The 63,050-nt window shown below is 46.8% G+C and overlaps 1 protein-coding gene and 1 pseudogene across 3 annotated transcripts; one reads left to right on the top strand and one right to left on the bottom strand.

Moving 5' to 3' along the window:
* Positions 1-2,394: 2,394 nt before the first annotated feature.
* On the bottom strand, positions 2,395-41,869 carry LOC112443213 (uncharacterized). 3 transcript variants are annotated; one of them, XM_059879411.1, is made up of 5 exons: positions 37,586-41,869; positions 36,630-36,736; positions 6,001-6,040; positions 5,057-5,130; positions 2,395-4,654 (listed from the first exon to the last, which is right to left on the bottom strand). In XM_059879411.1, exon 1 carries the CDS (start codon positions 40,550-40,552, stop codon positions 38,723-38,725), a length of 1,830 nt encoding a protein of 609 aa, XP_059735394.1. In that variant the 5' UTR covers positions 40,553-41,869; the 3' UTR covers positions 2,395-4,654; positions 5,057-5,130; positions 6,001-6,040; positions 36,630-36,736; positions 37,586-38,722. The 3 variants fall into 3 exon arrangements, with proteins under 3 accessions (XP_059735394.1, XP_059735387.1, XP_059735389.1); XM_059879404.1 differs by having other exon boundaries at positions 2,395-5,130; XM_059879406.1 differs by lacking the exons at positions 2,395-4,654; positions 5,057-5,130; positions 6,001-6,040 and adding an exon at positions 13,097-15,631.
* LOC112442281 (refilin-B-like) lies at positions 9,519-36,647 on the top strand (annotated as a pseudogene).
* Positions 41,870-63,050: the final 21,181 nt, after the last annotated feature.

Raw genomic sequence — 63,050 nt, 5'->3', positions numbered from 1 at the left:
TGCCCTGACTGCTCGATTCAGTTCACAGCGTTCCCTGATAACCTTGAGTTTCCCTGTTGGGCAGTTGGAAAATACCAAAGAATTTATTAAGAAGTGAAAAAGTGCTGTTGGAAGTAGTGTAGCAAATTTCCCTACACAGCGAACGCAGTGATTGGGAAGTAATGATGCTCACAGCTAACACTTACTGAGACTTACTCTGTGCGAGGCACCATTGTAGTAAGCTCTTATGGGCTTCCCTGGTGGCTCAGAGGGTAAAGCGTCTGCCTGCACCACGGAAGACCCGGGTTAGATCCCTGGGTCTGGAAGATCCCCTGGAGAAGGAAATGGCAACCCACTCCAGTACTCTTACCTGGAAAATCCTATGGACGGAGGAGCCTGGTAGACTACAGTCCATGGGGTTGCACAGAGTCAGACACAACTGAGTGACTTCACTTTATAGGTATTGCGTCCTCAATCGCTAAGTCGTGTCCGACTCTTTGCGAGCCCACCAGGCACCTCCATGGGATTTCTCAGGCAAGAATACTGGAGTGGGTTTGCCTACTCTAGGGGATCTTCCCCACCCAGGGATTCAACCGGGGTCTCCTGCGGCATCTGCATTGGCAGGCGGATTCTTTACCACTGAGCCACCGGGGAAGGCTTATAGGTATTAGGAGTTCAATTTCACAACAGTACTAGAAGGTGGAAATTGTTATCCAAGGTGAATAACAGAGAGGCCACTTGACCAAAGTCACACCCAGAGGGATTTGAACCGAAGAGTATCTGTCCTGAGCCCCATACCCTCAACACCATCTACACCTCTGCACCATCTGCTTCTCAAATGATATCAAATGTGGTTATGATCTACCTCCATGAGGGATGTTGGTTTAACGGTGTAAACTCTTTTCTTATGGCAACTTCTTTCAGAGTGACTTAGATTGTCTGTGAAAGTGAAAGTCGCTCAGTCGTGTCCTACTCTTTGTGACCCCATGGACTATACAGTCCATGGAATTCTCCAGGCCAGAATACTGGAGTGGGTAGCCTTTCCCTTCTCCAGGAGATCTTTCCAACCCAGGGATTGAATCCGGGTCTCCCACATTGCAGGCGGATTCTTTACCAGCTGAGCCACAAGGGAAGCCCAAGAATACTGAAGTGGGTAGCCTATCCTTTCTCCAGGGAATCTTCCCAATCGAGGAATTGAACCGGGGTCTCCTGCACTGCAGCTGTATTCTTTATCAACTGAGCTATCAGGGAAGCCTGTGTATAAATGTTTAATATATGCTCTCTGACCATATATTAAGTCTCTGACACACTAAGACTTCAAAGTACCAGGTTAAATGGGGCAATCAAGGTCACATATGGAGAAGGAAATGGCAACCCACTCCAGTATTCTTGCCTGGGGAATCCCATGGGCAGAGGAGCCTGGCTAGCTACAGTTCATGGGGTTGCAACAGTGGGACACGACTTAGTGACTAAACCACCACAGCCCCCAAAGTCACACTGTGAAACAGAGGACTCCTTCCTCGATGGTGCAGGTCTTGGTTCCGTCAGGTGCCATGGCCAGAATCTTGACTTTTTGCCCTCACAGTGGCTTTCTGCCCTGCTTCCATCAACATATCACCTACTGTGTCCTCCACTTGCGTACATATAAACTACACAATTGAAGGTTTCTTCTTGGCTGAAAGCCAAAACTATAGCTTATCTTTTATTACAATGCAAATATCACAAGAGGGGAAAACTGGGTCTTACCAGCCATTTGCATGTATTAAATAATGAGACTGGGATTATCAGCCCCTCCCTAAAAATCAATTTTGGTAGGAGAGAGAAAGAGCAGAAGGGCTACAAACTTACCAGAGTTAATGTTGGAAAGAACTTCAGAAGTCATCTAGTGTAGCCTCTCATAGGCCCAGATAAAGAAAACGAGTTTCCCAGGCCATTTAAAGATATTGAGGGCCTGAGGAGGGTTGTTGTTTAGTCGGTAGGTCGTTTCAGACTCTTTGTTACCCCATGGTCTGGAGCCCATTGGGCTCCTCTATCCATGAAATTTCCCAGGTAAGAATACTGGAGTGGGTTGCCAGGGAATCTTCCCGACCCAGGGATTGGGACTGAACCCAAGTCTCCTGCATTGTAGGCAGATTCTTTACCACTGAGCCACCAGAGGGCCTGAGGAGGGTGGGAAGACCCACTGTGGGGAAGGGAACAGGACAAACAAAAGAACTGAAGATTAGATTAGCCTCAGTGTCAGAAGCCTTTCCTTTCTAGCTTTGTTCTAACTCCCAGCCCCAGCCTTAAAAATTATATGCACCTTTTATAATATGTAAATTCTACTTTAAGGCTGCTAAGGGAATTGCCTGGCAGTCCAGTGGTTAGGAGGCAGTGCATTCATGGCCAGGGCCCGGGTTCAATCTCTGATCACGGAACTAAGATCCTAAAAGCTTAGTGGTATGGTCAATAATAATAATAAGGCTGTTAAAAAATAATATATGCTTCTTATAAAAAAATTTTTAATTATAGAGATGAATGCTTAATAAAGTAAAAGTCCCCTGTAATCATACCTAAAGAAAGAAAACCATTACCAGTTTGTATTATATTGTTCTTCCCTATCTTTCTCTGTACATTCATATTTTTTGATGTATTCCTATATGCACGCACATGTGTGCATGTTTAATAGAAATGGGATTGTTTCTCTTAGCAATATGCCTTGGACACTTTCCCATGTCAGTTGCATTTAGATCTACATTATTCTTTTAAAGGCTGCCTATGTAGTATGGCTAAACTATAATTTAACAGGTTCCTTAATGATAGATACTTGGATTGTTTCCATTTTTTTGCTAACACAAGCAGTACTGGAATGGACATTTCTGCACATACATCTTGGATTCCTTTTAGAGGAATTCTGTAGGATAAATTCCCAGAGAAACTGTTCCTTTTAAAGCACCATGCTGCATAGATTATCACTTTCATCTTATTCCAAATACCCTAAGATAAAAGGCTGACCCTGATGTAAATTACACAAAGTGCTTAGGCTATAGTACACTTTTAAAAAATATTTATTTAAAATATTTATTTCCTGGAATAGGAAATGGCAACCCACTCCAGTGTTCTTGCCTGGAAAATTCCATGGACAGAGGAGCCTGGCGGGCTACAATCCATGTGGTCACAGAATCAGACATAGATGAGCATGCAAACACATACCCACCATTTATTTACTTGGCTGCACTGGGTCTTTAGTTGCATCATGCAAACTCTTAGTTGTGGCATGTGGGATCTAGTTCCTTGACCAGGGATCGAACTGGCCCCCCTGCATTGGGAGGATCAGGTCTTAACCCCTGGACCATCAGGGAAGTCCCAACTAATGTGTTATTTTCATGATTATTATTACAATTATTTCATGATATCATTAGTCTGGTAGGTAGAAGTTCATTTCTTCAGTCAACAATTAGTAATGAGCTTCTACCAGTGATGAGCCAGAGGATCCAATAGCAAACTGATGTACACCCTGCCCCCAAGAAACCAACGGTCTAGTTGTCCATGAATGTATCACCCAGGGAGTACAATAGTGTAGGATAAATGCTACAAAAGTGGTAACTGCAGGAGAGATAAGGGAGAATATAAGAGAGACAATAACCAACCTGAAGAAGGGCAGGCAAGAGAGGGGAGAGGAAAAAGAAGAAACAGGTTCAGTTATCAAAACGGGAAGTAATGAGCACTCCAGCCACTAGAAGTAACTAAGCAGAGCCCGACACCATCTCCAAGAACTACTGGTAGAAACAGTAAACCAAATCAGTGGTTTCTCAAATGTCTATGCGAAGACTGGTGCTTGTGGATGGAGACAGCAGAAAAGTAAGGATAAAAAGGTAAATTTCAAAAACAAAAAAGGTACATTTCATATGCGAAATTTATTCAGTTTAAGGAACAGGCTTTCATTCTGACAGTATACTCTTCCTACCTTTTTTGGTATTAAAATATCCTTCCCTGGACTGCAACGGAACTGGCACCTTTGCTGTGCATCTGTGGTGCTACAGGGTGGACCCTTGTGATGCGCACACAGCAGCCGATGTTAAGACCAAGGGGCTCCTTAGAGTACCAGCTCGGACTAGCAGTTGTCTCAGATTCCCAGAACCCTGCTCCTGTGAAAGGCTGAATTTAAGATGAGGGAATTTATGATGTATATTTGTGTAAATATATACACAAATGCAGAGTAATTTATAAATTGGGAATTTTGGGGAAAGATATTAAAGTTCAGTTGCTAAAAAAAATAAAATAAAATATCCTTCCTTTCATGAAGTAGTGGTTGTAGTAAATGATAGTTGTTTTTCTTTAATGTTGTTGTTTGGCCAAACTAAAAGCTAGCAACCATATCTGGATCCCCTTCCCCACTTTTTAAACTTCTGGGACCTCTGAGCCAGGTGACTTTTAAGGCTCTTTCCATCATTGTGTTTACAAGATCTCTGCTCAACAATGATCATGACCTGAAGCTAAGTTAAGTTTGCACTCTGTGAGCCAAAGCCCATTGCAACAGACCCAAGGTTAAAAAATAATAATAATAAGTACGTCAGTAAGTAAAAGGGGGGGAAAAAAACAATTTGGTAACCTCTTAAACAATTATTTTTTGGTTCCCAAACCACATCAGAGTACCTCAAGTTTCCATGTAGACTTGCTCCCAGGAAATGCAGCACTGAAGAAGAGAAACCACAGAAATAACAGATAGAAGTGATATGGGAAAAATCAATTTGGTGCAGTTTTCACAAACCTTTAAAATAGAGCGATTTAAGTGACGATGGGGTTTTATGACCAGCAGTGGCAGAGCCTCTAATGGCACTGCTGGTGTTTTTTGGCATTTCTCTGTGCAGGTGGGGAGGGGATTTTTTTTTTCCTCTCCCTTTCCACTTAGAAGCAAATGGAAGCAATGAAAAGCAAAAGTCTCCTGTAAGGTCCCATTAAGAGAAACAAATGAAATGCGGCTCCCCTATAACCAGAAATCATAAAATCCTCAGACAAGCACCGGGCATGACTTCCCTGCAGGAACTGAGTATTCACCAGCACACCTGGCTCTGCTGTTACCATGGCAACTCCTCACCTTTACATTCCTTGACTTGGGGGGTTGAGACTGGTTCAGGGCACATTGGAGTTTTTCATGTTTCTCCTTGACTTCTGGAAAAAGGAAAGGGGAGGAGAGGGAAAGGATTCTAAATCAGCTGACCTCCTGCCTTGGCTGTTTGCTTTTCGGCTTGTGTAACTAGGCCTCACTGCTGAGGGGGGCCTGCAGTGGGTTGAGAGCGTGGGAATGGCTCTGCCAGAGCCCTAAAGACCTAGGTTCAAATCTCAGCTCCTCAACTGAATCCATTTATTCATTCCAACAAACCCTCCTCTGGGCCAGGCACTAGCAGTGCAGAGAGATGACTGAATAGCCAGAATTGGCCCTCAGAGAGCTGACAGTCCAGAGGGAAAGTTGGGTCAGCAGATGACCACAAGCCAGCGTGACAAGTGACTTCACCAAGGCAGGTGTCAATTCTATCTCTGCCCAGAGAGGTGACCTTGTAGGGAGGGGAGAAACAAGCTCACACTGCATTGACAAGGACTCTTGGAAACACTCTAGCAAGAGTTCCTTCTTCTTGGGCCCAAAGAACTCAGCATGAGGGCCCGAAATTAAGGGTGACAAGAGTTGAGATTTGCACTGTGGATCTCAGACATGTCAACTCACTTATCTGAGCCTCAGTTTCACCATCTATAAACCAAAGCTAACATTAACTGCCCTACTCCTGCTGACAAAAATTACATTAATTACTACAGAATGATGATTCAAAGAACAGACAGAACCGGATCCAAAGCCTGTTGCTCCAGTGCCCAACTGTGACGTAATTCTGGACTTTAAACCCTCTGAGTCTCACTTCCCTCACATGTAAAAGAATCATCCTATGAATCTAGGCTCTGAAATACAGAGTGAAGTAAGTCAAAAAGAGAAAAATATTGTATATTAACACATATATATGGAATCTAGAAAAATGGTGTCAATGAACTTACTTGCAGGGCAGGAATCGAGACGCAGACATAGAGAACGGACCTGTGAACACAGTGGGGGAGGAGAACATGGGACAAATTGAGAGAGTAGCACAGACATAGATATACACTGCTGCTGCTGCTGCTGCTGCTGAGTCGCGTCAGTCGTGTTCGACTCTGTGCGACCCCAGAGACGGCAGCCCACCAGGCTCCCCCATCCCTGGGATTCTCCAGGCAAGAACACTGGAGTGGGGTACCACTGCCTTCTCTGACACTACCATGTGTAAAACAGCTAATTAGTGGGAAGTTGCTGTATAACACAGGGAGCTCAGCTGGGTGCTTTGCGATGACCTAGAGGGATGGGATGGGGTGGGTTTCAGGGAGGCTCAAGAGGGAGGGGACGTATTTATACTTCTAGCTGATTCACGTTGTTGTATAGCAGAAACCAACACAACATAGAAAAGCAATTATCCTCCTATTAAAAAAAAAAGAATGTATAATGATAATCATACAACACACAGTGATGTGAGAATTAGATGGGATGAGACAGGTGAACCATATAGCAGCCCCAGACAAAACGTGCTAGTTACTTATTACAGAATCCCCTGATCTAGTGCCTGATGTGTCCCTAAGTCAGATATTACTGTTGTCATTATTATGTGGCACTCGGTAGAAACTCCGTAGACGTTACTTTCCCAGCCTCTTTGGACCCTGTCCTCTGACCACTCCACCTTTGCATCGCCTCTATCTTTCACATGTGTTGGCTGTTTCTCTCCCAAGCTAAGGAGAGGGCAGTTTAAGCTGCATCCCTCCCCAGCAACCCCTTCTTCACCTTGGCCTGAGCCTCTCTCCTGGGCTGAATGAAGGTGGAAAGGGCCTGGGCTGAGCCCCAAGGGCTCCTCTGGAGACCGAGGTGGGGGAAAAGGCAGGGAGTGCGTCAGTCCTGATGCAATCGCAGGCTCATGGCTTGGCCCACTTCCTCCTCTTTGGGTGTTTACCGGAGCCTGGATTCCACAGGAACCCTTGGAACAGAGCACTGACGAGGGCAGGCAGCACACAAAACTGTGTCTTCTTGGGGGACAGTTTAGACAAAAAAGCGATACTGCGTGTGGGCCTCAGGTGCCCTGGGCTCAGGGACACAAGAAAGAGATACCAGGTGTCGAGTCCAGAGGAGGGGCCAGGCTGGAGGAGGGGCACTGACCGCAGGCTGCTGCCTGGCCACTTCCAGACCAGCTAGGAGAGGCCCAGTGAATAGGCCCTTTATTCCTGGGCTTAGACGCTCGGGGGAGGGAGCTCTGGAAGGGTGTCTCAGGTGACAAGGAGCCTCAGAAGAAGCTGAGAGGATCCTGTCCCTTCCTTCCCAGTAGAAACCCGAGCTGGAGAGAAGCTTGTTTCCAGGCATTTGCTGAGAGCTTCATCGCGGAGGCCCCTGGCCAAGCCCACCACCTTGTGGGTCACCTAGCCACAACCTCAGAAGTGCGGAGTCACACGGGGTAGAGAACACAGGTTTTTGGCAGTCATGTCGCAGAACTTCCAGTTACTGGCTGGGTGCCCCAGGCAAGTGACTTCACCTCCCTAACTCTTAACTTCCTCGTGTCAAACAGAATCATCAGAGTAATAGACTTCAGAGATAAAGCCCCTAGGCCCTTAGAACAGAGTCTGGTGAGGGCGAAAGCGCTACCTGTTGCATATTGTTATTTTTATTAAGACACAGCAGGAGGCAGAGAGGCAATGGAGCCCAAAATCAGCTGTTTGCTTCCAGGTCCAGGCACTGAAATTCTTTCCTGCTTAGAGAGCCTTCCCCTTTTTTTTTCTTTTCCTCTCCCCTGCCCTCTTCTCCCTCCCTCTCTCTCTGTGCCCCTGAAGCTGAGGCCTAATTGTCCTCCTTTCAGTATCTAATGACTGTTTCCCAGTTATCAGGAAAGCATCCGACCGCCCCTCCCCCAGAACTGTGAAACCGAGTAAGCAAAGCTTGCTTAAACTCCTGAGTCATTCAGCAAAACCGGCCCGAGATAATCAGTGGATCAAGGAAACTAGATGCAGAATGGGGGAAACCCAGCAAAACCCAACCTCAAAACCAGGGCCTCCTCTCAGGGCAACTTCCCTCTGCTGGCCCCTAGGAGGGGCTTTCATTCAGGCTCCATAAACAAGACAGCACGGGGCATCTGAGACCTTTCCATTCCCTTCTGCTCTCAGAATAAGACATGAGCTACACCTGGGTCTCTAGCCTGCCGCCAGGCCTTCCCATGAAATCTTGTTTTACACAAACTCTTCGCTGTGGGACAAACTCTCTTCCTTGCTGCCACGCCCCAGTCCCAGGGAGAGTTGACACCCTGCCTCCCATCCTCCCTGCCCGATCATTTCTCAGCCCCTGCACCTTGCCTTCGGCCCAACCACTCCACGGCCATCACAGTCATCAGTGGCTTCTTAGTTGCCAAATCCCAAACACTGTCTCCAGGCCATTCCTTCTTGCCCTCTGCAAACATTCAAACACTCTGACGACCCCCTTCTTTAAATTCTCCCTCCTGGGGCTTCTGTCAGACCACAGCCCCCTGGTTCTCCTCCCCCTGAGACCAGCACTCTGGGTACTGGCTGCTCTCCCTGTCCTCATGACTCTGCTCTTAGCTGTCTTCCCTTCCTTATCTTCAAGCCCCTTCCCAGGTTTAATCTGTTCCCAGGTCTTTAACTTCCACCTCTTCGCTGGTCACTTCCCTGGTGGCTCAGATGGTAAAGAATCTGCCTGCAATGTGGAAGACCAGGGTTTGATCCGTGGGTCAGGAAGATACCCTGGAGAAGGAAATGGCAACCCACTCCAGTATTCTTGCCTGGAAAAGTCCATGGACAGAGAAGCCTGGCAGGCTACAGTCCATGGGGTCCCAAAGAGTCGGACACGACTGAGCAACTAACACCTTCCCAGATCATATCTCCAGCCTAGATCTTCTACCAAATGCCACCAAGCAGCTCTATTTGCATGACCCCAGGCACAGCAGGCTCAACACACCCTAAACCCAACTTTTTACTTCCTCCCTAACCTGCTCCTCCTCCTGGGTTCCCCATCTTGACGAATGACACCACCTTTTACCCTTTACCCAAGCCAGAGGCTCAAACATTGTCTTTGCCATCTTCCTGCCCTGCCCACAAATCACCATACCCTTAGCATCTCATCGATCGCCTCATTTCTCCTCCATTCCCATTGTTTCTGCTCCACTTCAGGTCTTCATCATGACCTGCAGCCTAGATTATTACACGTCTCGCAAGTAGGCTCTCAGTCTTAATTTCTTCCCCCTTTGTACTGGATTTGTCTGGGAGTGTCTGTCCAGCTGCAGTTCTTTTCTTGAGGACCACTGTTGCCCACAGACCTCACAGAGAGGTGCCCTTAGACTCACGATCTCACCAAAGCCTGCCCTGCAATCCTCACAGTGCTTGAACCAGAGGTGTACATTTGACCCAAGCTGAGCTGTATTCTGTCTTCTGGGACTCTGAAACTGGGGCATAGTGACCATAGTCCAAGCACCACCCCAGGGGTCGCATCAGTAACGACAATGAGTGGAACAGCCCAAGGAGAGACAACAGGGAATGGGCGACGGTGGCACATGGAGACTGTGGGCCTTGTCTATGACAGCAGCTGTTACTCTGCTCTAGCAGATGGTTGCCATGGGAATGTAGGTCCAGACTTGTCAGATATTGTGATTTTCCATACTTTCATGTGAAATTTCCCAGTTTTCAAATATTGGGCACTAATTCATTTTTTAATGCCACAGACTAAGAATATCTTGTGCATCATATTTGACCTACAGGGCTGCCAGTTTGTAATCAGCACCAGGGAGTCAGACACCGGCCCCAAAGCTGGGGACGGCCACTTTCTGCCATGTATGGAGACTCAGAGAAGCCCTCAGTGTAGCCGGAAGAACAAAGCCTGCTCCTGCTGGCTCCTTGCCCTCTGCCCCCACCCCCACCCCAGGAACACTACAGACCCACATTTCCTGGCCTTCTTTCTCGGCCCTCCTGCCCTTCTTTCTAGGCCCAGCACTGTGTGATAGTTAAAGTGATGGGCTCTGAAGTCAGAGAGACCTGGGTTCAAGTGCTGACTCTGCGACCTCTGGCTGCGTGCTCTCGGGAAATTGACTTCACCCCTCTGAGCCCCAATTCCTTCCTTTGTAAGACAGGGTACTTTCTTCATAGGGTTGTTATTGGGGTTAAAGGAGATAGAGCTCAGAAAGCTCTTAGCACAGTGCCTGGCATCCAGTACACACTGAATGAATGTTACCCATTATTGTTATTTTTATTATTGCCATGTCGTAGCATTCCTCCTCAGCACAGCCCTGTCTCAGAGCCCTTTCTTGTTTGTGTAACTCTCTGGGCACTTACCATTTGTTCTTATTACTTTTTAAAAAAATTTTATTTATTTTAATTGGAGGCTAATTACTTTACAATATTGTAGTGGGTTTTGCCATACATTGACATGAATCAGCCATGGGTGTACATGTGTTCCCCATCTTGAGCCCCTCTTACTACTTATCACTATTTCATCAGCCTTGGTATATTGTAAACTCCTCTTAGAGGGAAAGGCCACGTTCTCTCTCTCTTTATATGAATGAGAGGGGAAAGAAAGTAGTTGAAACTATTTTGTACATAGTGGGTGCTCAAGATACATGTATTTGTTGGTGCACTGCTGGAATTTAAGCTCCATGACAGCAAGGGCCTTGTCCATCTCATTAACTATTGGATCCCCTGAGCCTAGTTTTTTACATATATGTTGAGCATATATGGAACCCTCAATAAACATATATCGAATAAAAGAATGAAAGGCATCTCTTCCCCCTCTCCCAGGATTCTTTAACATACTTAGGAGGTTATTGGTGCAAATCCAATCTGCTGTTTTAAAATAGTAGGTTCTGGAATCTCTGTTAAGAGCTCCCCATTTTTCCTTTGGGAAACTGTCCTTCCCCCACTCAAGGTGGCTTCCCCATCTGAACTCTAGGAATAGTCATGTGGCCCAAGACTAGCCAATTAGAGAAAACTACCCCCTGGCCACAGTGATTGGTTCAAGATGGGCTTGTAAGTCAATCAAAGCCAATCAGAGCTGAAAGGATTGGGAAGAAAAAATTCGCTTTCCTCAGAGGAAGCTAAGTCATGAGAATACAAGCCTAGAGCTGCTAGTGGCCGCATTACCACAAAGAGGAGAAAGCTTGCCTAGAAAGGAAGCAGACACAGAAAAAGGCCTGAGAAACAGAAAGAGACAGGTTCCTAATGGTATCTTTTGAGCAAGCGTATCTATTTGTGCCTAAATCCAAGCCCTTGACTGTTGTCTTAGAGACAATAAATTATTTTTTTTTCAAGTCACCTTGAGTTGAGTGCTAGTCACACATCCAAAGGAGAGCAGATTAATATTTGGATTCTATAGAAAGGCAGTCATAGTAGACATAAACATATATCTTTATAGGAATGTGCCCAGACACAGTGATCTTTCTGTAAGAACTGGTGCCTACCCACAAACTAGACTAACAGCCATGTTAGTACTGAACCCTGCCCTCCAACTATACAACTGGTTGGACCAGAAGTAGATGTGTATTGCAGCATAATCAGATCAGATTCTCTCTCCTGGGGATTTGGGTTTAGGACTGAAGAGATCCTAGTTCTGTCTGAACTACATGCTTAAACTGAGGGAATAGAAAGTTGGGAGCTGGGAGAAAGTCACATTCATGGGGGACCTTAGAAACTGATCTATTCAAGAAGAATGAGGTTGACTCACATGGGAAGAGAGGCCGTGACCTCTCTGAGAAATAGAGAGCAAACAGAGAGAGAGAGAGAAGAGTTGCTTCCTCTTTTCTCATGAGGCAAATTACTTCTCCTTTTAGGCTCCAAGAGATTTCTCTGTGTTCATATAATTCTCTCTTCCACCATTACCCTCCCTGCTTTTTCGAAAACTTAAAATAGCTTTAGTGGTTTGTGTGTGTGGGGGGGTTGTTTTTCCTTATATCTAAAATGTTTTTTAGACAACTATCTTAGAAACAAGTCTGCAGTCAAGGTGTCCTGTTTACAAGGCTGATGAAGTCCCTTTGCTAGGCTTCCTAATCAAGACACCTACACATTCAGTTATTAGCTGTGTAACCTTGGCCAGAACACATGGATTCACTGAACTGGCTTCCTCCTCTATAAAACAGGAATAATAATGCCCACCCTACCAGGTAGTTAAGAGTGAATGAGATAAGGTGGAAAGATTTTACTTAGCACAGTGCTGGGCACCAAGAAGCCATGTAATCATTTTGTGCCAAATGCAAAAGAGGGGTTGAGTCCAAGTCCAGAACCAGGCCACTAAAAGGTGCCAGTTGGAGAAGACTTTTGAGAGTTCCTTGGACTGTGAGGAGATCAAACCAGTCTATCCTAAAGGAAATCAATGCTGAATATTTGTTGGAAGGACTGATGCTGAAGCTCCAATACTTTGGCCACCTGATGCGAAGAGCCAACTCATTGGAAAAGACCCTGATGCTGGGAAAGATCGAAGGCAAAAGGAGAAATGGGTAGCAGAGGATGAGATGGTTAGACAGCATCACCAACTCAGTGCACATGAAGTAGTGAAAGACAGGGGGCAGGCTGCAGTCCGCAGGTCACAAAGGGTCAGACACGGCTTAGCAACCGAAGAACAACAGCTACACGAGGAAGTCTAAGGGAACAAGCCTTCTCCCCATCAGCACCCTTTTCATCATGTGCACCCGATTTTCAAAAGCATTGAGGAGGCAAAGAGTGTCTTTATTTTTAAAAATGCCAGTTCTGGGGACTTCGTTGGTGGTCCAGTGGTTAAGAATCTGCCTTGCAATTCAGGGGACTTGAGTTTAATCCCTGGTCAGGGAATTAAGATGCCACGTGCTGAGGAGCAACTAAGCCCACATGTCACAAGTACCGAGCACGCCACAAGTAGAGAGTCCAAATGCTGCAATGGAAGCTCCTGCGTGCTGCAACTAAGGCCTGACAGAGTGAAATTAATAATTTTTTTAAAAAAGGGGTATATAAATGCCTATTCTGGAACTCATTCCAAGGATATAATTCAGACAAAAAATACATTTGCATAAGAATGCTCATTGCAGTAGTGTTTATATCGGAAAAAAATTGGAAATGACTGACATGTTCAACACTGTGTTTCGTTTAATAGATGATAGTACATATATACAACAGAATATTATAAAGACTAGAAGAACAAAAGACAATCTTTTTAAATTAAAATAAACATGGAGTAGTTTGCCAAATATTATAATGTAAAACGCAAAATGTGAACATTTAAGGTTAAAGCACAATATTTCAAAGAAGTTTCTCCTTCTCATCCCAGCATCACACACACTGTCTCACACACCACTCGCCCAGCTATACATTCATCTTCTCTGCCTTTGGGGTAACTAGGGTGGGAAAACTGAAGAAGCATTTATGTAAGTTCAAGTCCTGAGGCCTCTAACATGTGAGGTATCGACAAAGATGGATGTTCACATCATTTTCTGAGCTTAAAAAAAAAGCAGCTTACAAAAATATTGCGGACAATGTGAACAATGGTTATCCCAGGCCATGGGATTTCAGGTGTCTTTTTCTTCTTTGTACTGTCATGTATGGTTTGAAATGTACATAATGTATATACATTATGTTTATATTTATGAGAAAAAATGAAGCTATTTTCATAAGGGAAGGGAGTTACCTTGATTTTATTTTCTCCTCTATTGTCCTCAATACATATTCTACCAGATTACCTCTAATATGCCTTCCTTCTTCATGCACAGGGAGACGTACCTGGCTGCCCGGTTCTGTGGAGCTGCTCCAGACAGAAGCTCCTTGTTCAGGGAGGGGAACCTTCCATGAGCCTGGCAGAAACGCTAGGCAGCTCACTACTGCCCTCTTCTGGTCAGAACAGGGCAGTTCTGATGTGCTAAACAGCACACCAGTCACATCGTGATTGGCCAAGGTCACCTACCCTTGCAGTCATCAGCGTGCTGCACACCACCACTTGCTCTAGCAGGTGGAATAGAACGTCTCCTGGGAACCTCTGGCTTGGCGTGGACAGCACTGTCCTGATGGGTTTGCAGTCATACCCTTAGCCTCCCTTAGCCCAGGTCATAGCCTGTTTGAGGGTAGGGTACTGAGTAAGTGATGAAAAACTTTCCTGCTCGCTAAAGAGCACTGATGGTTTGGAGTTCAGGTTCCAGAAAGTAGAAGGCAGGGTTGAAAGAAGATAAATACAATCATCCCAATTATAAAAGCTCTTAGGACCCAGGGGTTAAGACTCCGAGCTTCCACTGCAGAGGGTGAAGGTTCCATGCTGGCTGGGGAACTCAGATCTCACATGCCATGTGGTGTGGCCAAAGTAAATAAATAAATAAAGCTTGTGTTCTTGTATGCTTCTAATTACTTTTCAAGTATTTGTCAAAGCAGCTTGATATGTACAAATAAATTCGCACAAGGATATTTGTTGCAGAATTGTTGGCAAAGCACAAAACTGCAATCTAAATAGCACTCAGTATGGGGGCATTTGGACAAAATGGAATAGTATGCAGCTGTTAAAAAGAATGAGGTGGATCTATATGTGCCACTCTGAAATGATGTCCAAGATTCATTGTTAAGTTAAAAAAAAAAACCAAGCACGATATGTAACTGTCAATAAGTGTAAATGTGTTGTGTCTTAAATAAGGATCTGTGTAACAGTACACATTTCTATTTAGATATATATAGAATACATTGGAAGGAAACACTAGGAATTAATAATAATAATGACTATCTCTGGAGATGGCAAAAAGAAAAGAGAACTAATCTCAGTTCAGTTCAGTTCAGTCACCCAGTCGTGTCTGACTCTTTGCGACCCCATGGACTGCAGCACACCAGGCCTCCCTGTCCATTACCAACTCCTGGAGGTTACTCAAACCCATGTCCATTGAGTCAGTGATGCCATCCAACCACCTCATCCTCTGTCATTCCCTTTCCCTCCTGCTTTTAATCTTTCCCAGCATCAGGGTCTTTTCAAATGAGTCAGCTCTTCATATCAGGTGGCCAAAGTATTGAATTTTCAGCTTCACCATCAGTCCTTCCAATGAGTATTCAGGACTGATTTCCTTTAGGGTGGACTGGTTGGATCTCCTTGCCCAAAGGACTCTCAAGAGTCTTCTCCAACACCACAGTTCAAAAGCATCAATTCTTCGGAGCTCAGCTTTCTTCATAGTCCAACTCTCACATCCATACATGACCAGTGGAAAAGCCATAGTCTTGACTAGACGGACCTTTGTTGGTAAAGTAATGTCTCTGCTTTTTAATATGCTGTCTAGGTTGGTCATAACTTTTCTCCCAAGGAGTAAGTGTCTTTTAATTTCATGGTTGCAGTCACCATCTGCAGTGATTTGAGAGCCCAAAAGAATAAAGTCTGCCACTGTTTCCACTGTTTCCCTGTTTCCCCATCTATTTGAAGTGATGGGACCAGATGCCATGATCTTAGTTTTCTGAATGTTGAGTTTTAAGCCAACATTTTCACTCTCCTCTTTCACCTTCATCAAGAGGCTCTTTAGTTCTTCTTCGCGTTCTGCCATAAGGATGGTGCCATCTGTGTATCTGAGGTTATTGATATTTCTCCCAGCAACCTTGATTCCAGCTTGTTCTTCATCCAGGCCAGCATTTTGCATGATGTACTCTGCATATAAGGAATCCATACATACACACACACACAAAAAAAAACTGTTAGAACTAGTAAATGAGTTTGGCTAGGTTATAGGATATACACAAAAATCAGTTGAATTTCTATACACTATGTCTTAGTCCATTCGGCTGCTATCATAGAATACCATAGATTGGGTGCCTTAAAAACAACAAAAATTTATTTTTCACAGCTCTGGAAGCTGGAAGTCTGAGACCAGGGTGTCAGCACGGTCAGGTTCTGTTGAGATCCTCTTCTGGGTTGCAGACAGCTGTCTTCTCTGGGGTCCCTTTTATAAGGGCTCTAATTCCATTCATTGGACTCACGCTCATGATCATATCATCTCCCAAGGCCATCATCACACTGGGGATTAGAACTTCAATGAATGAACTTTGTGGGGACACAAATATTCAGCCCATAATAACTAGCAATGAACTATCTGAAAATGAAACTGAGAAAATAAATTTATTCACAATAGCATCAATAAGAATAATATACTTAGGAATAAATTTAACAAAAGGAGTACAAGATTCATACACTGAAAACTACAAAAGATTGTTGGAAAAATAAGAGATTAAAAGAAGACTCAAAAGATACCTAAGACTTAAATGGAAAGAAATCTGTTCATGGATTGGAATGAACAGATGGGTTTCTGGGGAGTAAGATGATAACGATCCCCAAACTAATCTACAGTTTCAATGCAAGGCCTATCAAAATCTCAGCTGGCTTTTTTTTTGCAAAAATTGACAAGCTGATGCTAAAATTTATATGGAAATGCAAATGACACAGAATAGTCAAAACAATCTTAGGGGGGAAATTTCAAGCTTCTTAACATAGCTAAAATAATCAATGTGTGATACTGGCACAAGAATAAAAAATAAGATGAGACTTCCCTGGTGTCCAGTGGCTAAGACTCTGCACTCTCAATGCAGGGGGTCCAGGTTTGATCCCTGATCAGAGAACTAGATCCCACATACCACAGCTAAAGACACCACAACAAAGATTAAAGATCTCTAGCACTGCAACTAAGACCAGTGCAGCCAAATAAATACATATTTTTTTAAAAAATAAGATTCACTTCAGTTCAGTTGCTCAGTCGTGTCTGACTCTTTGCAACCCCATGGACTGCAGCACACCAGGCTTCTCTGTCCATCACCAATTCCTGGAGTTTGCTCAAAACTCATGTCCATCGAGTCAGTGATGCCATCCAACCATCTTATCCTCTGTCGTACCCTTTCGCTCCTGCCTTCAGTCTTTCCCAGTATCAGGGAATGAAATAGAAATGAGAGTCTCGAAATAAACCTCTACATTTATGCTCAATTAATTTTAGACAAGAGTGCAAAGGAAACAATTGGATATCCATAGGCAAAAGGACAAAGCTGAATCCCTACTCATGCCATATAAACAATTTAATTCAAACTATATTATAGACCTAAATGTTAAAGCTAAAACCAAAAAACTCTTAGAAGAAGATACAGCAGCAAATCTTTGTGACATTGTATTAGGCAATAGTTTCCTAGATATGACACCAAAAGGACAAGCAGCAAAATAAAGAAATAGATAAACGGGGCTTTGTAAATATTGAAAATCTTTTGCTTCAAAGGATAATGGAGCAGTGAAAATCTTCTGGAATTAGAGTGTGGTGATGATAGCACAATTGTGTGAAGATACTAAAAATCACTGAGCTTTACACTTAAAAGTGAACCATGTTGTATGTGAATTATGAGATTGGTGCAAACATAATTGTGGTTTTGGACTATGAGTTTTAAATAATTATAACTAGGCTCAAACACATCTTTATTAATCAAAGTAGGAACCATTGCAATCAGCACATTTTTGCCAACAATAAATAAGTTTGTTTATTCCTGTAGTGTAAAAATCTGTGCTTCGGGATTTGACAAACTCTTGTAAAGCATTTTCTGCTTCCTGTTGGTTGTGGAAGCATTTTCCCTGCAAAAAGTTGCTTGAAGAAGTGGTAGTCTGTTGGTGAGAGGTCAGGTGAATATGGCAGATGGGTAAAATTTTGTAGCCCGATTCTTTTAACTTTTGAAGCATTGGTTATGCAATGTGCGGTCGGGCGGAATCATGGAGAAGAACTGGGCCCATTCTGTTGACCAGTGCTGGCTGCAGGCATTGCAATTTTCAGCACATCCCATCAATATGTTGAGCATACTTCTCAGATGTAATGGTTTCACTGGGATTCAGAAGGCTGTAGTGGATCAGACCAGCAGCAGACCACCAAACAGTGACCATGACCTTTTTTGGTGCAAGTTTGGCTTTGGAAAGTGCTTTGGAGCTTCTTCTCTGTCCAGCCACTGAGCTGGTTGTCGCCAGTTATCTCGTAAAATCCACTTTTCCTCGAACACCACAATCCAATAAAAAAATGATTCGTTGTTGTTGCAAAGGATAAGAGAAGATGACACTTCAAAACGACGATTTATTTGATTTGCAGTCAGCTCATGAGGCACCCATTTATCGAGTTTTTTCACTTTTCCAATTTGCTTCAAATGCCAAATGACCAGAGAATGGTCAACGTTGAGTTCCTCAGCAACTTCTCCTGTAGTTGTAAGAGGATCAGCTTCTATGATTGCTTTCAATTGGTCCTTGTCAAATTCTGATGGTCTGCCACTATATACTCCTCATCTCAAGGCTCTTGTCTCCTTTGTAAAACTTCTTGAACCCCCACTGCCCTGTACATTCATTAGCAGTTTCTGGGCCGAAAGTGTTGTTGATGTTGTGAGTTGTCTTTGCTGCTTTATCACCCATTTTGAACTCAAATAAGAAAATCGCTCAAATTTACTTTTTGTCTAACATCATTTCCATAGTCTAAAATAAATATAAAATATATATAATAAGTGAAGACACTCAGTTGTGTCCGACTCTTTGCGACCCCATGGACTGTAGTCCACCAGGCTCCCCCATCCATGGAATTTTCCAGGCAAGAGTATTGGAGTGGGTTGCCATTTTCTTCTCCAGGGGATCTTCCTGACCCAGGGATCGAACCTGGGTCTCCCATACTGCAGGCTGACGCTTTTATCACCTGAGCCCCCAGGGAAGCCCGCATAATAAGTCATTAGCAGAAAAACATGAAGTGACGGACTTCCCTGGTGGTCCAGTGGTTAAGACTCCATGCTTTTGGTGCAGGGGGCGCAAGTTTGATCCCTGGTCAGGACGCAGGTTCAATCCTTGGTCAGATCCCACATGCCACGGTGCAACTAAGCGTGTGTTCTTAAACAATGACCCAACTCAGCTAATAATAATACATAAATAAATATTTAAAAAAAAACATAAAGTGAGAAATGAGCATTAAAATGATACATAACATAACCACATTAAAGAACATATTCCAATATCAAATGGCAAAGTTCAACAGTACAAAACCGCAATTATTTTGCACCCACCTAATATATGGCAATAAAGCTATTATTTTTTTAAAAAGTACTTTGTGATTATTAAATGGGAAACACCCATAATTTCCTCCTGATGTTTTCCTTCCATGGGCAAGGCATTCATTGATACAATAATCCTGTCTTCTCTCTGCCTCCAACTCATTCTTCCCCTAAAGCAGAGAAATGACTCAATAGATCTGAGTTCGGGATAAAGAACTGTTACATGTAGTTCTGCACACTCCTTTCCTCCTGGATTTCCAGGAGGCATTCTGCATGCTTCTCTATATCTATGTCTCTACAGCATCAGCCCCTCATATGTGCCAGGCATTGCTAAAGGAGCTAGAGAGTCAGTTTGAAAGAATAGTAACCTAACTCCTGCTATAAAGGAGCATACATTTTAGTGAGAAGACTGATAATAAACCAGAGTATATTCATATATTATCTTAGATGGTGTTAAGTCCTAAGGAGAAAAAAATAACATAGGAAAGATGAATAGGAAATATCAGGAGAGGGTGTGAAATTTTAGGTAGAATGTCCAGGAAAAGCCTCACAAGATGGCATTGGAACAAAGACCTGAAAGAGATCCAGAAGCTAGTCATGTGTATATTTGGGGGAAGAGATTTTCCAGGTGGAGCAAACAGCATACGCAAAGGCTCTGAAGTAATGGGGAAGAGGAGCCTGAAACATGAGGTCTGAGAAGTCTCAGGAAGCCAGCTCAGATAATGCCTTGTGGCTCAGAGTACAGACTTTGGCTTTTACTCATGACTTTAACCACTGAAGGTTTTCGAGCAGAGAGGTGACATTTAAATCTGTTGAGAATAGATTACAGAGGGCAAAGGCAAAAGCAAGAAAATCAACTAGGAGGCTGTTACAGTGATAATGATGATGGCTTGGACCAGAAAAGGAGCAGTGGAGAGAGTGAGAAAGGGTCAACTCTGGAGTTATTTTGAAGGTAGAGCCGACCAAGTGTGTTGATAGCCTGGAGCTAGGGTGTGTGAGAGAGAGAAATTAAGGATATTTCAAGGTTGATGTCCTGAATAACTAAAAGATGCAGTTGCAATTAATTGATCAGAGGTTAGGGGGAATGGACCAGGAACTCAATCCTGGGCATGTTAGTTTTCAGATGCCCATTGGACATTCAAGAGGATACGTTAAATAGATAGTGGGATACGCGAGTCTGGAGTTCAAAAGAGACGTCCAAGCTACTCATTGGCTTACCGTTTAGCCACTTGCTAGCCTCATGACCTTAGACAAGTCACCTATCTTAGAGCTACATACTCCTCTTCTGTAAAACAAGGATAAAAACAGTAGCTCTAACACACAATTGTTGTGAGAATCAAATGTGATGATCTGTGAAGTAACTGGTTCACAGGAGGCTCTGAATAAATTATCGCTATTATTAAGTTCAATTAAACATGCATTTAGTTGCTGGAAACACAAACAATGAAAGATACAGTCCCTGCCCTCAATCCCAATGGAGAAAACTTGGTCAAAGTTTTCAACAATCTTTAAGGTAACAATAATCATTTGGGAGAAACGTCAGGTCCTGGCACCTAAGAGAATAAAGAGAAGAAAGGAAGAGTCAAATATGATGGACAATAGGGACTTCCCTGGTTGTCCAGTGTCTAAGACTCCATCCATGCTCACAGTGCAGGGGGCCTGGGTTTGATCCTTGGTCAGAGAACTAGATCCCAACATGCCACAACTAAAAAGGTCCTGCATGTCACAAGCAAGATCAAAGATCCCTCAGGCTGCAACTAAGACCTGGTGCAGCCAAATAAATAAACAAATGTTTAAATCTTCCAAAAAGCAAAGATAATGGACAACTAACCCCAGGATGAAACAGTCAGGAGAACTGGAGGGAAAACCAGAATTTATATGTGGTCCTGACATCAGCTTGCTGGGAAGCTTTGGACTCATCAACTCTCTATCTCTCTCACTTCCCCAAACGGTAAACCCCAGTTCCCGTGAGATGTTTAAAAGTGACCAAAGGTGCTCAGGGGAAAAACACAGATGCAGTAACACTAAACACATCACTTCCCTCAGGCCTATTTTCCCTTTCCTCTGATTGAGCCCTGTCTCCCCATGAGGACTTCTCCAATCTCCTGTGAGCCCCAAACCTGGTTTTTCTAAGCTTCTAATCAGCAGGGTAAATAGCTCAGAGACTCTGAACAACACTGAAGACCCCTAGCACATGGCAGAGGTGCTTGAACCAAAACGAAGAGGAAAGTCAGGAGCATAAGGGGAGAGAAGGTATCACTGAATTCATACTGGGCAGGGGTTGTGCTAGGTGTTCTCATGGCTGAGAAAGTTGTTGCAAGGATTAAATATGAACTCACATTAGAGCATTGGGCCCAGGGTCTCGCATATAGTAAGAGCATAATAAATGTTGGTTGTATCATTTTTATTGCATCTCTTTTAATCCTCACAACAACCTTGCAAGCTTAGTCCTCACAACTTTACAAGCTGGGCTCTAAACTAAGAGGCAGGGACTTCCCTGGCAATCCAGTGGTTAAGAATTTGCCTTCCAATGCAAGGGATGCAGGTTTGATCGCTGGTCAGGGAACTAAGATCCCACACGCCATGGGGCAACTAAACCCTCACGCAGCGACTACTGAGCCCACATGCTCTGCAATGAAGATCTCACACGTTGCAATGAAGATCTCACACACCGCAATGAAGACCCAGTGCAGCCAAAAATAAAGATAAAATAAGAGGCTACGCTGTGCTTAGTTGCTCAGTCATGTCAGACTCTTTGCGACCCCATGGACAGCAGCACGCCAGGTTCTTCTGTCCGTGGGGAATCTCCAGGCAAGAATACTGGAGAAGGTCCCCCTCTTCCAGGGGATCTTCCCAACTCAAGGATCAAACCCAAGTCTCCTGCATTGCAGGCAGATTCTTTACCGACTGAGCTACCAGGGTGTAATAGCACATGCTCTTGGATCGGACAAATCTGGGCTCACGTTCCATCTCTGCCACATCTAGGCTTTTGGAACCCCGGGAAAGCTGTTTTATCTTACTGTAAAGAGGAGGAAATAATGGTCATTACTAAACAAAGATTCATCTAAAACACTTAGGGTAGGGCCTGGCACACGGTAGCTGCTCAAGAATCACTAGATATTCCTAGTACTCTTGGAGGAGAGGACACAAAAGTTCCAGAGGTTAAGTTACTTATCCAAATTCACACAGCCAAGTAGAATAGACTCCTGTGGTTTTATCTTGCTCAGTATCCATACCTCCTCTTTTGGTTAGAGTACCCTCGCTCTTTGGAGAACCACCCTCCCCCACCCTTAGGCCTTGTGATTTGGGTGGAGTTGACACCTCTATTTCAAGCTTTCAGTGAGGGTGTGTGACTCAGATCTGGCCATTTGCTTATCCCATCTTCCTGGTCACAGCAGTTGGTTCAAGGGTGAACTTGTGGCACTTCCCTGGTGGTCCAGTGGCTAAGATTCCACATTCCCAATGCAGGGGCCCTGGGTTCAATTCCTGGTCAGGGAACTAGATCCCACATTGCCATAACTAAGAGTTCAAATGCCACAACTGAAAAAAAAAAAATCCCACATGCCACATCAAAGACAGTAGATCCTGTGTACCAAAACCGACACCTGGCACCACCAAATAAATTTTTTAAAAAAATTGTTTTTAAAGAGTGATCTTGTGACCCATACAGAGCCAACAAGAATGCTGGATCTTTGTTGAATCCATCGGGAAAGATATGAACCTGGCTTTGGACGTGACACTGGGAGGCTATAAGTTTGGATTTGCTGGGGGTTGCCAGGTAGAGAGAATGCCTGAGTGCCATGCAAATCCAAAGGAATCAGAGCTGAAGAACAGAAAGAGACTGAAACCTGCAAACTCTGAGCTCTTGCCTAAACACTTGAGCAGACACGTCTAAAGTCTGTACCTCAAGCTTCAGGTACTTGAAGCAATAATGAGACAAGAATTCACATTCTCTCTCTCTCCGCCTTAAGACAACCAAAAAATCCTTACTTGGCAAATGCATCAGTCAGGGTCCCAGCTGAAAGCAGATGGCACACTCAAATTAGAATCATTTGAAGAGGGTTTATTTACTATGGTATAGACAGTGTAAAGTGGAAATGAGTGTTAGTCACTAAGTCGTGTCTGACTCTTTGCGACCCCATGGACTATAACCCACCAATCTCCTCTGTCCATGGAATTTTCCAAGCAAGAATACTGGAGTGGGTAGCCATTCCCTTCTCCAGGGATCTTCCTGACCCAGGGATTGAACCTGGGTCTCCTGCTTTGCACACAGATTCTTTACCATTTGAGCCACCAGGGAAGCTCAGTGTAAGAGAACCTCAATGGGAAGCACGGTGACCTGGGACTAGTAATAACTGAGGAGTTATCACTACATATAGGCCTGAAGAACAGAGGAGAAAACAGTCACCTGGACCCAGAGGAGGGCCTTTGGTAGAAGAGCAGTGGCTGTCCATCACAGAGTACCGCCAGCTTGCAGAGGGAGCCAGGGGTATAAATACCTCTCTCTCCTCTTGCCTGTCATCCACAGGCTCCTCAATGAACAGGCCTAGCAAGAAGCCAGAAGGCAAAAAGTCTGTAGGTGTAGCAAAACCAGGCAGACCCAAGGCAGGATGGGAGATGGATACAGAGAGGCAGACAGGAGATGGCCCAAAAGCCTCATCTGGCGGTCTCTCGGATAAAGTCCCATGAAGAACTTTGGAAGCTGAGTTTTAGTTCTCTCATAGTTCCCTGTACAGTGCTCACCTCCCTTCCCTGGAGAAGACCCCCAGGTTGGCACACAGGAGATAGGAATTCTGAGCATCTGGGAAGAAGAGATAGGAATTCTGAGCATCTGGGAAGAAGATGCTAACCTTGCAGAGAGAAAGAACCTGCCAGGCCAGTGGACCACGTGGCCAGAGCCCTGGATCCTCAGGTCCTCACCCCGCCAGCTCCTTTGACCCCATGGAAATCTGTCTGCCAGCCGGTTTGGCCCCAATCTCAGGCACCACAGGCAGCAGCTTGGTGACTTCCCTTTCTCTCCATAGGAGATGTCTGCTTCCTTCTGCAGCCAAGCCAGAGAAGCTTCTGGGATTCCCCAAGACTGGCCGGGGCCCAAGAGGGCCCTGAGGACAGGGCTGAGCTGCATCCAAGTATCTTGTTTTGGCCACACAGACACCTGTTCCCTCTTCTTCCTTTACAAAACAACTCACCATGATCTTTTCAGCCAAAATAGTTTCCTCCCTACCTTTCAAATCCAGTTTAAGCCTTAGAGTCTCTTCAGAAAGGCTTCCTCATTAACTCACCTGACTCTACATTCTCCTGCTATAAAAATGATGATAACAGAAGAACTTATACATGTACAATAACTAATAATAGCAATGTGCACACCACTGAGCTCATTGCCTTGTGGAAACCATTTCACTTAATCCTCACGACCACCTTGTGAAATAGGTGCTATCAATAATATAGACTATGTTGTGAACTGGCACCCCTCAGATTGGCACCTTAAAAGCAATTACTTTATCCATTTCTACAGAGGAGAAAACTGAGACTTGGAGAGGATTAAATTACTAGTTTCAGATCACACACGTAAGCAACAGGCAGAGATGACGCCTAAAGCCAGGGACGACCGGTTGTGAAGCCCAAGCTCTTACAACTGAAATGTTTTACTGCAGCCCAGCTGTGAAATCTCAGAGTTAGGTAGTGGCTGGAGGAGTTCCTGAATTTTCTCTCTAACATGTATGTACATGTGCTGGAATCACAGTCAGTGACCCTAACTTATGTACATATAGAGTAAGCAACACTATTCCCCAAGTTTTTGCAGCAAACACCACCAGCGCCCCTTTGTGGTTAAATCCACTTGGTCACCCCTCCAGCTCTCAAACCCTAATGAGAAGCCAAACACTTGAAGATAATTTCATTAGTGATGTCAGAACACATTACAGATGAAATACAGAAAACAAAATAACCCACTAGGAGTTACTGGTAAGACGCTTACGCTATTAGCCTGCCCCATTTCCCACTACCAACAAACCATCTTTAGCCACTTGGAAAATTGGCCTTGTTTTCACTTCCTTTGTGAAATGTCTCATGTGGTAATTTTCCCAGAGTGTAAACAAGTCTTTTCACAGTAATCAATTCATTAACTTCTCACAAAAAACACTATAAAGTAAGTCATGTTATCATCTCCATTTTTTAGATGGGGCATCTGAAGCTCAGAGAGGTTAAGTCACTTCCTCAGAGTCACACAGCTGGCAAGGGATAGAGCTGGGATTCGACTCGTTGAGTCAGCCTTCTGAACTTAGGCATTTAACGACTGCTACTCTGTAGTTTGACAATAAAGCTAAATGAAGATTATGAGAAAATCCATCAAAGCACTAAAAATGAAAAACATGCTATGCAGGATTGTAGAATCTACGTGCTCCAGTAATACAGAGGAGAGATCGTCCACTTAGAATGCGTGGCTGGTTGGATTGATCAGCAAAGGTAATGTGGAGAACAGAGAGCTGAGGAACAGCCATCAGAGTGTCTATGGGACAGGCAGGTAAGCTTAGAGAGCAATCAGGGAACAGACATCCGTGGTGGAGGGTGAGTGAGTGACCCCTGAACCTGCAAGGGGAAACTTGAGGATGGTGCTAGAACATCATCTGGTGGGAGAAGTTGGGAGGAAGGACTAGCAAAGTGAAGAAGAGGAGCCCTTCTTTTCCTTCCTTAAACCTGTTTGCTAAATCCCTATTCTATGCCAGGCACTGCTGCCTTCACAGAGTTTGCAGTCTAATGGAAGAATGTATTAGTACATTTTTGGTTGCAAGTGACAGAAACCAACTCACACTGGCTTAAGCAAAGGGGAATTTGTTGGCTCACTTGACTGAAAAGTTGATTAAAGGGTGAACCTCAGGCTGGTTGATCCATGGGCTGGAAAATGTCAGTAGAGGCTTCCCTGGTGACTCAGTAGTAAAGAGTCTGCCTGCCAATGCAGGAGACACGGATTCAATCCCTGATCCGGGAAGACCACATATGGTATGGAGCAAATAAGCCTATGGGCCACAACTGTTGAGCCTGTGCTCTAGAGCCTAGGAGCTGCAATGACTGAGCCCACGTGCTGCAAGTACTGAAGCCCTTGCATCCCAGAGCCCGTGCTCAGCAGCAAGAGAAGCCACAGCGATGAGAAGTCCACACACACAACTGAAGAGTAGCCCCCACTTGCCGCAGCTTCAGAAAAGCCCGTGCAGCAACAAAGACCCAGCACAGCCAAAAATAATGACATTTTTTCAGTGGGAGTCAATCTCTTCCTGCCTTGATCCTGCTCTCCTCTGAGTTTCCTCCATTCTTAGGCAGCTTTTCTCCTTCTGGTGGTGTCGTGATGGCTGTCCCTGGCTCTAGGTTTTCTTCTTAGCCTGTCAATGCCATCCCTCTTCTAATCCCCGCCCCTGAAAAAGAATCTTTATTTCCCATTTGTTCCAGGGAAAATTCTAAGATTGGCTCTGATCAACTACCTTGATTTTATGCCTAACACTGACCCAGTTATGGGGCTTAAGGATGGAATATGACAATTAGCCAGGCCTGAGGGACAGACACACCCTTCCGTGCAGCCCTACCCAGACCACACAGATTGAGGAAAGAGGGATGGCTCCCAGGGAAAACTGGAGTGCTAACTAAGAAGTGGGGAATGAATGCTGAGTAGGCAAGAACAACAGACGGCTGATCCAGGGATTCAGGCAATGATCCTGGTGATTACAACAGCGTGTGATAAATGGCATGTGGAAGGAAGTGGCTGGAGGAGCACATAGGAAACACCTAACCCAGAGGAAGTAACTGTAAGCTGAGACCTGAGGAGGTCTCAGGATAAGGAGGGGCATGGAAGGGGTAAGAAGGAAACGGGTTGTGAAGGTTTCTTGAGATATGTGAAACTGTGTGTTGTTTGTTAAAGTCACTTCAGTCGTGTTCAACTCTTTGTGACCCTATGGACCGCCAGGCTCCTCTGTCCATGGGATTCTCCAGGCAAGAATACTGGAGTGGATTGTAATGCCATCCTCCAGCAGATCTTTTAGACCCAGGTACTAAACCTGCGTCTCTTACATCTCCTGCACTGGCAGGCAGGTTCTTTACTGCTAGCGCCACTTGGGAAGCCCGTGGGAAACTGTGGTCTGAGCATTAAGAGGAACAGTGTAAGTGAAGATTGCCTGGATCATGAACTTGGCCGGAGCACAAAGGAAGGCAAATTGATTTGGGCCTGAGAGGAGTTGAAGATTTCAGTTTGGGATGTTATTTTTGAGGAGCATGAGGGTCATCCTGTTAGAGATATCAAAGAGTCGGTTTGGACATGTGAATGCAGGGTTTAGGAGCAGAATCTCTGGAGGCAGCTCCAGGATGGTCATTGAAGTGTGGGTGAGACATTTCTGGCTGAGAAGATCAAGGTTGAACAGGCTCGTTGAAACGGTCAATGACAGACTTCCCTGGTGGCCCAGTGGTTAAGACTCTGCCTGCCAATGCGGAGGACGTGGGTGCAATCCCTGGTTCAGAAACTAAGATTCCACACGCCGAGGAGCAACTAAGCCTGTGCTCCCCAACAAGAGAAACCCAAGAATTGTAATTAGCGTAGCCCCCACTCACCATAACTAAAGAAAGCCCACACACTGCAATGAAGACCCAGCGCAGTCAAATACAATATATATTTTTTTAAATTTTAAAAGTGTAGCCAAAAATAAAAAAGAAAGAACTGCTAAGTCACTTCAGTCGTGTCCGACTCTGTGCGACCCTATAGACAGCAGACCACCAGGCTCCGCTGTCCCTGGGATTCTCCAGGCAAGAACACTGGAGTGGGTTGCCATTTCCTTCTCCAATGCATGAAAGTGAAAAAGTGAAAGTGAAGTCGCTCAGCCGTGTCCGACTCTTCGCGACCCCATGGACTGCAGCCCACCAGGCTCCTCCGTCCATGGGATTTTCCAGGCAAGAGTACTGGAGTGGGGTGCCATTGCCTTCTCCGAAAAAGAAAGAAAAGGACATCCAAATGGCCAATAAGCACATGAAATCAGCATATGAAAACATCATTACTTATTAGAGAAAACACATGAGAACAATGAGATACCATTACACACCTACCAAAATGGATGGAATTAAAAGGACTGAAAGTATCAGCAAGAAAGCCGAACAAATAGAACTGCCAATGGGACTGTAAACTGGCACGACCGTTTTGGAAAACTGACAGTAATTTATGAAAGCAAAACACATGTATCTGCTTTGACCTAACAATTCTACTCACATATATATAGCCAAGAGAAATAAGTGCTTAAGGCCATCAAGAGATTTGTAAGAGAATGTTTTTAACAGCTTTATTCAGAAGAACAAACCAAATGTCCTTTGTTATATGTTTATTCAGTACAATACTACACCACACACAAGCGAGAACTTAGTACCGATGCAGATGAATCTTAACAGTTATGTTGAGTGAGAGAAGCCAGACTGTGTAATTTTATTTATAAAAAGCTCAAAACCAGATATAACTAGTTAATGGTGATGGAGGTCATAAGGTGTAGCTTCTCCTGTGGAAGGGGATGTACCTGAAAGGCGGCCACAGGAGGCTTGCTGGGGTGCTGAAAATGGTTTGTATCTTGATCTGGATGGTGATTATAAAGGCATTTACAGTATAAACATTTATCCAGCTGTTTATTTAAGATTTTTAAGATCTGTGCATTTGTACAACACAGAAAGCATAGCTAATATTTTATAATAACTCTAAATGGAGTATAACCTTTAAAATTGTGAATCACTATATTGTACACCTGTAATTTATATAATATCACACTATAACTATGCTCCAGGGACTTCCCTGGTAGTCCAGGGGTTAAGGCTCTGTGCCTCCAGTGCAGCGGGGGTACAGGTTTGATTCCTGGTGGGGGAACTAAGATCCCACATGCCGTATGGCGTGGCCAAAAAATAAAAAATTATACTTCAATTAATATAAATACTTTAAAGTTTTTTAATTTATTTTTTAAATTGAAGGATAATTACAGTAGTGTTGGTTTCTGCCGTACACCATGAAAAGTTTTTTAAAAAGAGATTTGTGCACATTACTGTTTCTATTTCATGCCTAAAAAACCAGGAGGGAAGCTTAGCCCCACCTCCAAAATACAAAAGAAACGATGATAGCACTGATCTGGGGACTATTGATATTTTACAGTTTGTGATATGAGATGATGTTTCCTAAGACTCAGCTTGATGATGAGATCCCCCAGGGTCAGAAGTCTTTGATTCTGATCTCCAGTGTTCCAAAGCACCTGTATCAGGCCCGCAGCATCCAGGACTCGGCGTCTGCTCAGAGCAGCGCACTCCAGCCCCTGAGTGTTCAGCTCAACACTTATTTCTGGCATGTCTGCTCTGTGCCAGGCCCTGAGCTGAGAGATGGGAATATGAAGACAAATAAAACACCATCCCTGCACACTTAAAAAGCTGCCAACCAAGATGTGAGTGCTCCAGGATGAAGGGTTCTTGCAGCAGCCAACTTATCCATCAGCACATGTAAAATAATAATAGTAACAAACAACCACCATTTATGAACTGCCAGGTGCTTTATGTAACAGATTTCACGCCACACCCGCCCCCCCCCCCTTAATTGCTATTTAAAACCACAACTGCCTGCAGCTACTTTTGTCTGTTAGGGGAGTGGCATAATTTTTCTCTGGGTATACAGGATCTTTGTTTAGAAAATACTTAATAAGTTGCTTTGGCATGAAGAATGAAACTCCCCGGGGCTAGGCAAGACAAAGGAGCTGAACTGCTTTGCAAATTAGAGTGGGGAAAACGCGGCAGCAGGGCAAGGGAGGGAGGTCTGAAAACAGGAGGAAGGAGATGTTAAGAAGTATAGTTAGGGAGATCTACGTTGTTTTTGTTTTCCCAGATTCTGTTCCTTAGGGTACCACCCCTTTGCCTTCCTAACCTCACACATTCTTCAGCTCTTACCTTTCAAAAATTACTTCCTCATACCACACACAGCCTTCAAAAGGAATGAGACAAATCTCTATAGACTTGGGGAAAGGCTCAGGATATATTGTGAAGAAAAAGTAACCAGCACAATAGACGCTTAGTAGAGTCTCGTTTTTTAAAAAGGAGTTCTGAAGATGTATTTACAACTGGCTACACATGGAAAATTCCTACAAAACTACATAACACTGTATCAACAGCTGTTACTACTAGGGATAGTGGTAGGGAATATTCAGAAGCTTTTATTTTCAGTTCTTATCCTTTTTACCTTCAAGCATTTTATCAAGATATTTTATCCCTTTTTCAAAAGCCTCTTCCTCCAAGCAGCCTTCCCTGACTGCTGCAGTCCATCAGGTCCCAGGGTGTCCTGGCCTCCTCTGTTGTGACATTCAGACCTTTGTAATTTCTCTCCCAACCTCTCCCACTCCTCTACCTCCTGCATCCACTGTACTCTTCCCAGCTCCAAACTGACAGACACCAGGAACTCCTAGGAGAGTGCTTGGCATAGCTGTTAACCGAATGAATAAATTCTTCCACCTCCCAAAGAGTTTTTCTCCAACCTTGCTTTGGATCTTCCAGAGAGAGGAAGCACATACAACCCAGCCCCACCTGGGTGTGCTGCTCAGGCCCTGCTCGTGGTATTTCAGCTAATTCTCTGCCCCGAGCAGGGTGAGATGCCCTCTTTCTTCATTCTAGAGATACGTGGAAAGGGAACAACTGCTGCCCTCTTCAGAGCCTCAGCCTTGAGCGACGCTGAAACATCCAAGACCAGGGCAAACTGTGAGAAGTGTGAGCAGGTGAGGGAGCCAATTACCGGAACTGGCCAGGGCAGCCTGGCTGACCTCAGCAGGAGCACGGACGGCCCTCCCTTTCCATCTTCCTTTTCTTTCCGACAGCAGGGGAGGAGGAGACCAAGGCCTAATTGCTTTCACCTTGAGAAAAATCTGCTGCTGACCATGTGCGGAGAGAATCACTCAGTTATACAGCAGGGGCTCCAGATGATACCAGATCAGGAAGGCTGACATTTTCCCTGAGGCCCTCGCTAACGACTAACGGGAAGAGACATCCTTGGCCTACTGCCCCTCCTTGCTCAGGCCCACCAATCACAGTGTCAGCCCATTGCTGGCTTTCTTTCCGCCCAGAACCCCGCAGGGAAATTTCCAAGTCTGCCTCCTCCCCACCAAGGCTGCTGTCACTAAGATGGTGCTTTCACTGGGTTTTGCCCAGGCCAGAGTGAAGGCTCTGGGAGAGAATTAGAGCTGTCTCACAGGCGCCAATGGCCGGGTGGACACCTCTATCAATCCAGCCAGCCTCCACCCACCAAGCTCAGACAGGAAAAGTGATGCTGGCCACTGGGACTGCCAGGGAGCGCCACTGGCCAGCCACAGGTGCCCGATTCTGCCCAGACACTTCTAACAATTAAGGCAAAGGATGAACTCTCAAGGCTTCCTCCATCCCTGAGGAAAAGCAGATTCAAAAGCCACACAGTGTTCTCAACCCCTGCAGTGAAGCAAGGAATATAATAAAGAGAAAGCACTGTAGCTCAGGACAGCAGTCTTGAAGTGATGCTATGCAGGGAGTCTGCCACCAGAAGCTCAGCATTTGAGTCACTGAAAATCACCCAGGAAGTATGTGATACAGCATATGATACAATGAACAACATAAAGTCTAGGAGCACTAGCTAGTCACCTATTGGAGCCCAGGTAGAAGTTTCCTTTAGGAAATTCCTTTTTTTTAAAATTTTATTTATTTATTTATGGCTTTGCTGGGTCTTCATTGGGCTTCCCTGATAGCTCAGTTGGTAAAGAATCCACCTGCAATGCAGGAGACCCTGGTTCGGTTCCTGGTTCTGGAAGATCCGCTGGAGAAGGGATAGGCTACCCACTCTAGTATTCTTGGGCTTCCCTGGTGGCTCAGCTGGTAAAGAATCTGCCTGCAATGTGAGAGACCTGGGTTCGATCCCTGGGTTGGGAAGATCCCCTAGAGAAGGGAAACTCTACCCACTCCAGTATCCTGGCCTGGAGAGTTCTATGGACTGTGTCCACGGGGTCGCAGAGTTGGACATGACTGAGGGACTTCCACTTTCACTGTGGGTCTTCATTGCTTTGCTCGGGCTTTCTCTAGCTGCAGTGAGCAGGGCCTACTCTTCACTGTGGTACACGGGCTTCTCATTGCAGTGGCGTCTCTTGTTGCAGAGCACAGGCTCTAGAGCTCAGTTCAGTAGTTGTGGCACACAGGCTTAGTTGCTCCACAGCATGTGGAATCTTCCCAGACCAGGGACTGAACCCAGGTGCCCTGCAAAGGCAGGCGGGTTCTTAACCACTGGACCACCAGGCAAGTCCTCCTTTAAGAAATTCTCAAGAGACTTCCCTGGGGGTCCACTGGTTAAGACTCCTCGCCTCCACGGCAGGGTTCAGTCCCTGGTTGGGGAACTAAGATCCCACATGCCAGGTGATGCAGCCAAAAGAAAGACATTTTTGAGAGGCAACAGAAGACCACAGCTCCACACATAGGCCATTTCAACCACTTTCTAGCTGTGTGACTCTGGTCATGCTGCTTAACCTCTTTGAGCTCCAATTTCCCCAGCTGTAAAATAGGGTTAATAACACCTACTTTAAAGGGTGTCACAAAATAAAATTAATATACATAAACTATCATAGTGCCAGAAAGCGCTCACTAAATGGTAGGTGTTCATATTATTATTATGGTAGCATCATATCATCACACATTCCAGCACCAACACTGCTGAGGTGGAAAGTGGGAAGGCCTTTAGAAACACTCAGACCTGGTTGGATATCTAGTTCCATTACTTCCAATGTAAGGCCTTGGGAGAGTTAATTCACTTCTTTGAGCTTCAGTCTCCCTCCATAGGTGACTCAGATGGTAAAGAATCTGCCTGCAATGCAGGAGACCTAAATTCGATCCCTGGGTCAGGAAGATCCCCTAGAGAAGGGAATGGCAACCCATTCCAGTATTCTTACCTGGAAGATTCCATGGACAGAAGAGCCTGGTGGGCTACAGTCCATTGGGTTGACACAACCAAATGATTTTCACTTTCACTTTCAAGGCCTTGGGAGAATTAATTCACTTCTTTGAGCTTCAGTCTCCCTCTATAAGAAAGCATGACTAATACAGCCTTGTCAATGGGATGGATAGAGCTCAGCCATCACCTGAGACTGAGCACATAGGTGCTCAGGGAACGTTACCTGCATGGGTACAGGATCATCACCCTCTTTCCAGCATCCTCTATCTGGTTTGTTTGGTAGTTTTTACTGAAAGACAAAAGCCTGCATGTGGTGGTTTAGTCGCTAAGTCGTGTCCGACTCTTGTGACCCCATGGACTGTAGCCTTCTAGGCTCCTCTGTCCATGGGATTCCCCAGGCAAGAATACTGGAGTTGGTTGCCATTTCCTTCTCCAGGGGATCTTCCCAATCCAGGAATTGAACCCAGGCCTCCTGCATTGAAGGCAGATTCTTTACCAACTGAGCTACAAGGGAAGCCTGCATATGGATTTTATCAAAGCCAGTGGTCTCTTTCCTGTTGATTCTTCTAGCCATCTCTATACTATTTGACCCTGCTGGTCACTACAGAATTTTTTGAGACCTCCTGCCTGCCCCCTTGGTTTTCTTGACTCTGATCCCCTGATACCTCTCTCTCTCTTTCTTCCCAGGCTCTTCATCCTCCTTAGCTTACTCCTTATTCTTCTGTCCTTTGCTTTCCACATTTTACCTTCTCTCCCCCTGAGAAAGGCCACAACACAGTCAACAAAGCAAGCTCAGTCTATCCTTGATCCTGATCTCAAAGGTATCATTATTCTTCCAGCAACCACAAGTCAAATCCTAGATTCTTTTCTGTTTCCTTTCCTGTCTTTCTGAATCCATTCAGTTGCCAAGCATCTCTATTTTTCCCTCAAAACATTTCTCACATGTACCTCCTTCTTTTCCATCTTTCCTCTTGCCATTCAAAAACCAATACCAACCCAGATCTTATCTAGTTTAAGTGGCTAATTCCAGTCTATCCTGAGTATTACAGCTGACCTGAAAAGATCACTTTAATCATACCAGATAGTCTCTTTTCACCACTCTTTCATCTCCACTCAAAATTCTATTAAGGCTGTTTCCTTCCTCCAAAGGCACTCAAGGGCTTTCATATCTGATTTTCTACATTTGACTTTCCTTCAGGCCCCAACCTAGATTCTCCACCACATGCACGCCTTCTCTGTGTCTATTTTCTCTCCTTTGCATCTGCAGCCTCCTCGGTCTGGAGTGCCATTTCCTGCTGTATTAAAATTCGATCCATTCTAGCTCAAACCTCCACTCCTCCCGGAGGCCTTCCCTGCCCACTCCAGGGTGTAGTTATCATCTTCTCTGAGTTTCTCTGATGATGTTGGTGTGGTCCTTGCAATAGAGCTCTGCCTGTTTGAGGAGTTGGTTGATGCCTACTGGGACACCTGCCTGTGCCTTCAACTCACACCACAGGGCAGAGTTGGTATCTTGTACATCCACTTGGATGACACAGCATAGTGTCATAGCAATTTGGAGTTGGACAGACGTGTTCTCATCCTAACATGTCACTTTCCCACTGGTTGCAAGACCAACCTCTCCCAGACTTCCTCATCTGAAAAATGGCCGTCATAATGGCCTCATAGATTTGTTGTGAAGATTAAATGATAATGTATGCAAATAACTCTGCACAGTGCCTGGCACCCAGTCTACATTCAATAAAAGGTAGAGATTATTATAGTTCCTGGCACCTTCCAGTCTAAGCATTACTTATGCATTCCTACTCATTTGCATAGCCAAATAGTAATTTACATAGACTGTGATATTTTACTATAGGTATATCTGCTTTCAAAACAGCTCTCCTTTCCCAACTTTCCATTTTTATAAATGGCACCACTGTTCCAAGGCTCGCAGGCTGAAACCTTGGCAGTGTACTCAGCTTTTCCTGCTCTTTCATGGGCCAAACTCGTTGGCACTTAACCATGGGCTGTCTCTAACTGTTCTGAGAATGTCTTAACTCCCTGTTGAGACTGTAAATGCTTTAAGAGCAAGAACTCTGACTTATACTGCCTTGGTATCTATTATACTGGCATAGAGCAGGAACTCAATACATATTTGTTTTCTGACAAGATTCTATCAACAAATTAATTTACAGGGGCAGGTGTGAAGGAGATACTACACCAATCTGAAACACTGATCAGATATTCTGTGATTATGTTTTATCCAACATCCCTTCTCCACTCCATGAATTCCTCCTACCCATTAAGGCCCAAGTCGATATTCTCCTTGCTGTTAAGGCCCAAGTTAATAGTCTTCTTGCTGATATCTTCCATAAATATTATTTCCTTTCTTTCATTTAAACTACTTATTTAATTGCATAAAGTTTTAACCACTTTTTAAATTAAAAACTGAAAAAAACTGGAGTTCCTTGATGGTCCAGTGGTTAGGACTTGGGGCTTTCACTGCCGTGGTGGGTTCAATCTGTGGATGGCGAACTAAGAGCCCACACACACAGAGAAAGTACCTGAAAATGATACAGTATAAAGTGACGATTAAATTTTTTCCTCTTAGTTTTATTTCTCAGAGATAACAACTGGGAACACTTTGGTGGGTATCCCTCAAGATCCTTTTCTGTTGCATTAGAAATTAAGAGCCTCTACTAAGACAGTATATAAATTAAACTTTTAAAAATGACTGTGTTTCTCTGAGATTTTACATGCCCCCCAAAATGACCATTTTCTAGGCCATGGGGAAAGGGATTAAAATAAATCCAAGTCGTGAAATAAATGAGTAAAATTCAAATTTGTTCCATGGCAATTCGACAGTGCCTATCACACTGTACAGTTTGTATACACCTCTGCCTCCCAGCTAGATTTATACTAGAGCAGTAACTGACTTCCATTTTTATATTCCCAACACCTATTTTGTACATAGTAAGGATTCAACACATGTTTAGTGAAGAATGACTTAACTGGGGCAGGGAGGCAGGGTGCAGTGGCCTGGGCCCAGCCATGGGCACCAACCACCCTGGTGAGCTGGCTTGGCCTGCAGGATGTGCCAGAGCACATGGACATGGAGAAGGGCAACAGCATCCTGGACAGTCCAGACTCAAGGCTTCTCCCTAGCCCCAGCCACTGGTTTCTCTCGGGGCCCAGGGCAGCAAGGAGCTTGAACCAGCCCCCAGGGCTCTGGCCCAATGCAGGATCCCCCCATGGCCCTGAACCCAGCTTCTCTCTCTCCAACCCCCCAGTCTCCAGCTGCTCGCCAAGGTTATGACCCCTGGCCTTTGGCAAAGGAGTGGTGTTTGACCCCTTACCACCAATGGAAGTAAAGTACACATCCTCTATCAAGTACAACTCAGACTGGCACTTCATCAACGATGTCCACCTGTCCTAGGACTTGGCGGTGGCCTCCTGCAGCCAGATCATCTCCTGGATTCCCAGTTGCACATGGCACATCTGCAAGGCGAAGGTGCACTTCCAGCCCCACCACGAGCCTGCCCACTGCCTCAGTACCACCATCCTCTATCTCAAGTACCCCAAGGCGTTCTACACCACCACCCTGGATGACAACTGCCACAACACCCTGAGGAGGCACCTGTCCAGCATGGAGCTCGAAGTCAGGGAGTTTCTGGGCGGTGTTTACCTGTTGGAAGAGAGCTGATTCGAGCACGCTGAGAGGCCAGCCAGCTTTCTGGTCCAAGTAGGGTTGCGCGAGGCTGCCCTCGGTTATCATTCCAGCCCTAGAAGAGTCTAACACAGAAAGTGTGTGTTAGTCGCTCAATCATGTCCAGCTCTTTGCGACCCCATGGACTGCAGCCCACCAGGCTCCTCTGTCCATGGGGATTCTCCAGGCAAAAATACTGGAGTGGGTTGCATTTCTTTCTCACCCCTAAGCCCAGCCTGAGAAATAACAACATATCACAATAGCTTCTAATTATTGAGGGAATTTGGTTTTTATAATTTTTCCAATTATTTTTTAAAGGAATGTATTTTCTAGTTTGCTATTAACATAGCTTCCCCCAAGGTGTGTTAGTCGCTCAGTCGTGTCCAACTCTTTGCTACCCCATGCACTATACAGACCATGGAATTCTCTAGGCCAGAATACTGGAGTGGGTAGCTGTTCCCTTCTTCAGGGGATCTTCCCAACCCAGGGTTCGAACCTAGGTCTCCTGCATTGCCGGCGTATGCTTTACTGTCTGAGCTATTAGGGAAGCCCTAAGCCTCATGACGAAAAAACACAAAAATAGCTAGAGCAAAAGGAAAATGGCCACACTTTGAAATAGGGAGAAGGAGAGAGCTCTTTTTCCATTGGTCAGTTTGTCAGAGAAAGAGCAGAAAAATTATCTGAGATAGAAAAAGTGAGCTTGAAGAAATTTCAGCCTCTGGTGTCTTCACTTCTACAAAAGTGGTGCTCACACAGTGAGCTGTGACACCCAAGTAGATTCTGTCTGTGGAGAGCTGAGTTCCATTCAGGTTTGTTTTTGTTTTTTTAATTTCCATTTGTATTTCCTGTTAACCCAAACCTCTGGAATCCTCTAAATCTTTTTTGTGATATTGAAAAACTCCAAACCACAATAAAGAGAGAAAGGAAACGCTCACCCTGTTCACAGTGGGGTCAGGTCAGCTGGTGGCTGAGTTTGGAGGCAACAGTTTGGTTTCGGCTCCTTCCACAGGTGGGTTCCAAGCTCGGGCTCTGGTGTCATGTCCTGAACTCTTGGCATCTGGTAACATCTCCACAGGCTTGTGTAACTCTCCAGATATGTATTTTGGGGTTTCCAAATACTTCCCTAATTTTCTCATAAGGCAAAACATAGCACAGGCCCCTTTGGAGAAAAACAGCATTTTGAAAAAATCCTTAGGGAAAACACTTTCTGGGGAGTCCATGAGGAGGGTTTTACTCACACTGGGAGCTTTCAGCCACACCTAGAACTTGATGCCTCCTGGGAGGAGGTGGACACAAATGTTTCTGATAATCTAGTTCATCAGGGTGAATGTACTTTCCAGTGACTGAGTCAACACTGCAGAGGAATTCTGATGGTGCCTGAGGTTTCAGTTCAGTTCAGTCGCTAAGTCGTGTCCGACTCCTTGCGACCCCATGAATTGCAGCATGCCAGGCCGCCCTGTCCATCACCAGCTCCCGGAGTTCACCCAAACTCATGTCCATCGAGTTGGTGATGCCATCCAGCCATCTCATCCTCTGTCGTCCCCTTCTCCTCCTGCCCCCAATCCCTCCCAGCATCAGAGTCTTTTCCAATGAGTCAACTCTTTGCATGAGGTGGCCAAAGTATTGGAGTTTCAGCTTTAGCATCAGTCCTCCCAAAGAACACCCAGGACTGATCTCCTTTAGAATGGACTGGCTGGATTTCCTTGCAGTCCAAGGGACTCTCAAGAGTCTTCTCCAACACCACAGTTCAAAAGCATCAATTCTTCAGTGCTCAGCTTTCTTCACAGTCCAACTCTCACATCCATACATGACCACTGGAAAAACCATAGCCTTGACTAGACGGACCTTTGTTGGCAAAGTAATATCTCTGCTTTTCAATATGCTATCTAGGTTGGCCATAACTTTCCTGCCAAGCAGTAAGCGTCTTTTAATTTCATGGCTACAGTCACAATCTGCAGTGATTTTGGAGCCCAAAAAGATAAAGTCTGACACTGTTTCCACTGTTTCCTCATCTATTTCCCATGAAGTGATGGGACCAGATGCCATGATCTTAGATTTCTGAATGTTGAGCTTTAAGCCAACTTTTCACTCTCCTCTTTCACTTTCATCAAGAGGCTTTTTAGTTCCTCTTCATTTTCTGCCATAAGGGTGGTGTCATCTGCATATCTGAGGTTATTGATATTTCTCCGAACAATCTTTATTCCAGTTTGTGCTTCTTCCAGCCCAGCTTTTTTCATGATGTACTCTGCATATAAGTTAAATAAGCAGGGTGACAATATACAGACTTGATGTACTCCTTTTCCTATTTGGAACCAGTCTGTTGTTCCATGTCCAGTTCTAACTGTTGCTTCCTGACCTGCATATAGGTTTCTCAAGAGGCAGGTCAGGTGGTCTGGTATTCCCATCTCTTTCAGAATTTCCAACAGTTTATTGTGATCCACACAGTCAAAGGCTTTGGCATAGTCAATAAAGCAGAAATAGATGTTTTTCTGGAACTCTTTTGCTTTTTCAATGATCCAGCAGATGTTGGCAATTTGATCTCTGGTTCCTCTGCCTTTTCTAAAACAAGGTTGAACATCAGGAAGTTCACAGTTCATGTATTGCTGAAGCCTGGCTTGGAGAATTTTGAGCATTACTTTACTAGTGTGTGAGATGAGTGCAATTGTGCGGTAGTTTGACCATTCTTTGGCATTGCCTTTCTTTGGGATTGGAATGAAAACTGACCTTTTCCAGTCCTGTGGCCACTGCTGAGTTTTCCAAATTTGCTGGCATATTGAGTGCAGCACTTTCACAGCATTATCTTTCAGGATTTGGAATAGCTCCACTGGAATTGCATCACCTCCGCTAGCTTTGTTTGTAGTGATACTTCCTAAGGTCCACTTGACTTCACATTCCAGGATGTCTGGCTCTAGGTAAGTGATCACACCACTGTGATTATCTAGGTCGTGAAGATCTTTTTTGTACAGTTCTTCTGTGTATTCTTGCCACCTCTTCTTAATAACTTCTTCTTCTGTTAGGGCCATACCATTTCTGTCCTTTATCAAGCCCATCTTTGCATGAAACGTTCCCTTGGTATCTCTAATTTTCTTGAAGAGATCTCTAGTCTTTCCCATTCTGTTGTTTTCCTCTATTTCTTTGCATTGATCGCTGAGGAAGGCTTTCTTATATCTTCTTGCTATTCTTTGGAACTCCGCATTCAGATGCTTATATCTTTCCTTTTCTCCTTTGCTTTTTGCTTCTCTTCTTTTCACAGCTATTTGTAAGGCCTCCCCAAACAGCCATTTTGCTCTTTTGCATTTCTTTTCCACGGGGATGGTCTTGATCCCTGTCTCCTGTACAATGTCACGAACCTCCGTCCATAGTTCATCAGGCACTCTATCTATCAGATCTAGTCCCTTAAATCTATTTCTCACTTCCACTGTAGAATCATAAGGGATTTGATTTAGGTCATACCTGAATGGTCTAGTGGTTTTCCCTACTTTATTCAATTTAAGTCTGAATTTGGCAATAAGGAGTTCATGATCTGAGCCACAGTCAGCTCCTGGTCTTGTTTTTGCTGACTGTATAGAGCTTCTCCATCTTTGGCTGCAAAGAATATAATCAATCTGATTTCGGTGTTGACCATCTGGTGATGTCCATGTGTAGAGTCTTCTCTTGTGTTGTTGGAAGAGAGTGTTTGCTATGATCAGTGTGTTCTCTTGGCAAAACTCTATTAGCCTTTGCCCTGCTTCATTCTGTATTCCAAGGCCAAATTTGCCTGTTACCCCAGGTGTTTCTTGACTTCCTACTTTTGCATTCCAGTCCCCTATAATGAAAACGACATCTTTTTTGGGTGTTAAAGTCTTGTAGGTCTTCATAGAACCATTCAACTTCAGCTTCTTCAGCGTTACTGGTTGGGGCATAGACTTGGATTACTGTGATATTGAATGGTTTGCCTTTGAAACGAACAGAGATCATTCTGTCATTTTTGAGATTGCATCCAAGAGTCCATTCTGAAGGAGATCAGCCCTGGGATTTCTTTGGAAGGAATGATGCTAAAGCTGAAACTCCAGTACTTTGGCCACCTCATGCGAAGAGTTGACTCACTGGAAAAGACCCTGATGCTGGGAGGGGTTGGGGGCAGGAGGAGAAGGGGATGACAGAGGATGAGATGGCTGGATGGCATCACTGACTCGATGGACTTGAGTCTGAGTGAACTCCGGGAGTTGGTGATGGACAGGGAGGCCTGGCGTGCTGCGATTCATGGGGTCGCAAAGAGTCGGACACGACTGAGCGACTGATCTGATCTGATCTGATCTGACTGCATTTTGGACTCTTTTGTTGACCATGGTGGATACTCCATTTCTTCTAAGGGATTCCTGCGACAGACCGCACAGAAGTGTGACCGAGAGGAGTTACCCCTCACCCAAGATCAGGGGCGGCGGCCGAGAGGAGCAACCCCACGTCCGAGGCCAGGGGCAGCGGCCGGGAGGAGCCAGTCCATGTCCAAGGCCAGGGGTGGCAGCAGAGAGGAGCTACCCCACATCCGAGGTCAGGGGCGGCGACCGAGAGGAGCTACCCCATGCCCGAGGCCAGGGGCAGCAGCGCCGGGAGGAGCTACCCCACGTCCAAGGAGCGGTAGCTATGCGGGTGCAAGAGGGCCGAGAGGAGCTACTCCAAGAGTAGTACTTCAAGAGCTACTCTTGAACTATGTTCAAGGTCAGGAGGGGCGGCGGTGAGGAAATACCCCTCCTCCAAGGTAAGGAGCAGCAGCCGCGCTTTGCTAGAGCAGCCCTGAATAGATACCCTACATCCAAGGTAAGAGAAACCCAAGTAAGATGGTAGATGGTGCAAGAGGCATCAGAGGGCAAACACACAAACCATAATCACAGAAAACTAGTCAATCTAATCACACGGACCACAGCCTTGTCTAACTCAATGAAACTAAGCCATGCCACGTGGAGCCACCCAAGACGGGCGGGTCACGGTGGAGAGATCTGACAGAATGTGGTCCACTGGAGAAGGGAATGGCAAACCACTTCAGTATTCTTGCCTTGAGAACCCCATGAACAGTATGAAAAGGCAAAATGATAGGATACTGAAAGAGGAACTCCCCAGGTCAGTAGATGCCCAATATCCTACTGGAGATCAGTGGAGAAATAACTCCAGAAAGAATGAAGGGATGGAGCCAAAGCAAAAACAATACCCAGTTGTGGATGTGACTGGTGATAGAAGCAAGATCCGATGCTTTCCACGGGGTCCTGAGAGTCGGGCATGACTCAGTGGCTCAACCACCAATCACCCTCCAGTGTTCTCTTCACTGTGCCGCGTCTCCATCATGTCTGCTCCAGGGGCAGCGGCCAGTCCAAGAGGTGACCCATGTCCACACATCGTCAGTGCGTGTGTGACACTGTTTTCCCTGCAGCTCTTTTCCTGTGACAGACACTCAGGCATTTGGATTTCTGTTGCCACCGCCCACTCCACTCTACGCCCCATCCAACAGATGCTCCCAGGAGTCGTCTACGGGAGGTTTACTTTACAATCAACCTCCCCACGCTGCACTCCTTGTAAGATATTTTACGGCTCACATGGTGTGAGCTCGTCCGTGGTGGAAATGCCTCTCTCTGTGCGGCTTCAAGTAGCTCAGGGTGGTGGAGGCATGAGCAGGGCTCTGCATGGACCGCAAGAAAGAACGTGGGCCCTGCCCTCCTCCCGAGGCGTTCCTTTAGTGAACTCCTCCGTGGGCTCTTCGGAGGCCCGCGGCGGCGGGGCAGACAGCACAGGAAACCACAGGGCTCTTTGTTCTCTGGGGTAATTCGAGGTGCTGTGGACACAGGCTCGCTTCCATCCGCCCCAGCAGAAGCGGCTGTGATTTTTCCTGTCTGTTGTGCTGGCCAAGCCTCCTCCACCGCCCAGGACCTCACTGATGGGTCTTCTTTGATGAAGAAAGACAACCACGATGCCCGTGTCTGTGGGAATGCCATCTCTGGCCTGTGACTCACCGGGCGGAGACAGATGTGGACTCTGAGGATGGCAGGGGTGCTGAAATCACCAGAGCTGCTCTTGTCGGGCCAACTACCATCCTTCTACAGTGGAAGAGAAAGCCTCTATTCCCATCTTTTTCTTTCCGAACTTTTCATTCTGTTTCGGGGCATAGCCAGTTAACAATGTTATGATGATTTCAGGTGAACAGCAAAGGGAACCCGCCTTGCATATATGTGCAGGCTATAAAGAGCAATATTGCATAGGAACCTGGAATGTTAGGTCCATGAATCAAGGCAAATTGGAAGTAGTCAAACAGGAGATGGCAAGAGTGAACGTCGACATTGTAGGAATCAGCAAACTAAAATGAACTGGAATGGGTGAATTTAAGTCAGATGGCCTGAGGTCTAAGCAAAAAAAAAAACAGAACATTTTCACCCCTGCCCCCAACCCAAGTGAATGATGTCACAAGTCAAACACCAAAGCCTGGGTGCTGTGATGACCGTGTGTATGCATTTACGTGTTCGTTTTAGGGCAACAGTCATGGCGTTGAGTGTGAACAGAAGAAACTTTGTGAATTCAGGTGATGGGGCCACAGAGGCAGGGACACAGGCTGGGCCAGGCCAGGAGGCCACAGAAGCCAGGCTGCTGCTGGCCTTCAGCCGCTTGCCCATCCTGCTTCACACCCCATCCCACCCTGCCTCAGCCAGCCCTTACTTCTTCCTCCTGCCAATCCTTGTGGATTTTTTTTTTTTTTTCAAACTTTAAACTTTTTGTTTTGGATTGAGGTAGAGCCAACTAACACTGCTGTCGTAGTTTCAGGTGAACAGCAAAGGGACTCAGTCATACACATGCGTCCCTGTGGACTTCGAGTAAAGAAAGTGGCAGATAGCTTTTGCTCTTCTGATATCAGAGGGAACAAAACTGTGGGTATTTCCTTTGGAGGCATCCAAATGATGTCAGCTGTTTGGGGCTTGCAGAGTCCTGGAAGCTCGGACTCCTGCTAGATCACTGGATTTCTGCTTATGGCTTCCCTCTGTCCTGAAAGCTGAATTGAGAGTTCTGTGAGTACCCTGGAGCCACAGCAGGGACTTTTGTTATGAGGAGGGCAGGTGTGGTGATAATCAGTGTCATTTAAAGTCGTCAGAAGCCTGGAGGGCTAAATGGTTTGCTGTCTTCCTCAGATTTGATAGTGTTTAGCTCATCATGCTGGGAGAAGGCAATGGCAACCCACTCCAGTACTCTTGCCTAGGAAATCCCATGGGCGCAGGAGCCTGGTAGGCTACAGCGCATGGGGTTGCGAAGAGTTGGACATGACTGAGCGACTTCACTTTCACTTTTCACTTTCATGCATTGGAGAAGGAAATGGCAACCCACTCCAGTATTCTTGCCTGGAGAATCCCAGGGATGGCAGAGCCTGGTGGGCTGCCGTCTATGGGGTCTCAGAGTCAAACACGACTGACATGACTTAGCAGCAGCAGTTCATCATGCACCTGATTGAAAACATCCCTTCTGTGGAGCCTGTGATCGGCTCCGTGGTCCCAAGTTTGCCAGTGTGAAGCTTAGCAGGGGGACCACTCGAGGGGGCATTCCAGGACCCCATAGTCTCCTGTCATCATGCAGAGCAGCAAATGCCTTATGCATTTGGAAGAGTACATTGCACAGCATTTATTGATAAAAATGGGGGTTTTCCCTCTGACTTAATAATCTTGTCATTTAAGACAAGTGGTAAACGTAATTTTTAAACTGTGGTAAGAGAATTCCCAAGGTTTTGCTCTGACCCAATTGACCCTTGATGAGCTCAGGACAATGTCATGGGCAGTATGGCTGGAGAGACGTCGGGGAGAGAATAGGGTTTTTTAATATGGCCCTGTGTTGAGATGCACATTGAGATTTTTTTTTATACAAAATACATAATTGAGGTAAGTAGAAGGGAGCAACTGTGGATGTGTCATGTGAATGGGAAAGCAGATTCTGTTTTGTTAGGTTATTCACTAGGGACCCACCTGTAGTTCTCTTAAATCCTTTTTCTCCAAATCTGATTTTCTGAAAGTTATAGAAAAGGAAACATGTGAAGACATGGATCAAATGTCATAGATCAGTGGTGGATTCATGTTGGTTTGCAAGCTGGAAGAGATGATTTTTAAACCCACTGATTAAAGACAAACATTCCTAAAAGTGACTGGGAAATACCACTTACTTATGAGTTAAGAAGTCTCTTTTCTCAGACTCTTAAATTATGTCTTTTATGTAATAAGGATGATTTGTATTTTAAGAGAAAAGTTTTCTTTTGAAATTACAGAGCTTTGAAAAAGAATAAGTACCTTCTCATTTGATATGCTTCCCATTTCTAACCTTAGGGAGAGTATTTGATGAAAACGCCTTTTTAAATTTATCTTTGACATCTATCCCACTTCATTTTGTTTTATGACTTCTTCATTTAATAATAACTTATCTTTAGGGGCTTCCCTGGTGGCTCAGTAGTAAAGAATCCACCTGCCAATGCAGGAGACACTGGTTTGATCCGTGATTCAGGATGATCCCACATACCTCAAAGCAACTAAGCTCATACGCCACAACTACTGAACCTGTGTGCCCTAGAGACTATGCTCCACAAGAGAAGCCAGCACAATGAGAAGCCTGGACACGGCAACTAGAGAGTACCCCCACTTGCCGCAACTAGAGAAAAGCCCAAGCAGCAGCAAAGACCCAGCACAGCCAAAAATAAAAATAAATAAATGAATAAAATTGTAGAAAAGAAACAAGGGACTTCCCTGATGGTCCAATGGCTGAGACTTTGTACTCCCATTGCAGGCAGCCTAGGTTCCATCCCTGGTCAGGGAACTAGATCCCACAGGCTACAACTAAGATCTGGTGCAGCCAAATAAATAAATGTTTTAAAAAAAAGAAACCAATATTAAAATTAAAAATGAATTATGTTTTAAAAAAGAACGACTTTCATCTCCTACCCTTTTAAAAATGATTTATGGCTTGATTTATTTTTAAATAATAAACAGATTTACTTTGAGAATTCTGTATCTCACCCTTAAATGATTCAGCTATCAGTCAGAGCCTCAGGAGGAAACTGAACTAATCCAAATTATTCAAGAAACTTTAATGAAGGGGCTATTCAAGCAGTGTGAGCACCAAAAAGGGAGGTTGAGGTAGCCAGAGGCCAGCAATAGCAGGAAATTATTACCATGCTTGCTTGAAAAGGCAAGGGGAAGGAAATGGGAGTTTCCTGAGACTGGTGAGACCCTGAACCATACAAGAGGGGTTGCTGATAGGAGCTGATTATCTTGGAAGGATGCAGCCACTCCCAGAAAATAAGAAAATGAGGCACAGAGCAGGAGGAAACCCCCGAGAGCTCTCCATTCCTGCACGCCACACTCTTTCCAGTGCCTTCCACTGATGGAACTCAAGTGAGCGATGAGCCTGCATGACACAGTCCTTGGAGATTAGCTTCCTGGAGATTAGCACCATCGACGGGGGTGGGTAACACAGAGAGGCACACAGTCCACCAGTTACCAACTACCTTGTTGCCGAGTGATGTCAGCTCAGTTATCCTTCCATCTGGAGCCTAAACTGCAAAGTTAGCCACTAGTGTTTTTCATGCCAGACAGTAAGTGCAGAAGGAGAAATCATCAAGATATAAGATACAGTAGCTAAAGACCTTGCTTCAGTAGGCAGTCAGGAGGGTAAGCTGGTGCTCATAGCTGCCTTCTTCAGCCATCTATTCCATGTTCCCTTTACCTCCTGCCAGCACCTTGGCTGGAGGGGATTCTTTACTTGGTAGGATGATCCAAACCTTCATTTCCACAGGATTCATGCCCTTTGTGGTTCTGCTTTTATTGTTTTGCTATGATTTGATGGCTATTGGCTATGGGAATATTAATAGGTAACCTGGTGAAGCCACTGGGAGCAGACAGAGTTCTCCTTACTGCTATTAACCCCCTGGTGACCATAAGGTTATTACAGAGTATTGAGCAGAGTTCCTGTGCTGTCCAGCAGGTCCTTGCTGGTTCTCAGTGTTAAATACAGCAGTGTGTCCATGTCCATCCCACACTCCCTAACTGTCCCTTCCCCCGTCCTTCTCCTCAGCAACCGTAAGTTCTTTCTCTAAGTCTCTAATCTGTTTTGAACTTTCTATTCCAGGCGTCCCAGTGCTCACTGCAGCGCTGTTTACAGCAGCCGATACACGGAAGGGAACGAGGCCCAGTCTATCGACTGACAGATGAATGGCCAAAGAGGGGGTGGTGCATAAACACAATGGAATACTATTCAGCCATAAAAAGACTGAACGGAGGCCATTTGCCTCTCATGGCTGGACCTTAGATAGTCACATGAAGTGAAGTGAGTCAGACAGAGAAGGAGAAATATGGTATGACATCCCTTATGTGTGAAATCTAAATAAAAATGATGCAGACCAGCCCTCTGTATTAACCAGTCTGGTGGCCAGCATCAACTCACTGTCCCAGGTGAACTGCGAGAGGGAGACACGTGCTCGCCCTCGCTCAGTAAGTGGGGAAAGAGAGGAGATGCAGGCAGAGCATCCTTGAGAGGGAGTGTTTGTCGCTCAGTCTGTCTGACTGTGACCCTGTGGACTGCAGCCCCTCAGGCTCCTCTGTCCATGGGATTCTCCAGGCGAGAATACTGGAGTGAGTTGCCGTGCTCTCCTCCGGCGCATCTTCCTGACCCAAGGATTGAACCTGGGTCTCCAACATTGCAGGCAGATTCTTTACCATCTGGGCCCCCAGGAGAGCTGCTAGCCAAGACATGGAAGCCACTCAAGGATCCGTGGACAGAGCAGTCTTGCTGCAGGCTGGTTCCCCATCCATTCTTCAGCGCCACGTAGCTGTGTCCTGAGTGCAGAACCTGAACATTAACTCTGGGTGGGCGGGCGCGTCCTGGACAGCCACGTTGCTGTGTTATGGTTACAAGCATCATTCTGTGCAACCTGCTTTCCACGCTTCTCATTCCGAGCCTTCCTCGGTCTTTGCCTGCTGCTGTTTCGACCTAAGCCCCTGGGCTGTTGCATATCTTTGCAGGCCTTGGGACTGTCAAGATACCTCACCCCAAAATGGGAGGCTCAAAACAGCAAACATTCATCCGTGTCCCCCCGGACTTGGAGACCAGATGTGTGAGGTCCAGGGGTCCCAGGGCTGAGCTCCCTGCAGAGTCTCCAGGGGAGGGTCCCTCCCGCCTCTTCCAGCTTCTGGGGGCTCTGGGCATCCGTCCCTGGGCTGGTGGCCGCCTCCCTCCCGTCTCCGCCTCCGTCTCCATGTGGCTTCTCTGCTGTGTCCGTGTCTCTTCTGTGTCTTATAAGGACCAGTCATGGTGTAGGGCCACCCTTGTCCAGGAGGACCTCCTCTCAGACCCTTCACTCCATCACCTCTGCAGAGACCCTGTTTCCAGTACGGTTCTATTTACAGGCAGCAGGGGTGAGGATGTGGATGTCTGTCTTTGGGGAAATCACTCGACCTACTGCCCCCTGCTTGGGGCCACCAGGGCGGGCACCATGATGACATTCTGAAGGTCACTGTCTTCAGGCAGGAAGCCTGGAAGGCGGGGTTGCCGCTGCGCAATCGGCCGGAGCCCCCACACGTGTGTCGGGCCGCCCTCGGCCCCGAGGGGGATTAGTGTCGGATAGTGATTTACTGTAGGACACGGCGATAAATCTAGAGGACGCCTCCTTTGATATCGCAGATAGAACCACAGCAACCCAGGAGGTGTGTCTTGAAGGCTGATGGAATTGGATCTGGCGGCCAAATGTCTCACCAACGATGTTTTCTACTATGGGCGGGGGTTAGCGTGGGGGGTCAAAGCAGGAAATGAATTCTTGGAGGGCTGTGAAGGGGGCTGGGGGAGGTTCTCTCCATTCCTCCGTCCTCTCCCCTCATCGGGAAGACCCCCTGGAGGAGGGCTTGGCAGCCCGCTCCAGGATTCTCGCCTGGAGAATCCCATGCACAGAGCAGCCTGGCGGGCTGCAGTCCACGGGCCCGCAGAGTTGGACACGACTGAGCGACTGAACGACGACAGTTGGTTTACAGTGTTATGCTCATTTGCACCGCACGGCAAAGTGACTCGGTTACACACATATGTAATTCTTTTATAAAATGTATTTTTAATGGAAGGATAATAGCGTTACAAGTCGCGTTGGTTTCTGCTGTACGGCAACGTGAATCAGCCACAAGTGTACACAGATCTCCTCCGTCTTGAACCTCCCTCCTTCCCCGCCCGCCGCCTCTGGGACCTCGCAGAGCCTGGCACTGAACTGTCTGTGTTACATAACAGCTTCCCGTCAGCTATCTCTTGCGCACGTGGTAATGTTCCCGTTTCAGTGTTACTCGATACATTCTTTTTGATATTCTTTTCCACTGTGGTTTATCCCAGGACTGGATGTACTTGTGTGTACACACTTAGCTTCACTCTAACAAAAGCAACCTGAGTACTTGGAACACTTGAAGCTGCGTGCCCCTGATTCTGCAGCCTCCTGAAACCCCGCAGTGTCCACATGCATCTTTTGCATGGCCACAGAAGCATCTCCCCGGCTGATAACTTCTTCACGCCCCACCGTGGGATCTGGTCCCAATACTGAAGGGTGATTATCACTCACCTTTCCTTTCAAGAGGAAAAAAAAAAAATTAAAAGGGGCTGTGGAGACCGTCTTCTCTGACAGCGCTTTCCAGAGAGCGGTGACGCGCCTCCTGTGCGGTCTGAAGCCAACAGGATCACCAGCCCGTGGGTCTGACAGCCCCGAGACTCTCACGCATCTCGGCTATGCTCCTTCAGAGGCAGTGTGATGTCTGCACACACGGCGGGCCCCTCGCAGGGCTGATGGAGGCGTCGATTCAACGGGAACAAATCACAGGCACGCGTCGCGTCTCTTTACCCAGTTAATCGCAGATGCTGACGCCGACAGGGGCGGATGAAGGAGGGGCGCCTGGAGCCCTGCCTCCCGATGGGTGCTGTGCTCAGTCGCTCAGGCGGGTCCGGCTCTCTGCGACCCCGTGGACTGCAGCCCCGCCAGGCTCCTCTGTCCCTGGGATTCTCCAGCTGAGGATACTGGAGTGGGTTGCCTTGCCCTCCTCCAGGGGACCCTCCCCATCCAGAGATTGAAGCAGCCTCTCGTATGTTTCCTGCATTGACAGGTGGGTTTTTTACCCCCAGTGGTATCTGGGAAAGCCCAGCATCCCGGTGACCATGTACTAAGACTCGAAGCTTCTGTTTCAATTTCCTCCCCTGTCCCCTGTGCCAGACAGGACGGGGACTGGAAACTGTCCACCACGGCTGCAAGGGCAGTTTCCAAGATGGTGTTATTTTTCAAATCATGCTAAAGAGCATTCCGTGTCGTTAACTAAAATGAATCCGGTTCAAGTCATCATTAGGAGAGAGTTTTAAAGGGTCATCTTAAAGAGACTCACAGACTTAGAGGATCAACTTAGGGTTCCCATGTGGGGAAGGATGGGGGAAGGGATAGTCAGGGAGTCTGGGATGGACATGGACACACTGCTGTATTTAACATGGAGAACCAACAAGGACCTGCTGGACAGCACAGGGAACTCTGCTCAATACTCTGTAATAACCTTATGGTCACCAGGGGGAAGGATGGGGGAAGGGATAGTCAGGGAGTCTGGGATGGACATGGACACACTGCTGTGTTTAATATGGAGAACCAGCAAGGAGCTGCTGGACAGCACAGGGAACTCTGCTCAGTGTCAAGTGGCAGCCTGGATGGGAGGGGAATTTGGGGGAGAATGGACATGTGTATATATGGCTGAGCCCCTTTGCTGTCCACCTGAAACCATCACAACATTGTTAATTGGTTATACCCCAATACAAAGCTTTTCAAAGAATAAAAGTGTCATCTTAAACTCTAATGATGAGCCCTGCCACTCGATTGAACAATCAGTAGAACCTGTAAGATCTTACTTGCATTTGACATTCCCTGTTGCAATTTTGTTCCTGTTTATTTTGAAATTTTTCTTTTTACTGGAAAGGAAAGGTGGAACTCAGTTTTTACATCTTAAAAGTATTGAAGTCGGTTTGTTATAATAAAACGAAATGTGCATACACACAGAGACATCGGGTTCTCCAAGGATATGCTGTAACGGAAAAGAATATAAAAAGAACGTATCCAGAGAGGATAGAAACATACGTTACCATTAGTAAAGGAGCTAGCTAACGGGAAAGTTGTATAACCCTGGGAGTTCAATGGGCTGTGAGGACCTAGAGGCGTGTGATGGGGTGGAGGTTGGGAGGGAGGCTCAAGCCGCAGGAGATCTATGTATACTTATGCCTGATTCATGTTATTCTACAGCAGAGACCAACACAACTTGTAAAGCAATTATCCTCCAATTAAAAATACATTTAAAAAAAGATTTATATGTGTGTATGACCGAGCCACTTTGCTGTACGGCACAAAAGAACACGACGTTGTAATCCAGCTGCGGTTGCTTAGTCGCTCAGTGGTGTCTGATTCTGCGACCCCGTGGACTGTAGCCTCGCCAGGCTCCTCTGTCCATGGGATTCTCCAGGCAAGAATACTGGAGCAGGTTGCCATGCCCTCCTCCTGGGGTCTTCCCCACCCAGGGATGGAACCCAGGTCTCCTGTGTGGGCAGGTGCATTCTCTACTACAGAATCACCAGGGAAGCCCTCATTAGCTCGTCTACTCCACACTGGAGTTTCGCTGTTAACCTCATTTTTGGGGGGAGCTTCCCAGGTGGCCCTAGTGGTAAAGACCCTGCCTGCCAATGCAGGACATGTAAGAGATGCAGGTTCGATTCCTGGGTCTTGAAGATCCCCTGGAGGAGGAAATGGCAACCCACTCCAGTGTGCTTGCCTGGGAGAATACCGTGGACAGAGGAGCCTGGCGGACTATGGTCCACGGGCTCGTAGAGAGTCGGATGCGACTGAAGTGACTCAGCACAGCTGCACCAGTTTTTGCAGAATGAGAAACTGAGGAGCATGCAGATGGAGGAACTGGCTTCGGTCCGCGCAGCTCTGGCCACGAGGTTGCACCGCTCTCCTGGACGCGCTTTAGGCTGTCAGTGAGGGCTTGCCCTGAGCACCCTGAGGACCTGTCTCCATGCCCATCCAATACTCTGCCCCCCACCACCCTCACCTGGCTGTTTTTCTCTGGGGCACTTACACCCCCAAACTACACGATCCCTGTTTCTCTCTCACCTGTCTACGTGCTGAAAATGTCACCTCCTTGAGGACAGGGGTGGTCATAGCTGCACACAGTAAGCGCTCAATGAATGTGTCCTGATTGGGAAGAATTCATTTCCTATCGGCTTCCTCTGTGGCCCCCACAAGCGTTTAAAAAAATCCCTAGAATGGTGGGCCGTTCAATACAGGAAGCTGTAGCCACTGGCCACATTCGGCTTTTAAATGTAAATGAAGTGCAATTAATTAAAGTAAACACTCAATTCCTGCATCGCCCCAGCCGCTTTCCCAGGACTCAGTAGCCAGATGGGGTGTGTTCAATGGAAATTAATTGCAATTCATTAAATTAGACCATCAATTCCTCACTTGTCCCCTGTCACAGGTGAGACTGGGTGGCTCCCATGCTGGACAACGCGGGGTGGGACCTGTCTGTGTTTACAGAAAGGAGTACTGGGCAGGGTTTTGTGAGCTGAATTCTCTACCATCTGCCCCTGCCCCCAAAGGCGTGTAGAAGCCCTTTGCCCTATACCTGCTACCTGCAATTGTGATCTTATTTGTTAGAGTCTTCACAGATATAATCAAGTTAACATAGATTCTAACCCAGCCCTGAGTATTCATTGGAAAGAATATTCCATCTGTCACCCTCTTCTCCCCCTGCCCTCAATCTTTCCCAGCAGCAGGGTCTTTTACAATGCATTGGCTCCTCGAATCAGGTGGCCAAAGTATTGGAGCTTCAGCTTCAGCATCAGTCCTTCCAATGAATGTCCAGGGTTGATTTCCTTTAGGATGGACTGCTTGGATCTCCTTGCAGTCCACGGGAATTGCAAGAGTCTCCTCCAACACCACAGTTTGAAAGCATCAGTTCTTCGGTGCTCAGCCTTCTTTATGGTCCAAATCTCACATCCATTCATGACTACTGGAAAAACCATAGGTTTGACTATATGGACCTTTGTTGGCAAAGTGATGTCTCTGCTTTTTAAAATGCTCCAGGTTGATCATAGGAGAAGGAAATGGCAACCCACTCCAGTATTCTTGTCTGGAGAATCCCATGGACAGAGGAACCTGGCAGGCTACAGTCCATGGGGTCGCAAAGAGCTGGACACGACTGAACGACTAACGCACACACAGGTTGATCGTAGCTTTTCTTCCAAAGAGGAAGCATCCTTTAATTTCATGGCTTCACTCACCATCTGCAGTGAGTTTGGAGCCCATGATAATAAAGTCTGTCACTGCTTCCATTTCCCACCCCCCCTCCCATCTATTTGCCATGAAGTGATGGGACCGGATGCCACTGGTCATAGTTCAGCCTTGAAAGAAAGAATTCCAACGATAGGGTTGAGCCGAGTGGGGCAAACATGGTCCCTTGTGAACTCTGGAGGGGCCAGCTTCCTGCAGAAAAAGGAACTTCTCTTTCTGCAATGGCTCCTGGTTTATGCCCATCACCGGATTCACAGTCCCCGTGGAATGTGATCCCCAGGGCCGGGAGAACCCCTGTTGGCATTAGGGAAAGGACCCCAGAGGAGCTTCTGAACACTCAGATATAAGGATACCTTGAACCCTAAATCCTTCACATTTTCCTTTTTTATTTCCTTTATATTCGAATCCGAAGAAGTGCGAATGACTCATTAAACACACACTGAATTTTTAACTTAGGTGGATTTTTTTTTTTCAATCAAGTGTGAAACCTTAGCACTCACTCATTGGTCAAAAAATATTGGTGACCGCTACGGGCATGTGGAGAAGGCAATGGCATCCCACTCCAGTACTCTTGCCTGGAAAATCCTATGGACAGAGGAGCCTGGTAAGCTGCAGTCCATGGGGTCACTGAGAGCTGGACACGACTGAGTGACTTCACTTTCACTTTTCACTCTCATGCATTGGAGAAGGAAATAGCAACCCACTCCAGTGTTCTTGCCTGGAGAATCCCAGGGATGAGGGAGCCTGGTGGGCTGCTGTCTATGGGGTCGCACAGAGTCGGACACGGGTGAAGCGACTCAGCAGCAGCAGCAGTAGCATGGGCGTGTAGTGGAAAAAGGATGAAACACTTGCTTCAGAGGACTGGGTACTTAGAAAGAGGAGAGAGATGTAAACGTACAACTTAATCAAAGTGAAACGACTTCCTCTAAGGAAATTCCAGGGATGCCATGAGACCCATTTAGGAAGTTACAAGATAGAATGGAACGTCAGGGTTATTAAACTAAATCAGTTAACAGATTTTTTTTTTTACCAGATATCTGGGGAAATTGGTGAAAAGTAATTTGTCTGGACCTGAAATGTCAGAATGTCTTTGGATGGCAGGGAAACGATCATCTTCAAAGCTCTAGGAAGAACATTCTAGCTGGCATCACACAGTGTTGGGTGTTGTTCAGTCGCTCCGTCATGTCCGACTCTGTGACCTCATGGACTGCAGCACGCCAGGCCTGCCTGTCCATCACCATCTCCCAGACTTGACTCAAACTCATGTCCATTGAGTCGGTGATGCCATCCAGCCATCTCATCCTCTGTCGTCCCCTTCTCCTCCTGCCTTCAATCTTTTCCTATATCAGGGTCTTTTCCAGTGAGTAGTTCTTTGCATCAGGTGGCCAAAGGATTAGAGCTTCAGCTTCAGCATCAGTCCTTCCAAAGAACATTCAGGACTGATTTCCTTTAGGATGGACTGGTTGGATCTCCTTGCAGTCCAAGGGACTCTCAAGAATCTTCTCCAACACCACACTTCAAAAGCATCAATTCTTCGGCGCTTAGCTTTCTAGTCCAATGCTCACATCCATGCATGACTACTGGAAAAACCATAGTTTTGACTAGACGGACCTTTAAAATTATCACTCATTTATTTTCGGGCACGCTGGGTCTTCGTTCCTGCACGTGGGCCTTCTCTAGCTGCGGTCAGCGGGGGTGGCTCCTCCTTGAGGTGTGAGGGTTTCTCGTTGCGGCGGTTTCTCTTGTGTGTTGAGCAGAGACTCTAGGAGGTGCTGGCTTCAGTGGCTGCAGCACGCGAGCTCAGGAGTTGTGGCTCACGGGCTAAGTTGCTCCCCGACATGTGGAATCTTCCTGGACCAGGAATCGAACCCATGTCCCCTGCACTGGCAGGCGAGTTCTTTACCACGGAGCCGCCAGGGAAGCCCTCCAATGCTTCCTCATGGTTTCCTCATAATTTTCTGAGCATTCCCCACCGGTGATACATTCCTATGATAACGTGTTCCATATATTTTTTGATAACAAGGATGTTGAGCCTGGTTGAGCCTACAGGACGTCAATACCCCGACCTCATCAAAAAACCATTTACGGCCTCTTCGATTTAAAACATGTCTTGTTTCCCAGGGAATGAATACATATAGTTTTACAAGACGGCAGCAAAAAGTCTGTAGTTTCCGCGGAGCTGGACACACGAGGATAGTTTATGGGGTCAACAGTGTTGGCGTCCACGAGTGAGTGATTTTAAGAAGGACTTGACCTTCCTTTGCCAAGAGATGAGTGCACCTGTAAAGTCAGGAGATGAGAAGGAATGACAAGCGGAGATGCAGAAACCTCAGAAAGAAGCCGGGACAACAGGAACCTCCTTCGACAAGAGCTTTAGGGAAAACACGATATTTCAAGCAACCTGAGTTTTTTTTTTTTAATGACTTTCATTGTAGGGTTTAAAAGAAAACCTGTTGTATAGTCGATTTACAATATTGTGATAGTTTTAGATGTACAGCAAATTTACTCAGATGTTCAGCGAAGAGATAACTCATTTGGAAAAGACCCTGACGCTGGGAAAGATTGAAGGCAGGAGAAGGCCATGACAGAGGGTGAGATGGTTGGATGGCATCACCGACTCAATGGACATGAGTTTGGGTAAACTCTGGGAGCTGGTGATGGACAGGGAGGCCTGGCGTGCTACAGTCCATGGGGTCGCAGAGAGTCAGACAGGACAGAATGAACGACACCGACAGAAGGGTTAACAGGCCCAGGGAGATGCCACCCCACAACACCCCGGCTGCAGCTCCTCCCAACCCTCCACTCTTTAAATGGACCCGAGTTTTATTTCCTATAAACTGTTTATTTTCCAGTGAGATTGATGCTGTTAATATTAGCTTTCAAAATGACAGATTAGCATCACCAGTTAATCAGGCCTATTAGCAGATAAATATCTGTAATTCGATCACCAGAGTAATTTCTTTTCCAATAATGCAATTTACAAATGCAAGTGATTAAGTCATTAGCTTACATCTCCATAGATTACCAGTCCTTGGAGCGGCCCCGGTTGCTCTGCCTGTAGATTAGAGGTAATTAGAGGCACCCCATTTGTAACCAGCACCCCAACACTTTGAAGCACCCAAAACCCCCTTTCCAGCATACCCTCCTCTCTCCTCCATGCAGAACCCTACGTGGGTTCTGAGCACAGCTTGGACGATGAAAAGTCCTGGAAAGTGGCATCATTCTCACCAGACACGGGTGCCCGGGGCCACCCAGCCTGCCTCCTCATTAGTCTACGCCCTGGAACTTGGTCTCTGAATTCTTCCTGGTGGGAACCGAGTGGAGAAGCATGAGGAATATTGTAAGAGTGATTCGGAAAGCAACTCAACGAGAAAGAGAGCTATCGAGAGACACGGTTCTCTGGGATAAACGGAGAGAGTAGCCTTGTCATATATACACACTGCCACGTGTCACCTAGACAGCTAGTGACAAGCTGCTGGGTAACACAGGGAGCTCAGCTTGGTGGTCTCTGATGCCCTAGAGGGGTGGGTGGGGGGTAAGAGGGAGGCTAAGGTGGTAGGGGATGTGTGTGTACATTTAGCTGATGCTTTGGCCACCTGATGCAGAGAGCCGACTCATTGGGAAAGACACTGATGCTGGGAAAGATTGAAGGCGGGAGGAGAAGGGGGCGACAGAGGATGAGAGGGTTGGATGGCGTCACCGACTCTATGGACATGAGTTTGAGCAAACTCCTGGAGGTAGGGAAGGACAGGGAAGCCTGGCGTGCTGCAATCCATGGTTGCAAACAGTCAAACACGACCGAGCGACCGAACAACAGGTGATTCACGATGTTTTACAGCAGAAGCCAACACAACATCGTAAAGCAACTATGCTCCAATGTAGAAATTAAAAGCAGGCACTGCTGCTGCTGCTGCTGTGCTAAGTCGCTTCAGTTGTGTCCCACTCTGTGCGACCCCAGACACGGCAGCCCACCAGGCTCCCCCATCCCTGGGATTCTCCAGGCAAGAACACTGGAGTGGGTTGCCATTTCCTTCTCCAGTGATGAAAGTGAAAACTGAAAGTGAAGTCGCTCAGTCGTGTCCGACTCCTAGTGATCCCATGGGCTGCAGCTTACCAGGCTCCTCCGTCCCTGGGATTTTCCAGGCAAGAGTACTGGAGTGGGGTGCCATTGTCTTCTCCGAAAGGAGGCACTAAGCCTTCAGAAAAAAAAAGGAGGCAAGGAAGTTTACTAAGCAGGTCAGTTAAGAGCAGCAGGCTTTCTTGCATACATCTTAATTCCAAAAGGGCAATAAATAAATAAATTTTTAAAAAGCCTGGTGATGCCAAATGATGAGAAGAATGCAGAGGAAGGGGGGACATTTTGTTGGTGAGAAAGGACGTTTGAACACATGTCTTGGAAGACTTGCTGTCAGTATCTACTCACACTGGACAAACACTGAAATGATGACCCAAACCTTCTGTTCCTGGATGTGTGTCCATTAAACTGCAAAACTCATGAACCCTAAGGCACCCAATGACTGTAGCATCTTTTTCTTTTTTTCTAAAGATTTCTTTCTTCTTTTTTCATGTGGATCATTATTAAAGGACAGTGTGTTAAAAAGCAGAGGCATTACTTTGCCAACAAAGGTCCATCTAGTCAAGGCTATGGTTTTTTTCAGTAGTCATGTACAGATGTGAGAGTTGGACTATAAAGAAGGCTGAGCACCAAAGAATTGATGCTTCTGAACTGTGGTGTTGGAGAAGACTCTTGAGAGTCCCTTGGACTGCAAGGAGATCCAACCAGTCCATCCTAAAGGAAATCAGTCCTGACTATCCATTGGAAGGACGGATGTTGAAGCTGAAACTCCAATACTTTGGCCATCTGATGGGAAGAGCTGACTCATTGGGAAAAGACCCTGATGCTGGGAAAGATTGAGGGCAGGAGGAGAAGGGGACGACAGAGGGTGAGATGGCTGGATGGCATCACCGACTCAATGGACTTGAGTTTGGGTGAATTCTGGGAGTTGGTGATGGACAGGGAGGACTGGCGTGCTGCAGTCCAGGGGTCGCAAAGAATTGGACACAACTGAGCGACTGAATTGACTGAATTTGCTACAATATTCCTTCTGTTTTACATTTTGGTTTCTTCATCCCCGAGGCATGTGGGGTCTTAGCTCTCTGACCTGGGATTGAACCTGCACCCTCTGTATTGGAAGGCAAAGTCCTAACCAGCGGACTGCTGGGGAACTCCCCACACCATAGCATCTTTAAAAAAATTTTTTATTACTATAAGAACAGAAGTGGAGAGACAGCTTCTACTAAGCAAGCCACTGTGACATTTGTGTGTGGGGGGGGGGCTTGCCCTTCTAAACCGAACAGGGTCTGCATCCATATTCTCTTTATGGCATTTCTGTCTCTCTGTTTCATGTATTTCCACTTCAGAGGAGTTCTTGGTATCTGGTTGCATGGCGGCTCTGTGATGGTGAGCGCTAGCCATCCACCTGACCCGGCTGAGAGGTGTTGATACAGCTGCTTAAACGTGACCCTGGGCATGTTTGCAGCATGTTTCTAGATGAGTCGAGTGTTTGAATCCGTGGACTGAGTGAAGCCGATGGTCCTCGCTGGGATGGGTGGGGGCGAAGGTGGGCCTTGTCTAATCAGTTGACGGTCTGACACAAACAGGACGTAGAGAAAGGGAGACGTCTCTCCTCTCTGCCCGACTGCTTGAATAAGGATCCTGGTGACGAGCATACAACACTTCCAGTTCTAACTGTCCACAAGCCCCTTCATCCTGCCGGGACAGGAAGGACCCATGACTTGAAAGCTCCCGACACATATGCACGTGCGGTAAGGACTCCCGGGGAAACCCAAGAGAGCAAAAGACATGTGTTCTGCAGGGACACTTCCTCCTCCTCGGAATCAGCCCGGGGCATCATGGATTACAAGAGGCTATGTTGTCTGCATAGATGCTAAGTGGCTTCAGTCGTGTCTGACCCTTTCTGATCCCAGGCTCTTCTGTCCATGGGAGTCTCCAGGCAAGAATACTGCAGTGGGTAGCCTTTCCCTTCTCCAGCGGACCTTCCCAACCCACCTATCGAACCCAGGTCTCCCACATTGCAGTCCTGTTCTTTACCAGCTGAGCCACAAGAGAAACTCAAGAATACTGGAGTGGGTGGCCTTTCCATTCTCCAGGGTATCTCCACAACCCAGAGATCGAACTCAGATCTCCCACATTGCAGTTGGGTTCTTTATTAAATGAGCCACCAGGGAAGCCCAAGAATATTGGAGTGGGTAGCCTTTCCTTTCTCCAGGGGATCTTCCCAACACAGGGATCGAACCCAGGTCTCCTGTATTGCAGGCGGATTCTTTACCAGCTGAGCCATCTGGGAAGCCCAACAAGACGCTTGGAGGCGCCAACTCTGTGGCACCCCCAGGTACCAACACTCCTGTTGCCCCACCTGGAACCATGCAACTGGGAAACACTTGTGTGTCCCCCCCCCCCCTCCCGCGCAAGATCAGACAGTCCTTTAAACTGGAGGGCGTCCAGACGGAAATCCGTTCCCTCGCAGGGGAGGCGAGGACCCGCTTCACAACGGCAACGAGGGTACTTGTCGGCTTCGACCGGATGTCCCCGGGGTCCCGTGCTGAGAGCATCCTTCCGGGCAGGCGGGCCCCCCACCCACGAGGTCCCCTGATTAACATGGGCCTCCACGTGCGTTCCGAGGGCTCCGCCCCCTCCCGAGTGTCTGCGCAGCTCCCCTGGTTGCCCTGGCAACCACCTCTGAGGCGCGCAGGGGAGCCGGGGCTCGTCTCCGCCCCTCCTGCTGCCGAAGCGAGGGGACCAGGGGAGGCCACGCCGGCATCTCCCGCGCCTCCGCTGTCAACTCGGCGGAGGCTCCGTTTGATCACGCCAGCCGCCCCCCGTCCCACCACGACCGCGCAGTCGTTGATGACAGCGTCGTGCTAATTTAGTCAGCTAGCAAGACCCTGGGGGAGCCGTACCCCGAGATCCGCCAGCTCTTGTCTGATTTTCATCTCCGAAGAGAACAGGCTCGATCTGGGCGTCGTGGACGGAATCACACGATCTCTTTCTTTCCAGCAGGAACGGAGCCTTGCGTGGTCAGCTGGACACGTTCTGCACCATCAACCCACCTTCCTCACCATCAGCCTGGGTTGATGGGCACTTTCTGCGGCTACACTTCTGAGCTCCCCAGGAAAGCCATGGCGTAGAACTTACCCCTCTTCTGGGCTGAATGTGCGTGCTAAGTCACTCGATCTTGTCCGACTCTGCAACCCCATGGACTATAGCCTGCCAGGCTCCTCTGTCCATGGCATGCTCCAGGCAAGAATACTGGAGTGGGTAGCCATGCCCTCCTCCCGGAGATCTTCCCCACCCAGAGATCGAACTCGAGTCTCATGTCTCCTGCACTGGCAGGCGGTCTCTCTACAACTAGCACCACTGAACGGTGTCTGCCCCCACCCCCACCCCAGTTCCTATGGTGAGTCTCTAACTGCCGGGACCTCAGAATGCAAGTATATTTGGAGACAGAGGTCTTTACAGAGGGGATGACAGTAAATGAGGTCATTAGCATGGGTTCTGCCATTCCATCCCTTGAGACCACCTGTGGGCTTCCCTGGCGGCTCAGACAGTAGAGTCTGCCTGCAATGCAGGAGACCGGGATTCCAACCTTGGGTCGGGAAGATCCCCTGGAGGAGGGCATAGCAACCCACTCCAGTCTTCTTGCCTGGAGAATCCCATGGACAGAGGAGCCTGGTGGGTTAGAGTTCATGGAGTCGCAAAGACTCGGACACGAGTGAGTGATTAACAGTTTCACATTCTAGGAATTTAGAAAGATGGATTTAGAAAGTGCAGTATCCTGAAACAGGACAGGGGTTGTGGATGGGGGCTGAAAAAAAAATCACCCCACTGTCAGTATGATCTGGGGAAGCCAAACCATCCCTCTCTACTTCAGCTCCTGCATCTGTGAAATGTTGAGGGTGGGACTCCATCATTTCTCGGGGTCTTTCCATGTCTGCCATGTTTCGGGCCCAAGATGAGATGGTTGGGTGGCATCACCTACTTGATGGACATGAGTTGGAGCAAGCCCTGGGAGATGGTGAAGGTCAGGGAGGCCTGGCGTGCTGCAGCCCATGGGGTGGCACAGAGTTGGACTGAGCGACTGAACAGCGAATTGGTCAGTGGATAGGTTGCTGGGGCAAGTGAGGCTTGCGGAAGCTGGCTGGACGTCCAGTGTCTGGCCCTGTCTTTTGGTTTCCGGGGTCTTTGTGGGTAAGAAGCCTGTGATAACAGTGAACAGTTTCTGTGTAGGAAAAACTCTGTCTTTTACGACCACATTCCTCTAAGTCCAGCCAACCAACCAGGACTCAGAGATTCCCGCAGGGCACTCTGATTTTTAGTATTAAATATTCCTTCTCATGGGAGAAGGCAATGGCACCCCACTCCAGTACTCTTGCCTGGAAAATCCCATGGATGGGGGAGCCTGGTGTGCTGCAGTCCATGGGGTCGCTAAGAATCGGACATGACTGAACGACTTCACTTTCTCCTTTCACTTTCATGCATTGGAGAAGGGAATGGCAACCCACTGCAGTGTTCTTGCCTGGAGAATCCCAGGGACAGGGGAGCCTGGTGGGCTGCCGTCTCTGGGGTCGCACAGAGTCGGACACGACTGAAGTGACTTAGCAGCAGCATCAGCAGCATTCCTTCTCATAAAACATGCATCAGACAGGCACCAATACCTCACATTCCATGGTGACCTGGGTGTCGTTCAGTCGTGTCCGACTCTGTGACCCCATGGAGTGTAGCCCGCCAGGCTCCTCTGTCCACAGGATTCTCCAAGGCAAGAGTACTAGAGTGAGTTGCCATGCCCTCCTCCAGGGGATCTTCCCCATTCAGGGATTGAAACCAGGTATCCTGCATTTCAGGTGGATTCTTTACCATCTGAGCCACCAGGGAAGCCCAGAAGGTTAGAAAAATATGCCCCAGACAAACAGAGATACAGCCTCTCCTGTGCTCCATAAGGGTAAACTCCGGTGTCGTTTGCGTGTCAAGCAGCCTCTCATGCGGTTAGCAAGTGGTGTTTGCACCTTCGCAGAAATCCTGGCCTGCACAGGACCCGTCGGGGAGAGGGTCCACCTTCATTTTGACGACGGGGGGAACCTGCGGTGCTCTGTAAATGAGCCTTCGACAGGAAAAACCAGGCTGTTTGTGTGTCAGGGGCACTAACTGGCTGGGTTCTTTATTCACCATCCTTCCAACCTCCTCTGTCTACTGCCTTGGTTCTCTGGGGTTCTCAGGCACCAGGAGGAGATAGCTCCACAGACCCGACGTCTGGCCCGTCGTCCACTTTAATCATGTCCTCGGCTCACCTCGCAGGGGTTTCCCCCCAACCCAGGATTTCCCACATCTCTACGCTCCTCTGCCACAGCCTCTGCCATCCGTCTCCTTCAGATCCACCTCCGTCATCAATTGGCTGATTGTCATTGCAGACCCCAGCGTGCGAGAAGGCCAAGAAGAAACCCCGCCACCCCCACCCACCGCTGGCCAGCTTACCCTGAGCGCGTGGAAATAAATCCCCGGGTTGCATAATTAAAGCATTAACTCAAAAGACCCAGAGCGTTCCTGTTTTTTTTTTTTTTTTTTTCAACACGGCTTCCCATGCTCACCGCCCCCAGCTCCTCTGGCGCTTAGTCATCTTAATAAAAGCCCGATGCCAAATATGCGACGCGGATGGGAGGGCTGCTGAGTTTTATGGCTCATCCAGCCGGCGCGCTGTGTGGCCTCGCGGAACGACGGGTCTGCCCGTGGTCCAGATGAACCCCGGCGAGGCCCGCCCGCCGCGCCGCCCAGCCCACCGGGCGCCTCCGTCCTTTCCAAGCCCTCGGATCCAGCCCGCCCTGGGACGTCGCCCCCTCCCGCGTCTCCTCTCTCCGGATGCGCAGAGCCGTCACGACCGCAGACCCTTCCGAGATGGGCCGGACCGCACCCACCCAGAGACTCAGCCTGGCTCAGGATGCGACCAGCTGCATCCGGGAGGCAGCACGGATCTCCACGTCCTGCTCAGCCCCGGAGCCCC

The sequence above is a fragment of the Bos taurus genome, chromosome 2 (genome assembly GCF_002263795.3).
Source record: "Bos taurus isolate L1 Dominette 01449 registration number 42190680 breed Hereford chromosome 2, ARS-UCD2.0, whole genome shotgun sequence".
NCBI lineage: Eukaryota > Metazoa > Chordata > Mammalia > Artiodactyla > Bovidae > Bos > Bos taurus.
This window is presented reverse-complemented; position numbering and strand designations above follow the sequence as displayed.

Excerpts from the sequence above, each read along its gene's own strand:
- LOC112443213 (XM_059879404.1), bottom strand. The coding sequence starts at position 40,552 with ATGCCCCAACCAGTAACGCTGAAGAAGCTGAAGTTGAATGGTTCTATG.